This window comes from Mustela erminea, chromosome 6 (assembly GCF_009829155.1).
Source record: "Mustela erminea isolate mMusErm1 chromosome 6, mMusErm1.Pri, whole genome shotgun sequence".
NCBI lineage: Eukaryota > Metazoa > Chordata > Mammalia > Carnivora > Mustelidae > Mustela > Mustela erminea.
The window spans coordinates 104,286,691-104,358,779 of NC_045619.1; the positions used below are offsets into that span (position 1 = coordinate 104,286,691).

At 40.1% G+C, this 72,089-nt stretch overlaps 1 long non-coding RNA gene across 2 annotated transcripts; it reads right to left on the reverse strand.

The window, feature by feature from the left end:
• Window positions 1-9,689: 9,689 nt before the first annotated feature.
• LOC116594131 lies at window positions 9,690-53,536 on the reverse strand. Of its 2 annotated transcripts, XR_004287066.1 has the most exons (4): window positions 53,321-53,536; window positions 52,308-52,394; window positions 22,281-22,434; window positions 9,690-10,277 (listed from the first exon to the last, which is right to left on the reverse strand). It is a non-coding gene; the product is annotated as an uncharacterized LOC116594131 (long non-coding RNA). The 2 variants fall into 2 exon arrangements; XR_004287067.1 differs by lacking the exon at window positions 22,281-22,434.
• Window positions 53,537-72,089: the final 18,553 nt, after the last annotated feature.

Consider the following 72,089-nt stretch of genomic DNA (forward strand, 5'->3'; position numbering starts at 1 on the left):
GGTTCCCTTTAACTTGCTGCCAAAGATTGTTTTAAAACAAACAAACAAACTACCTTCATTAGAAGAGCCACAGAAACATTAGCCAGCATCACTAAGCACTAAATAATAATACAGTAAGTCTGTAAACTTTACAAAATGAAAGAGTTGTGACATTTCTCACTCAGAGCACAGGCTGATACTACTAATAATGGGCCCTCTATTAAGTGCTTTAAATCTTTTAATTAACCAATCTTTGGGAAAACCCTGTTAAGGAAATATTTTTATTAGGCCCAATTTACAGATCATGAAAACTGAGGCAGAGTGAAGTGAAGCAACTTGCCCAAGGTTGTACTACTGTTGGGGGTGGGGCTTGGATTTGAACCCACAGGATCTTGGAGTGTGGTTCAGGGTGCCCTACCACGGCAGGTACCTGTCGTTTCAGCCCGAACAGACTCCCATCTCATGTCCAAACCTTTTCAGGGAAGGCTGAGTCCTCCCCCTCACCCATACCAGAATAGTAAAAACCCAATGTAAACATGGCAGAGTGGCCATGAAACCAGTTATTGCATCGTGTGTTAGAAATAATAGAATCTGCGAGAACACTTAGAAAGCAGGAGATTTTTCTTATCTTCGGAAATGAACTTATCACCCTTTGTGCGAAAGCTGTTGTGGAGCATAACTCTCATGCAGGGGTCCGCACACTATTCCTGCCATGGGCCCCAGAGTGAAGATTTTAGATTTTGCTGGCTGGATGGATTCTGGTGCAGCTCCTTGGTTCTGCCTCTGTAGGGCCAAAGCAGCCACAGACAACAGGTAAATGAATGGACATGGCAGTGTCCCAGTAACACTTCCTCGATGATTGTTCAAATTTGAATTTCAGGTAACTTTCATACGCCACCACAATGTAGAATTCCTTTTTTGATTCAAAAAACAGGTGCAATAGTGAGGACCCTTCTTAGCTTGTGGGCTTGACAGAACCAGGTGGCGCCAGGGCCCCCTTTGGCCTGAGGCCGTAGTTTGCCAAGCCCTGCTCTAGCGCGCTGATTCCTCCAGCTCGGGTGGAACGCAGACACGCCCACCCGTTTGCCCTCAGAGTCGGCTTGGCACATTGCAGACACTCAGTAAAGTTTGCTGGATCGAAATGAACTGAACCTGGAAAGAAGGACAAGGAAGGGGCATTTTCAGAACCCCCCTCCGTCCTGCCTCAAGCCCAGACAGGAACTAAACTCAAACAAGCGTGGGGCATTCCTGCTTTCCTGCATACCTCCCTTGCTTTTCGTAATCGTTTTGTTCCCTTTGGATCGCACGGATACCTGGCTTCCCCAGCTCTCCCCGACAGCTCTCTCTCACCATCTCTTTCTGGCAGGTCTCACACTGCAATTTGTAGATAGAGATCTTGACGGAAAGAAGAAGAGGCTAACAGCCTCCTCAGCTGGGCTCCCCGCCAGGCTGTCCTGTTGGCACCGCCAGCAAGGGGGACCTTCCAGGGGGGCTTAGTGGTTCCTCATTTGGCCGCATAGCAAAGCAGAATGCTTCCTTCTGATTTCTGCTCCTGATAGCATGGCATGCAGATCAAAGGAAGACATGCTCCCAGTAATTCTGAAACCTTCTGCCTCCAGCTGCACAGTAACTATTTGGGAAGTAGGTGAATCGAGAAGGTCTGAAGCTTAGGGGAGTAGAGGGCGCTTCACGGAGGTTCTCCGAAGATGTGTGAACTGGAGATCCCTGCCATCCTGGGACTCATTAGGATCAGGGCAATTCCAGTTGTCCTACGATAGAGACAGACGGTGACCCCTGAAGCTCCCTCCTGTTGGGAGACTCCGTCACTAGAAACAAAAGCCTCATCCTCATTTGCAGGAAGTGGCAGGTGACCCTGAAGATGCTCTGGCCAATCGGGTTGTTCTGTGCGAAGCCGATTTTTGGCTGCTTGAAGGGTTCAGGCTCCCCATGGATGCCTCTTTCTCTCAGTGCCTGGAACTGGTTCTTGATAGAGCAGCGTGAGAACAGTGGAGGTTTCCATTCCGGGGGGATGTTTCCCAGCTGGGCCTGGGATTCTCTCCTGCTCCCCCACCCCGAGCACCCATATTTCTTAACAACAGCTGCTCTGAGCAGTCAACTCACAAGGGTGCTGGGAAACTAGCTATGTGATTCCCCTCCTCTGTGTTCAGGTCTGCTTTTCAGAGAGCTCCCTTGATTAAGGAGGGGGATTTCCCCATTAGTGTCGCAATGTGTTTCTCTCTTTGGAGGGTGCATTTCCAGTCTCTTTGCCTTTTTTTTTGACTGAAATCATTGGCACGGCTTTTTGCTTTTCCTGCCTACTCTTACTGTATTTTTTTTTCTTCCTTTTTTTTTTTTTTTTTTCAGAGCTTGTCCCTGACTAGAATGATACATACACAGAATAGGGGTTGTCCAGTCTGGGCACCAGACAGGGTCCCAAAGGTTTTTCTCCAGAACTGCCTGATACTCGATTATCAGTGACTCATTTGTTTGGGTTAAGCGTTGACCCTTTACTGTAATTCTTAAAAATCAAAACAAAAACAAAGAAAAACCCAACAGCAGCCATGGATATGACTGAAAGGGTAGAAGTTAAACTTTGAACTCGAGATGATTTATAATCTTACTTTTCTACTTGACAGGAGAGACGTCCCGTTACGAGAACCGTGAATACCATGGGAAAGACCCAGGGTTCTTCACGATATGTTCCAAAAGAGGGTCAAGCTCGAGGGAATGCAGTCTAGGATCAAGAACACCAAAGTTCCATGAGTTCGCAGTCGAGAAAGCACCCAGTGGCTTCCCACTGTACTTTGACCCAAACTCCAAACTCCTCACGACAACCCACAGGACCGCATGTGGTTTGGCCCTTACCGACCTAATTTCAACCCCCATTGTGCTGCCTTCCCTCAGTGTACTTCAGCCACACCATCTCTATTTCTCTTTCTCAAACATGTCAAGCTCATTTCCACCTCAGGCCCTTTGCAAAGGTCATTCCCTCCGCCCAGAATGCTCTTCCTCTGGATGCCACTTTCTTCTCATCCAACTTTTCATTTATTATTTTTTAAAGATTTTATTTATTTATTTATTTATTTATTTATTTATTTATTTCCTTGATTCAGAGAGAGAGAAGGAGGGAGTGCAAACAGGGGGAGCGGCGCGCAGAGGGACATGGAGAAGCAGACTCCCCACCGAGCACAGAGCCCAAGGTGGGGCTCGATCCCAGGATCATGACTAGAGCTGAAGGCTGACACTTAATTGACTGAGCCACCCAGGGGCCCCTAAGTTTCCATTTAAATTCCTTTTACTCAGGTAAAGTTGTCCACAGATAGTCTCCATCACATTGCTATATATGTATATATATATTTAAGGAGACTCCATACCCAGTGTGGAGCTCAATGTGGGGCTTGAACTCACAGCCCCAAGATCAAGACATAAGATCAAGAGTAAGATGCTTAACTAGACCACTCAGGCACCCAGCCTTCTATTATTTTTGTAGTAGTTATTAGCCTCTGAAATGATCTTGGTTTTTACATGTGCTTCTTTCTTGTGATTGACTCTGCCTAGACTGCAGGCCCCATGGAAGGAGGAACCTTCCCCACCTTACTTGATAAATAAGTGAAGGGCAGAAGGAGAGTCAGATCTTCCAGCAAGGAGAGAAAGCAGAGATATGAAGTTTAAGTGGAAGAGTGAGGGGAAGCAGGGCAGTGGCCTTGAGGTCTCAGACAGGTGGCTAAGCCAGTGCTGGGAGCCCCAGAGGGTGGTGTACCCTCGGAGAGGTAGTAGAAGCATCGACGGAGAGGTCTCTCCGAGGGCTCCGTAGACAAAGCTCCTCTTCTCCATCTCAGTTCAGAACCACTGGAGAAAAAAGACAAAGAAGGAAGTGATAGGGGCTAAACTATTCATTTATTATGGATAAGTCAGAGAATATAGTTTATATCTATGGGCAACAGGGCTAAGTAATATGAAACGCCAGTGTTGAGCTCACTGCCCACCTAGTCGGAGCAGCACGGGGCCATGCTGCCTTCCCTGGGGACAAGCCTCATGTAAATCTGAGGGCAGGGAGGAACAGGGCAGAAGGCATGCTTTGTGGGCAGCTGGCTTGCAAGTGGAAGGAGAGGAAGTGGCCGTCCAGTTTTTCCTTCCGAACTCACCAGTCAAGTCTGCCGCTCCACCTCCTGTATGACAGAGTGAGTGAGGGGCTGCTGAGAGGCCAGGGGGAAGGGATGCCCGGTGATTGCTCTGGGTGGAGGCGCTTCACATAGAAGGAAACATCAGAGGTGGGGAAGATTGGCTTTCTGATGCCAACCACTGCTCGGCTCAGAGGCAGAAATGGATAGACAGGGAAGGGGATTGTTTAGGACAGAGCATCTGAAGACGTTGGCCACCTAACTGCACTTGGCGCTGGGTCCCTCTCTGTCAAACCACTGTCTGTTCATTCATTCTTTATTTATTCATGTGTGCATTTGCTCTGTAGACACTGGAGAGACTACTCAAGGCTAGAGATGAACAGGACTTACTGCTCCCTTTGGTGGTCCCCAGTTAGTGGAGGAGGAGACCTGGTATGGCCCCTTCTTCTCTGGCGCCTCTCCCAGCATCTTTTCTCTCCTCCCCAGGGCTCCAGGCACTTTGGCTTCCTTCAGCCCCTGTGTGTGGTCCTCCCTCTATGACAGGCCCTATGCTCTCTCTCTGTCCCCTCTGCTGCAAGTTCCACCTGCTGTCTTTTGGCTTCTCAGTGACCGTTCTTTTGAAATCAGCTATCTTGCTGCTTCATCTGGGAAAATCTCCCTTACCTACAGTGATCTCCCCATTCTGTGCTGTTATTGCATCATCTATGTCTCCTCTGGGACACTTGCCATAGATATAATTTTGCATTGAGTTGTGTGACTCCTGTATTTATTATGAAAATCTTTTTTTTTTTAAATGAAAATTCTGAACATTTGCAAAAGTAGAGAGAACAGTATTAATAACTCCATATATCCACCACCTAGTTTTGTTTTTTGTTTTTTTAAAGATTTTATTTTATTTATTTGACAGACAGAGATCACAAGTAGGCAGAGAAGCAGGCAGAGAAAGAGGAGGAAGCAGGCTGAGAGCCCAATGCAGGGCTCCATCCCAGGACCCTAGGATCATGACCACTGAGCCGCCCAGGCGCCCCCACCACCTAGTTTTAACAGTTATCAGCTCATGACTATTCTTATTCTTTTATTGCCCTATTAAATTTCCCGAGTAGAATTTAACCTCCAAGGAGGTTTTCTTATTGCTGTGTCCCTAATGCCTAGTACAGTGCCTTGCTCATAGAAGGTGCGCCATTTTGAATAACAGCTTGAATAAATGAATGATGTATATTATGCAAAGAGACCACCCAGGTTGCTACGAGATCACAGAGGAACAGCATCTAGCCTAGCTGAGGAGTTTGTACATGACCAGGCTGCCAGGTTTGTTCTGACACTGAGGCTCTGTGAGGGCAGAGGGATTGGTGTACAAGATGGAGAGGGCATCTGAGAGGGAGGGTCCACAAAACGCAGGGAGGGCAACACAGACCTGTTCAGGCGTCTTGGCTAGCAGCAGTCCAGTCCACCTGCCTTGCCTAACTCACCATTCTTTATGCCAGAGTGGATGCTCAGGCAATGTTAGCCTCAAACAACAATTCCAAGGAGATCTGGCGAGGTACTTCTTGAAGGAAGGATCATTGGCGTGGCATGGTTGAGGGTGTCGCTCACTCTGCCCTCGTCTTCACTCTTCATTCTTGCAGTTTTTTCTTTTCTGTTTTTCAAAGTTACAATTTTTTCTAAGACCTCTCTCCCCAGATTTATTTATCACAGAACCCATCCCAACTATCCACAACTCTGAATAGCATGGGGAACAGTGTCTGAAGAGTACACTTTGGGATACATTATAAATAAACACTTTTGCTCCATGACGGCCATTTCTAGAAAACAAATTTTTTAAGTTTATTCCTTTTCTTCCTTTAACTTTTTTCCTCCTTTTTGTTAAATCATTAACATGAGGTCAATAGAGAAGAAACAAAGTAAAAATAAAATAAAGGAGAAATTAAAAAAAAAACTGCTTATAATTATACAGAAATAATCCCCTTACTATTCTGGTGCATCCATTTCTGGACTTCTGAAAAATACATAGTTACTACACATATTTCATAAAAGATATTTAAAAAACTGATCATTGACATTAATTTACAGTGACAATGACAAAACAGTCTTAAAAGAAGAATGCATTTCCTGACAACTTAAGTATGGGGTTCTTCCTCAAGAATTCCAAAGCGTCTTTCCACCTTTTGTTCCTTTGTTTTATTGTGAGTGCATTCCAGTTGCTTTCCTCTGTCTACCTGACATCCCCCCCAGGCTAGAATTAGCCCAACTGAGCAGACAGATTGCTAGCTCAAATATAGATAGGACACCACACTCTTAATCACAGTATGGTTGGGGGTGGGGAGGAGAAATGCAAACTGTCTCACTTTTTGATATCAAATGACTTGAAAAGTTCTTTACCAGTCTTTTTTGCTGGAGAATCAGGGGTACTCCTCTAACTATGGTTACTCAAGATGAGACCAGGACAGCTGGGAATGAGCTTGATCTTCCTTCCCAAAGACTTGTCCTTGTAGTACCCCCAGAGGAGATTTCAGCTTGGCCTGCTTTCCCTTGGAAGCTGGGTGACCCGGCATTTTTTGACTTTTTAGTGCTTGCCTTGTTCTCGCTCCTCTTCTCTGAAAAGGTTACACAGATGTATTTATTTGTATTTGAAATTAAAGTGATTGGAGAATTCTGAGAAGAACATCATGGTACTCTGAATCAACTGGGAAGCCTGTTCTGAGAGCTTTAAGAAGAGCTGTAGGCATTTTTCTCTTTGGCTTCACACTGCGGTCGGTTGAGCACTAGTTTCAGCCCTTCACACCCTGCAATGCATCTCTCCCTTGCTGTGGTCTCATTGTGGGCAGGGTGTACTTCCCTGCTCTGGACTTTAAGCTTGGCCTGTTGACTTTCTTTGGCCAACATGTTAAAATACATGACATGAGCAAAGGCTTGCATGTGCTTGAATGGTTGGTCTTGCCCTTTTGTAAACCTGCCTTTGTCCCGGGATGAATTTACCATGGAAAACCATAGGCCCAAGGAGGATGAAAAACACATGGGGTAGGTTAGAAATCAAGCCAAGTCCAGCTGAACCCACCCTCCATCAGCTGAGCTCCCCCTGACCTATAGATGCAGAAGCAAGAAAAAATGCTTTTAACTGCATGCCATTGAGTTTCAGGAAGATTCCCCCCCCACCACGCCTCCTCCACAGAGTCGTTGTAGCATTGCTAACCGGTACACATAGGCTGGGTCAGTGCAAGCAAAAAGCAAATAGAGGATGCCTAATAAAACAGCCAATTAGTAACCATTAAATAGTAAACATTTAGGAGGTCTAGTATTTTTCTAATACTAAATTGCAAACATTTGGCCCCATTCCCCTCTGAGACATTCTCATCTAGGTATGAGTGATTCGGAGAGTAACACCGTGTGTCTGGCGCTGTGTTTTGAGGGGGCTGTTATAGAGAGCACAGAAAGGAACAGAGGCAGTTTGGTACAGGTTAAAGAGCATAGACTTTGAAGTAAGAAAAATGCAATTTTAAAATTACACTTTTTTTTTTTGGGTCACTTGCTTGCTGTGGGGCCAGTGGCAGGCCATGTAACATCTCTGAAATGCAACTCACAATGCGAACATAGTACTATTTAATATACTATTTAATATATTTAATACTATATATTATATAATATATATAATACTATAATATTTAATACTATTTAATATATCCCTATCTTGCAAGATGTAAACATCTAGCACAACGTTGACAGAGGAGGCATCCAATAAAACAGTCGCTCTAAAAATTATTATTGTAGCATCTCAAGGAGTTCATGGTCATTTTACATACAGACTTATCTCATGGAAACATAAATAAGAACGTCAAGCAGGATATGGGAGATGCCTACGGAGTAGAAATGTTGGCTGGAATGGAGGAATCCATGTTGAGGTCAAGAGAGGAAGACCTAAAAAGGTAAGTGTGGGCAAAGGTGGGCCTTTTCATGATGTTCTAAAGCTTGACCTTCAGTCCCCTTCGCTGCCACAGACCCCTTCCAACATGCTGGGAAAAGCCCTAGGTATTTTGTTTTCTTTTTCTTAAAGAGGACCCCACAAATTGTATAAGCTTCGGAGATCTTCTGTTGCACAGCCCCAGGTATGTCCCAGTGCGGGGAGCTTCACGGGCAGTCTGAGGAGCTCGGGTTTCTCCTGCAAACCCTGGAGAGCTATCCCGTGAGGAGGAAGTGTCGATGTTGGTGGGGCTCCTGGAAATTGCTCAATTGCCTGGCATCCAGGGAATTTGCTCAGCCCCTCTGTGTTGGTAAAGGTGCCTCAGGGAGCATGCCCAGATCAGCAGATGGAGAGAAAACCCTGAACTCAACTCCCCTCCTTCGGGCAAGCCAATGCCGGTCCCTCGGTTCATGTGAGATCTGCTGTGGCTCACCCACGGCCTCGAACAATTTGGGGAATCCGAAGCATGGTGCTGCTTTCCTGCCGGCTCCAAGCCGGCTGACACCACCATCCGGCTAAGGAGATTAAGCAGGCTTTATTGACGGAAGCCTTCCAGTGACAGCAGCACCCACCACACCCAGGTAGAGCCTGGGAAGAATGAAAGCACATTCTTTTCTTGTTGCTGAGGAATGCCAAGGCCAAGTCTTCTTCTGCCACAGAGACTGTCGACACAGGTACCAGAGAGTTCTGGCCAGAGGCTGCCCTGACATGGCCTCATGGAAAGGTCCCCTCCAGTCCAGAGCATGACGGTGGCCAGCGTAGGGACAGCACCTGATGTCCAGGGAGGCCTGCAGCACCAGCACCCCAGGAAAGGGACGCAACGAACATTTGCAGAATAAATGAATGAATGAACAGAAATGGCAATGACCAACCCCATTGACTCTGTGTCATATCTTTCCCCAGTCTTCATTTCTGGAAGAGTTTTTCAAAAGTAAGCATTTAATAAACACAAGTATTAACACAAAAAATGTTATTTTATTAATTAGTAAAACAAATCCACCCCTTAGGTGTGGAACTTTCACTCCAAGAGTCTGAAATAGACACAAATAAATGACTTCCCTATCTTCCCACCGTATGCCTTTCAGTCGCATGCACAGGTACACACACATACACACTTGCACACACGCCTGGAGAGAGTGCTGTGTAGCATTTAGTGGATAATCTCTGGAGTTAGATGCTTTGGGCTGGGGTTCCAGTGCTTCTGTTTATTCATGGGATGACCTTGGGAAAGTTACTTAACTTTTTTGAGCCTCCGTGTGCTTTTAAGGTGGGCTCGTGGTCCCAGCCACTTGACAGGGCTGGTGAGTGGGTTACTGAAGATAATATACAGTACCATAGAAAAGTGCCACAGAAAATGTGAAGGGTTTTTGCTGCTTACAGGGCAGTCCAGGATGAGATGAAATGAGTTGTTTTTTTTTTTTAATTTTATTTCTTTATTAGAAAGAGAGAGCGCACTAGCTGGGGGAGGGGCAGAGGGAGATGGAGAGGAGACTTCCCACTGAGCAGAAGACTGACTCGGGGCTCAGTCGATCCCGGGACACAGGGACCATGACCTGAGCCAAAGGCAGAGAGATGCTCAACTGATTGAGCCACCCAGGTGCCCCAAAAAATGAGCTCTTTTTTTTTTTTTTCTCTTCTTGTTATTCCACGGGGACCAGAAAAGAATATATACTCATACCTACATTGCACAGATAGGGCTTGGTGGAAGAGGCTGTCACTGGAAATATTTCTGTAGAGCAAACTCCTAAAGCTTCAGGAAGAAGCCAGTGGGAGGCTAAGACAGGCTTCCTGAAAGAATGATTCTGAAGAGCACATGAGGTGCCTGATACCTCAACACGTAACCTCACTTTTTAAAAACCCAAATACCTCAGGTGTCTGTGACCTGTGTAAAGATGCTTGAGTTAAATTATGATTGTATTTCTGGTTTCTATCCCATGATCCATGGTTCCCCCCCCCCCAATTTCTCCCTATCTGTGTTATTTGTGGATTTGTCTACTGTAAGTTGTGTAGCCAGTGGTTTTCTCTGAGAGAACCTTAGCAAAAGCCATTCCAGTTATAGTATTAGTCTGCTTGGGCTGCTGCAACAAAATGCCATCAACAGGGTGGTGTAAGCAGCAAACATTTATTTCTCATAGTTCTGGAGGCCAGAAGGCCAAGATCTGGGTGCTGGAGGATTTAGTTCCTGGTGTGAGCCTTCTTCCTGGCTGATTGACAGTGGTGTCCTTGCAGAGAGAGAGAGAGAGAGAGAGAGAGAGATCAATCTCTGATGTCTTATAAACACACTAATCCCATCATGGGGGGCTCCAACCCATGACCATATCAAACCCCAATTACCTTCCAAAGGCCTTGTCTCCAAATATTATCTTACTGGGGGTTAGAACTTCAGCATCCAAATTTTGGAGAAGCCAAAATTCAACCCATAGAATTCTGTCGCTTGTCCTCCCAAATCATGACCCTCTTGCACACAAAATACATACTGTCCATCCCAACAGCCCCCAAAGTCTAACTTATTCCAGCGTCAACTCTGACATCTAAAGTCCAGTCTCAACTAAATGCCATTTAAATGAAATTCGAATGAGCTTCGAGGTGCTATTTATCTGAAGACAAAATTCCCCCTCTAGCTATAAACCTATTAAACCAAACAAGAGGTGCTTTCAAGAGACAATGGTGGAACTAAGCACAGAATAGACATTCCCATTCCAAAAGAGAGACATTGGAAAGAAGGCAAGGGTAATGGGTCCCAAGCAAGTCCAAAGCCTAGCAAGGCAAATTCCAGGAGATTTTACTGTGCAAGAATAATCATCTTTGGCTCGACAGTGTGCCCTCCAGGCTCACCAAGGTGACAGTGTCATCCCAGGACTGCACAATGTGCAGTGGCTCTCCGCAGGGGTGGGGGAGGACACCCCATGCTGTAGCTCTCTGCAGTGTCCCTGTCCTTTTACACAAAGGTAGAGACAGCCTTGCCCCTCCCACTTCCCTTCAGACCCCTGGCCTGTGCACGCTGGGTCTTGGGTGGGAGTGACACCCCTGCTGATTTCTGAACTGCCTTTGGGTCCTTCTTCCCTCTTCCGGAAGGATAGCACACATTTGCAGCCAAAGAGCTCTATGGTCGCATCTTGTAGGATCTAAGAAGTCCAACAGCTTTCACTCATGCCTTCTCAAGTTTCCCTGTCTCCTTTAGTTCAAACTGGCAGGGTCTTGGCTGGTATAATCCCATCTCCTCTGGCCTCTGTTGAAAAGGCTGATGAGACTCATGAGTTGCACCCATGGTCCTTTACCATGTGGTTGCTCAGCCACACTCTTAGGGATCTCTTCGGAGCAAACTTCATTTTTTGTAATATGTATAGCCTGAGAATTTTCCAAACCTCCAAGTTCTGGTTCCTCTTTTGATTAATATTTCTGTCTCCAGCGATCTTTCCCCTGTTGCATTTTACTGTAAACCCTTAGGAGGGAACAAGCCACTGTTTCAACACTTCACTTAGGAAGATCCTCAGCTAAATAGAGTATTTCATCACTTGCAAGTCCTACAAAGCACAAGAACATTAGAATACAAAACGCTAGGACACGGACACAGTTCAGCCAAGCTCTTAGCTTTTTATAACAAGGATTGCCTTTCCTCCAGTTTCCAAGAATGTGTTCCTCATTTCCATCTGAAACCAAACCACAATGTTTTTACCATCCGTATTTCTACCAACATTCTGTTCATGATTATTTTATGTGTTCTCTTAGAAGATGGAAGCTTCCTGTACAGGTCTCCCCAGACTAATACAGTCACTATGGAGATGAGATCCAGGGGTTGGCTCAAAACTGAGACAAAGGACATTTCTAGGACCCCTTTTCCTATAGCTAATTTACCTTCTCTGCTCCCAAACTTCTTTTGTATTCTAGCCATAATTCTTGCCACACTTGGCTTAATGTTTTGATCTTGGATTCCTAGTGTTTTAGGGCTGCAAGCCATTACTTTTTCTTATCATACAGAAACATTTGCTTGGCATCTTCTCAGTAGCTTCTCAGTAGCTGTGCTTTCTCCTGAATTATTTTATGCTGCAAGGCAGAAATAGACTATAGCAGAGGGAAGCAGTACTGAGTGGTCTGGCCTCTCAGGAATTGGCTTGGCTCACTCTGGGACACCCTTGAAAGCTTGATATATGGAAGGAGAAAAAGGCCTACATTTTAATCTTGTTTTTGCTCCCAAGTAGTTGTGTGACCTTGGACGAGTTGACTCATCTCACTGGTCCTGAATTTGTTTATCTGTTAAATAAAATTTGGGGGGTTAGGTACATTCATTCTTGCTCTACAGTTCTATGATTCATATGTTTTGCAACAGTGAGGGGAAAAAAAGAATCCCTGACCTTTGAATTCCTCCAAGGTACCATCCTTCCTATAGCTGAGAGAGCTATGGCTTATGCTCTACCAAAAAGTTAATTTCTTTTTCTTTTTTGTACTTAAATTGCTGTTTTTTTTTAAAGATCTTATTTATTTATTTGACAGACAGAGATCACAAGTACACAGAGAGGCAGGCAGAGAGAGAGAGAGAGAGAGGGAGGGAAGCAGACTCCTCACTGAGCAGAGAGCCCGATGCAGGGCTCGATCCCAGGATCCTGAGATCATGACCTGAGCCAAAGGCAGAGGCTTAACCCACTGAGCCACCCAGGTGCCCCTTAAATTGCTGTTTATTTGTGATTTCACACTAATTAGCATTCCCCATCTAAGAGCAATACAAGATAACATTTAAACATTTTTCACAGGATACAGAGAAACAAGTAAATAGAAGCATTATCAAAAGGTGCAAATAGTTCACTGTTGTGTTTTAAAAGTATTTATGCATGTTGTATTCATTTAATAGATGTTACACATATAAACACAGTACACACACACACACACACGCGCGCGCGCGCGCACGCGCACGCGCACACACACAGACAATGCTTACAAAGTTACGGAAAAGCAGGGTCCACATATAAAACTTTTGTTTTAAACAGTCGTTTTAAACTGTTGTTTTAAAACCCAGTGACCCATGGGGCACCTGGGTGGCTCAGTGGGTTAAGCCACTGCCTTCGGCTCAGGGTCCTGGGATCGAGTCCCACATCGGGCTCTCTGCCTAGCAGAGAGCCTGCTTCCTCCTCTCTCTCTCTGCCTGCCTCTCTGCCTACTTGTGATCTTTCTCTTCAAATAAATAAATTCTTTAATAAAATAAAATAAAATAAAACCCAGTGACCCTGTTTTGTCCCCCTTCATTTTTCATTTTCTTGTTCTTCACCTTCTCATTTGATTACTCATTTGCTTCATACATTGGCAATACCAAGAGAAAAATACATTTCAAGATTTAAATATGAATCTAGTTATACCTTGAAATACCCTAATTTCCTTTTGATACCAAGTCCCCAGATTCTGGAATTAGATGTAAGTATGCTCAGGACCAGTGAGCCTCAGATATACTTTACTGTTAAATGGTTGACTAATATGTTCATGACGCTTTTATACTGAATGGTATACAAATATCTCAACATGCAAAAATGGCTTTTGCCAGAGTTAAACTAAATAATCCATGCTATATGTAGAAATAATACATGCTACATGTTCAATAATACATGCTGTATATATCCATCCCTTTGTTGAAAAGTAAGGAGATTTCTCAACTAATAAAAAAGGAAGTTTTCAGAAATTATAGTTCATTAAAATGACCCTTTTTTAGGCAAAGTTACTTCAGATGAGGAAATTTTATGCTAGAAATAAAATGTCAAATGAATCTTTTTAAATTAAAAAACTCTGTGCCAGTTGTGTTAGTGTTACAGATTCTGAGCTTAGAAAGTTTTAAAGCAGTATGTTGGTGCCCACTGAAACAATGGGAACATAGAAGTTACGGTCAATAATCATGGTAAAAAATTATAATCTAATTGCCAAGAAAAGCAGGTGTTGAGAAAAAAAAATTCTCAATGGGGTTAATTTCTTGCCCATAGTCAGCAGGTGGGCTTCTCATGGGGTCATATAGGGAAACACACACCTTTCTACTCATGGCTCCACCTTTTCTAGGTCCTCTAGGGGAAAGAAATTGGGGATGGCATCTTATAGGTTTCTATTTGTCAACCTGGGAAGACGTACACATCACTTTGCTCCCATTCTCTTGGCCATAATTTAGTTATAGGATAATATCTAATTGTAAAGGGGGGTGGGAATACTTAACCTAATTACATATCCAGGAAAAGAAAGAGAACATGACCATGGGTGAATGCCAGCAAAGCTGGGATACTACATCAGCTAGCCCTGCTGCAGTCTGAAGTGGATAGCCTCTGGGAAGCTTCTGGATCTCTTCCTTCCTGCACAGAGGTTCTTGTATACTAGTCTGGGCCTGTAAGCTGCAGTGAAAAATATGTTCTGTGTTGGAATAGTGACCATGCTCCTTCTTTCACTCATATGTTCATTCAGCAAACAGTGATAAACGTCACATTTAGACTAGCAACTGTGCATCTACAAGAAAATATTTCACAGCCTAAGACCTCAATGGGCTCACAGTCTAGTAGATGAGCCAGGACAACTGCAGGAACAGCTGTCACACCAGCAGTATGTGGTAAATAGCATAGGAGAGGTGTGGCATGGTATCGACTATCTGGCGTGCAAACATTGATTTATTTATGGTGTTTTCTGCAGGTTTCTGAGAATGGTGAGGGTCTTACTGATGGGTCTGTGATAGAGAAAGAGAGCAGAGAGTGAGCAGAGAGAGGTAGAAAAATGAAATGATATGACGCTGAATATGTGAAGGATGGAAGTCAGGGCAGCCAACCTCATGAAGGCCTTTAAGATTGGATTGTATTTGTTAGAGAAGGAAGGTCACTGACAGTCCTGAACATTTGGACAGGTTGTCTGTCAAGTAGAAAGGGGTCTCTACCTTCTAGAGAAAGGGAGGGCTCTGTACCACACCCTCTGTCCTTGGCACAGAGCCTTGCCTCGCCAATGCTGGCTGGCCACAGAAGGGACAAGGGAACAAATGAGCATGGAGAGGGCTTCTGGAAAGCAGACCAAACCCACATCCACCAAGGTAAGGTGGTGGTGGTACTACGTCCAGTTTTGCTGTGGACACAACCTCTCCTCAGGAACCCACATGCCATTGTTAGCAAACATTCCACTGACCTCTAGTGGTCAAAACGGTGCCCAAACAGTCCCACTTACCCTGTTCCACAAGTGTGTTTCCCCAGTGATATCTGCTGAGGAGGAAATTGCTTCTGGTAGAGCTTCTCTTTTTCTCGTGTCATCTTTTTTGTCCTGAATAGACTTTTCCCTTTCATTCAACTAAATCTGTTCGCCACTCACTCTCTTAGCAAAGGCACTCAGCCCAAGCTTCAGGGCTGGAGGAGACATGACACCTTCAAGTTGTGTCCAAGCTGGTCACAGCCAGCTGAAGCCCTTTTCTTCACCGCGTAACGCATCTGGGTTGCAGTGAAGGATAGGCACAGACTAAAAGTCAGTATTGTACTCACAGTTAAATTTTACTAGACTGTGAGGTGGGGTCAAGTCTTCTAATAACAATCACTCATGCTTAGCAATCACTCTATGTCAGATACCATTCCAAACACTTCAGATATAAAAATGTATTTTGTCTTCCCCAAAGCCCTTGGAAGCAGGCACTGTTATCCTTCAATTTCAAGAAGCCCAAGGAGGATAAGTACCTAGTTCAAGATTACACAGCTGAGCCCTGATGGAACAGACACCTGACCCTACCAGCATAATTGCAGAACCTGTGCTTTCAGCCACCACAGGATACTGGCTCCCAGCATCATCTTGGAATAGCCATGTGACATTTCTACATTCCCTGGGCTCTGCTTCCTCATCTGATAAAGGAAGGGATTGAACTGGATAGAGCAGAGATTTCAGACTTTGCTTAGAAGGGGAACAGGCATAAGTAACAGATAACAAAGCATTTGTTTTAGCTAAAGCAGAGGGCCCATAAGCCACCTCCTTTCATTCAACTAAATCTGTTCACCACTCACTCTCTGCTCCCTCCCTGCTCCCTTTCCTACCCGAGAGTCTCTTCAACTCCTGGGAAGGAGCTCAGGACTCCAGGAAACTGGAGGGCACCAAAGAATTGTTTAGCTAGTATTTATTTAGTACTTATTGTATTTCTGGCATTGCATTAGGTGTTTTGGAAATATTGTACACTAAATCTTCACAAAAATCTCATGAAGTAGTTGCTAAGATTCACATTCGACAGATGAGTAAACCAAAGAGAGAATTAAATATCTAGCGTGAAGTCACACAGGTAATAAGCAGTAAAACTGGATGCAAGTCCAGGTCTGTTTGATCCCACAGTTCATGCCTTTAACAGCGAACTTTGTGGTCCCTCGGATAGTGAGACCCTGTCCTCAGGCTTCAAGCCTACCCTGGACTCAGCGTGCCAGTGAAGGAGAACTGTGGAGCATTGGGGAAGCCGAAGGTAGAGATGAGCTTACAGGAGGAACCCAAATGACACCCGGGCATCCCCACTCCAGCTTAGGTCAGCTTAAAACAGACAGCACGCCACCAGGGTCACTGTCAATAAGAATGGAGACCACCTCTGCCCTTATAGAATGTTTATGTGAAAGGAAACTGTTCTTGAATAAGATTTTCAAGGCTCCTTTCTAGATGCTGGTTCCCACACTAGGAGATGGTAGAAGCAGACACATTTGTCACCAGCCCAGACATGAGCTGCCTCTAGGAGGAAACTGCAAAGCCTGGTTGAGCAGGGCTATCAGATCAGCCCACATCACCTAGCCCACTTGGTGTTTGCTTATCTCCTCTTGGCAGGTGAGAAGAAATTGTTGGTTAGAGGCGTCCTGGGAGGCCCCCTTTCTTGAAGCATTTGTTGTTCTTCAAATTTATGGTTGCTGTTCTAATCCAGGGTCTGGATAGAAAAGTGATCACCATTGGGTTTTTGATGCCCTCTCCTAATTTAAAAAACACCAGATTTCTAATCAGTGCATCTTAATAGGAGAGAATCAGAAGACCTGAGTTCTAGCCCTAGTTCTGCTCTTACTAGCTCTATGATCTCGGGTAAATGTTGTTTCCTCTCTGGTCTTACAGAGGGAAGGCAACTGACCAAATTCACCCAGCAACCTAATGACACAGTTAAGACTTAAAACTAAGCCTCTATTCCCTCTTCAGTATCATGTGATTGATGGGTTCACCACATCATTGGATTAATTCGTCAGTGCAACAAATGTTTATTAAGCTCTCCCTCTGTGCCAGGGAACATGCCAGGAACTGGGATTACCATGATGAACAGAAACCAGAGGGAAACTCTGAAATCTTCAAGTTGCTCATTTTCCATTAAAGATGAAGAAAGTGGCTATGGCCATACCACCCTGAAAGCGCCCGATCTTGTTTAAGGATGAAGAAATTGATGTCCAAAGGGGGAAGCACATGACTTGATCAAAGTCACAGAGAAAGTGAAGTGGTATAAAATAACCATGACACATGGGAGCACAAAAAATGGAATATGTAATGAATTTAGTATATGTAGCTGTATTTTGTGTACTTAAGGGACCAAAGCGCTGATAAAAAAAAAAAAAAAAATGAGAAGAGGGGAAAATAAGCCTTATTTGGAGGCCCAGGAGTCACAGGCAGAGAGGTCAGAACAGAACAAACACAGACAAGTCTTTGATTCCTCATGGTGGCATTTTGTTCTCTAAGAATAGTAGGAATTTCTGTGTTCCAGGGAGTGTCCAAGACAAAGTGTGATCTCCCTAGTATGAACTATAGCTGGGAGTGAACGCAGGGAAAATGATACTGGGGCAAAAGTTTAAGGAAGTTGTTCTTTTATAAAGTCGTTGCTCAAATGCTGGCCATGTGAGAAAGAGCAAAATGCCCTTGAGTGGCTTTCTGACTGTGCTTGGCAAGTCCAATGTTGCATCTGAGGATGGTGGGCCATAAGCTCCTAGGAGACACGCAGTCTGATTGTGTGTTAGAGCCAACACTTTGTGTTTTGTGACCACAAGAAACATATTACCAGCTGATTTCTGGCTGTAATCACTTCTCCCCACATGTTACCTGAGTTTGAGGCTGCGAGCAAGCTGACTTTATCTGAATGGAACCATACACAGTTTTGAAGCTCATCATTTTCTCTTATTTTTAAAAAGAATTCATTTATTTCAGAGAGAGGGAAGGGGAAGAAGCAGAGGGAGAGGGAGAGAGTGAATCTCAAGCAGACTCCCTGCTGAGTGCAGAGTCCTCCTGGAGGCTTCATCTCAAGACCCATGAGGTCATGACCTGACCCAAATCACGAGTCAGATGCTTAAGGGACTGAGCCACCCAGGTGTCCCATGAAGCTCAATATTTTAAATTAAAGTACTGTAAGCTAAAACATCGTAACTTAATTTAGCTTTTCTCTAAGTGTTTATTTTAATTGCTTTATACCAGATTACTCTTAGCGTCTGAATTACCGGACATGACTGTAGTTGACATAAGCTCTGAGATAAATCCAAAGAGATACAGAGTAAAAGTTGAATTTGCTCTCCATGGGTTACCTACATAGCCATCACCTTCCATCATTTGCTTACTCATTTACTTACAAAGAATGATCACGCAAGGGCCCTCATCTTCGAAGAGGTCACAGTCTAGTGGAAGAAATAAATGCATGAAGAGAATAGTTCAGTACAAGGTGGTACGTGCTCTTCTCAGAGAAGCACACTCTATGTATGATTGATGGTTAAAGCCATACTTTTTAGAAAAGTCAAGGCATTTTCACTTCCACGTATCCTAAGCCCTAGAAAAACAGCAGCAACAACAACACATTTTATGGCAACTCTCATGGCGGCAATAGAAAGCACAAAGTCATTACGTCCACTAGAGCAAGCATTCAGTGCCTCTGATGCTCTACCCTCCCCTCAGTCACCTCGAACAGCTCCAGTCTGGTTCCTCTGAGCTGACCTGTCCAGACACAGTCTGGAGAGCCAGTGCTCCTTCACATCTCAGCTTTCTTTGGAGAGTGCAGGGCCTCGGCCCAAGAAACTATGGGGACTGTACTTGCTGACATTCCTTGACTGAGCCCCTACGATGCTTCCCAGTCATGTGTTCTCACCAGTGTGTGCCCAGGTTCCCAGAAGGAAATCATCTCCCTTGAAAGTTAACCTCAAAGAGGTGACGATGGTGTCTCAAAGGGCAAGGACGCCTGAAGAGCAGACAAGACGGGTAAGTGAGGAAATTAGGGGTGCAGAAGGAAAGGGGGTGAAGAAAAGGGGAAGTCAAGACAAGGAAGGGGATTTTACAGTTTCCAAATCTAGTCACATCCCACCTGGTTGAGGCCCAGGACTCATTTGGCTTAATGATGATCCACCATGATGAAGGAATATGTCTTGGCCCTGAGCATTCATGGTTGAGCTGGACCACAGCTGCAGTCTCAGGCTGAATCCATCTGTGGAGGTCAGCCCCAGGGTGACCTTGGCCTCTTCCAAAACCTGTTCAGTCAGACCAGGCTAAAGGATGGGGGGAATGGAAGGAGGCCAGATGGCAAGGGCTAAAGCCAGGGTGCAGGCTGTGGCTGATGGGTTCAAGGCCCCTGGCTGGACTTCTGTCCCTGTCCCCACCAAACTCTCTTGCTTGTGGCTGGCAGAAGGAACCGAGTGGCTACGGGGAATTAGTAATGAGATACGGAGCCATTCACCTCCAGGTCACTAGTTCAAAACCAGGTCAACACTGAGTCGAAGTTTCCAACCAGGGGTGGAGCATGGTGAGTGGCTTGAAGGCAGATATTTGCCCTCCCCATAGACAGCTCAGGCAGGTCAGCCTGGGCCACAGGGCAAGGAGCTCTGTCCCTGGTGACATGCTGTGTAAGCCAAAGAGGCCTCCATGTGGGGCTTGTCCTTCTGGCTCTGTTCTTCCCAAGACCCGGATTCTCTGCCTCCAGGCCAGGTCACACTCATATATGCTCACATAGGACTCTGCATGTCAGAAGAATCCAGGTAGGCAGCACTCAGATCAGGTTCTGTCTCCTTAGAAATCTCTGGCTCTCTGAGATCACACTGATAATATAGATATACATAGATCACCCTCCAACACATCCTAGTTTTATTGTTATTTTGCTTTATCGTTATCTAAACTAGTTTATTTATTTATTTGGCAATTGCCTGAACCTTAGCATTATCATCACGTAAGCTCTTTGAAAGCAGGGACCTAATATATGCCTGGTACTTACTAGGTATTTAACAATTGTTTACTGAATGAATGACTACGTAAAATAAAGAACGAACCCTTGGTGCCTCACATAGTGTTTGGCAGGGAGGATATGCTCTAAGATATTTGCTAAATAAATTAACGAGTGAATTCACGGATCACAGAATGAAAGTTTTAAGAGACACTCTCTCCTAGCATGCTGATGGTAATCATTTACTGATGGATAATCAGCAAGTTTTTCTCAACACCAAACTAAAATCTCTAAACCAAAAGCACAGTGCTTGGCTCACTGTAGATGTTTGGGAAGTGTTTCTTGAGTGAATGAAAGATGGATGGATGGATCAATGGAAGGACAGATGGACAAGAGGATCAAACAAGTAAGGTTAGCATATATGGCTGAAGCAAAACCCAAAAGATTTATGAAAGTTAATTTTTTCCTTTTCATTCAAAACATTGGCCTTTTGGTTTTCCTCTCTCAGTAACTTTAGATCTGGATTGTTATCACATATTCAGCTCAACCTAATTAAGTTTTTTCAAACATTCATTCATTCATTTGTTTTCGTCAATATTCACTGTATGCCAGGCATATACAAAGACAAGTACTACTCAATACAAGGAGTGGAGTCAGACAATCCTTAAAACTTTCTTTGTCTACCATTTCGCTAAAGTATCTTTTACTTATTATATAACCTCCTATCTACTCATTCATGTGTTCATTGGGCACTTTCTCCCATGCCAGTCCTATGCTATGGAGTTATAGCAATAAGAGAGTATGGTTGTGTTTTGTACACTATGTAAGACATAGTGTACAAAATGTCACTTTTTTGTCACTATGTTTTACATAGTGTACAAAACATGTACACTATGTCTTGTAACTATTCTGTCTTTCCTAGACTATAAGTGACTACTCATTCAGATACTGAAGTGGGAATTATTCATAAATCAGAACTAACTTCTAGTAAAAATTACAGGCAGGGCCTATATTGAACATATTTGCTCTGTGTTGTGATTAATCTAGCACCACTGACAATTAGCAGCTATGTGGAGATCTTCAATAATGAGACTGTTTATAACACCTAAAAGTATGAAAATTTCAAGTTATATTTCTCCAGGCAAGAATTGAGTAGTCTTGTAATTCAAGATAATTGATGTAACATCTATGAGTGTCTACTATATGCCAGATATTATGCTGTATGTTGAGAATGATGGATAAAGTCCTGCTCTGACTCTCTGAAAGTTTTAAATCTAGTTAAAGATATAAAAACACTTTGGACAATGTGATAAGGATTATAAACGAGGTATGATTGAATACAATGGGAGCAGAGGGTTTGATTCATTATGTTTTGGAAAACTGAAATAGGTTTTACAGTGCAGCCAATGTTTGAGGTTTGCTTTGTCCAAACAACAGAAGTTTGTGAAAGGAGAGAAGGACCCTTCAGGAGAACGGTGTGGTATAGCCTAAGTCTGATGGTTGTGAATATGTGAAAGTTACACAACCGGGAGTAATCATGAGTTGTCAGTGTGGCTAGAATACAGGGCATTCTCTTCAGAAGAGAATGGAACTGGAAAAGCATTTATGAGCCAGACCAAAGGTTTCTTAAGTGCTATGCTAAAGAGCTTGATTTTTAATGTCTAGGTAATAGGGAGTAATCAAATTAGTGCTTTTAACTATTATTTCTTGGGGGGGGGTCCTCATTTCCTACAACATGACAAATAGATGACCTGAAAACTCTCCTCTCTCAAAGTTCTTAGAAATGCTGAACAAAATATTTTAAAATAATGTTTCTTTCTACATGCAAAGCTGAGCTCACAAGAAAATAAAGCAGATCTCCCCAGGGGAAAACAAGTAGGAGTTGAAAATGAGTGCTATCAACAAGTGAACAGATATGAGACAAGCCTGGCTGTTGAGGCAGGTACAGAGGGGGTTGAGTTTTCAGGCTTTTAGGATTCATACTTTTAAATTTAGGTTGGGTTTTTTAGGTCCACAGAAATATTGAATATGAGGCCTTGAGTCTACACCAGGTAGAGACTTTAAAGTTTCATGTAAAGCTAGGAAAAGATTTATAAGGGAACATTCTGCTCACCTGCTAAGGAAGATGGCCCATAAGGTTATATGTTGAGCCTGGGCTATGAGTAGAAGAAAAGGAAGTGTCCCTTGTAATCTCATCATCACATGATCACCTTCATATGGGTGGATCGGGGGTTTGCATTTACAGTACTTGGGTGGCTCAGGAGTCCCTAGGTCAAGGAAATAATGAGAAGTCATCTCGAGAGGAAGATACTGTTGGGATTCCATGGTACACAAAATGGTCCAGCAGGATTCAAGCTTAGTGCAGGTCATTCAGAGTTCTCATGACCGATGTAGTGAATTCTTAGCTTTGATGTTAGTCTCACAACCCACCCCTGAAAAACATTAGCAAACACAATGAACAATAGGTGTAGAGCTCTAAGAATCATCATTCAGAAAATAGAACTACTGGTGAGAAACTGTATATTAGTATCCTTTAAAAATAATTAAAAACAATAAAAATAATTAAATATGGGGCACCTGGGTAGCTCAGTCTGTTAGGCATCTGCCTTTGGCTCAGGTCATGAACCAGGGTTCCTGGGATCAAGCCCCGTGTGGGCTCCCTGCTCAGTGGAGAGTCTGCTTCTCCCTCTCCCTCTGCTTCCCACCCCCTGCCCTGCTGGGTCTCTCTCTCAAATAAATAAATAAAATCTTTTAAAAAATAAAAATTATTAAAATATATACAGGGAAAAAAAGAAAAAAATCATAAGACACTATGCAAATAACCCAGGCAGATTTGAAAAAACAAATAGAACTCAGAAAAACAAAAGTGTAGTAGTTGAGGGGGCGTTCCAAGATGGCAGAGGAGTAAGAGAGCTAAATTTTATTGGGTCCCAGGAATTCAGCTAGATAGTTATCAAACCATCCTGAACACCTACAAACTCAACAGGAGAGTGAAGAGAAGAAGAGCAGCAACTCTAGAAACAGAATAGCGACTACTTTCTGGAAGGTAGGATGTGTGGAGAAGTGAATCTGAAGCAACGGGAAGATAGACCGTGGGGGGAGGGGCTGGCTCCCGGCAAGTGAGAAAGCAGCGGAGCACAAAATTGGAACTTCTAGAAGTTTGCTCCGTGGAGGCATGTTGCTCCAGAGGCTAAGTAGGGGTGGACCCCTCAGGGTGACAATGTGGTCTCAGGTCCCATGGGGTCACAGAAAGATAGGGGGTGTCTGAAGGTGGCAGAGCTCCCAGGTATTGGGGCAGGGAAGCTGGCTGCAGAGACGGAGCCAAGGAGTGGGCTCTCAGCTCAGGGTTACCTTAAACTGTGATCTGTGGCACAGACATACAACTGCTCTTCGAGTAGGGACCCCACAAGTAACAGATCCTGGGAGACCCACCTTCCTGCTCCAGAAGGAGTAGCATGGCAGGAATCTGCTGGGTTTGGAGACTCCAAATGGGGCCATGCACCAGATATATAAACACTCGGTCACAGGCCAGGTGGGCTCAGAGTATGGCCAGAGACCAGGGAGACGGGAGGGATTGACTGCTTTTCTCTGAGGGTACACTGAGGAGTGGGGCCCTGTGCTCTTGGCTCTTCTAGCTGGAGATTGGGAGGCCGCCATCTTCATTCCCGTCCTCCAAAGCAGTAAGGAAAGCCTTCAGGGAACAAAGCTCTGAGAGCAAACTCAGGCGGGTTGCTTAGCCTGGCCCCTGGCAAGGGTGGTGCAATTCTTCCTTGGGCAAAGACATCTGGGTATCACAGCAACAAGTCCCTCCCCCTTCTGGGATCAGCAAGAACATACAGCCAAGAACAAGTTCACTGATCAATAAGAACTAAAATACATCAGAGCTATGAGAATACAGCACATAGAATTCATGGCTTTTCCCCCATGACTCTTTAATCTTTCAAAGTTAATTTTTAAAATTTTCTTTATTTTTTTCTTTTTCTATTTCTTTTTTTAAAAAATTAAAAAAAAATTTTTTTTAATTTTCCTTTTACAACCAACTTCTTATCAATTCCTTTCTTAAAATCGTTTTAACTTTTCATTTTTAATGTCATATCCTATCCCTTCATTGTATTTAACCATATATATAGATATATAAGTTTTTCTTTAAAATTTTGGGATACAGATTTTTCTAACAGACCAAAGTGTACCCTAAATCTAGTGTATGACTTTGTTCTATTCACTAGCTTGATCATATTCTCTCCCCCCTCTTTTTAAAAAATTTTCTTATTTCTTTTTTCAGCCAACTTCTTATCAATTCCTTTTTAAAAATCTTTTTTAATTTTCATTTTTAAAGTCATAGTCCATCCCTTCATTGTATTTACCTTTACTTTTGTGTATATATGAGTTTTTCTTTCTTTAAAATTTTGGGAGGCAATTTCTTCTAACAGACCAAAATACCCCCAAAATCTAGTGTGTGGCTCTGTTCTTTTTACCAGACTGATATCATATTTTTTTTCTCCCCCCCAACCCCATCCAGTTTCAGGTCTCTTCTGATTTGTCTCGTGCAAAATTTCTTGTTATCCTTGTAGCATTTTGGTCCCTTGTTCATCTCTTCATTTCCAGACAAAATGACAAAATGAAAAAACTTACCTAAAAAAAAAAAAAAAAAAAAAGAACAAGGGGCACCTTGGTGGCTCAGATGTTAAGCATCTTCCTTCTGTTCAGGTCATGATCCCAGGGTCCTGAGATTGAGCCCTGCATTGGGCTTCCTGCTCAAGCAGGAGATCTGTTTCTCCCTCTCCTACTCCCCCTTCTTGTGTTCCCTCTCTTGCTGTTTCTCCCTCTGTGAAATAAATAAATAAAATCTAAAAAGAAAGAACAAGGCAATACCTGCTTCTGGGGAACTAATCAACACGGACATTAACTAGATGTCAGAACTAGAGTTCAGAATGACAATTATAAAGGTACTACCTGGGCTTGAAAAAAGCATAGAAGATACTACAGAATCCCTTTCTGGAGAGATAAAATCTAACCAAGTCAAAATCAAAAGGCTATTACTGGGGTGCCTGGGTGGCTCAGTGGGTTAAGCCACTGCCTTCGGCTCGGGTCATGATCTCAGGGTCCTGGGATCGAGTCCCGCATCGGGCTCTCTGCTCAGCAGGGAGCCTGCTTCCCTCTCTCTCTCTGCCTGCCTCTCCCACTACTTGTGATTTCTCTCTGTCAAATAAATAAATAAAATCTTAAAAAAAAAAGGCTATTACTGAGGTGCAATAAAAAAATGGAGGCTCTCACTGCTAGGATAAATGAGGCAGAAGAGAGAGTTAGTTATATAGAAGACCAAATGATGGAGAATAAAGAAGCTGAGAAGGGTGCCTGGGTGGCTCAGTGGTTTAAGCCTCTGCCTTCAGCTCAGGTCATGATCTCAGGGTCCTCTGCTTAGCAGGGAGCCTGCTATCCCCTCTATCTCTGCCTGCCTCTCTGCCTATTATAATGTCTCTAAAAATAAATAAATACAATCTTTTTAAAAAAGGAAGCTGAGAAAAAAAGAGATAAACAACTACTGGATCATGAGGGGAGAATTCAAGAGATAAGTGATACTATAAAGCAAAACAAAACAGAAATCAATGAAATAGAAACCAGAAGAACAGTAGAACACATAAATGAAACTAGGAGCTGGTTCTTTTAAAGAATTAATGAGATTGATAAAACTCTGTCCAGACTTATCAAAAAGAAAAGAGAAAGGACCCAAATAAATAAAAACCATGGATGAAAGAGAAGAAATCATAACACCAAAGAAATACAAACAATTATAAGAAAATATTATGAACAACTATATACCAACAAATTAGACAATCTGGAAGAAACAGATGCATTCCTAAATACTTATAAACTACCAAAATTAACCAGGAAAAAAATAGAAAACCTGAACAGACCAATAATCAGCAAGGAAATTGAAGCAGTAATCAAAATTCTCCCATCAAACAAGAGCCCGGGGCCAGATGGCTTTCCTGGGGAATTCTACCAACCAGTTAAAGAAGAGTTAATACCTTTTATTCTGAAACTGTTCCAAAAAATAGAAATGGAAATAAAAACTTCCAAACTCATTTTATAAGGCCAGTGTTACCTTGATCCCAAAACCAGACTAAGACCCCATCAAAAAAGAGAATTACAGACCAATATCCTTGGTGAACACAGTTGCAGAAATTCTCACCAAAATACTACCCAGTAGGATCCAACAGTACATTAAAATGATTATTCACCATGACCAAGTGATATTTATTCCTGGGCTACAAGGTTGGTTCAACATCTGCAAATCAATCAATGTCATATACTACATTAATCAAAGAAAGGACAAGGACCATATGACACTCTCAATAGATGCAGAAAAAGCATTTGACAAAGTACAGCATTCTTTCTTAATTAAAACTCTTCACACTGTAGGGCTAGAGGATACATACCTTAATATCATAAAAGTCATCAGTGAAAAACGCACAGTGAATATCATTCTCTGTAGTCAGGAACATGGCAGAGAAGTCCACTATCACCACTGCTATTCAACATAGTACTAGAAGCCCTAGACTCAGCAATCAGACAACAACAAGAAATAAGAGTCCTATGAACAAAGTCAAAGTTGGCAAAGAAGCCCAACTCTCACTCTTTGAAGATGATATGATACTTTATATGGAAAACCCAAAGACTCTGTTCCAAAACTTCTAGAACTCTTACAGTTCAATAAAGTAGTAAGATAAAAAACAATGCACAAAAATCAGTTGCATTTCTATACACCAAAAAAAAACCAGAAAAAAGAGAAATTAGAGTTGATCCCATTTACAATCCACCTAAACCCATAAGATACCTAGGAATAAATCTAACCAAAGAGATAATGAATTTGTACTCAGAAAACTATAGAATACTCATGAAAGAAATTGAAGAAGATGCAAAGAAAAGGAAAAACATTCCATGCTTATGGATTGGAAAAACAAATATTGTTAAAATGTCTATGCTACCCAGAACAATCTATATATTTAATGCAATCCTTATCAAAATACCATCAACTATTTTCACAAAAGTGGAATAAATAATCCTAAAATTTGTATGGAACCAGAAAAGACCCTGAACAGCCAGAGGAATGTTGAAAAAGAAAACCAAATTTGGCGACATCACAATTCCAGACTTCAAGCTCTATTAAAGACAGTATGGTACTGGCACAAAAACAGACACATAGATCAATGAAACAGAATAGAGAGCCCAGAAATAGACCCTCAACTCTATGGTCAACTAATCTTTGACAAAGCAGGAAAGAATGTCCAATGGGGGCAAAACCAGTCTCTTCAACAAGTGGTATTGGAAGAACTGGACAGCCACATGCAGAAGAATGAAACTAGACCATTTCCTTAAGCCACACAGAGAAATAGACTCAAAATGGATGAAAGACCTGAATGTGAGACAGGGATCCATCAAAATCCTGGAGGAGAACACAGGCAGCAACCTCTTCAACCTCAGCTGCAGCAACTTCTTCCTAGAAACATCTCCAAATGCAAGGGAAGCAAGGGCAAAAATGAACTGTTGGGACTTCATCAGGATAAAAAGCTTTTGCACAGCAAAAGAAACAATCAACAAAACCAAAAGACAACTGACAGAATGGGTGAAGATACTTGGAAAGATACAAAATCTGTAAAGAACTTATCAAATTCAACAACCAAAGAACAAATAATGCAATAAAGAAATGAGCAGAAAACATGAACAGACATTTCTGCAAAGAAGACATCCAGATGGCCAACAGACACATGGAAAGGTGCTCAACATCACTTGGCATCAGGGAAATACAAATCAAAACCACAATGTTATACCACCTCACACCAGCAGAATGGCTAAAATCAACAAGTCAGGAAATGACAGATGTTGGAGAGGATGTGGAGAAAGAGGAACCCTCCTACACTGTTGGTGGGAATGCAAGCTGGTGCAGTCATGCTGGAGAACAGCATGGAAGTTCCTCAAAAAGTTGAAAATAGAGCTACTCTATGACCCAGCAATTGCACTACTGGGTATTTACCCCAAATATACAAGTTTAGTGATCTGAAGGGGCACATGCACCCCAATATTTATAGCAACAATGTCCATAATAGCCAAACTATGGACAGAGCCTAGATGTTTAAGAAGATGTGGCATATGTACACAGTGGAATATGATGCAACCATCAAAAATGAAAACTTGTCGGGATGCCTGGGTGGCTCAGTGGGTTAAGCCGCTGCCTTCGGCTCAGGTCATGATCCCAGGGTCCTGGGGTCGAGTCCCACATTTGGCTCCTTGCTCGGCGGGGAGTCTGCCTCTCTCTCCGCCTCTGCCTGCCTCTCTGCCTGCTTGTGTGCTTTCTCTCTCTCTCTTTCTGACAAAAAAATAAATAAAATATTTTTAAAAAAATGAAAACTTGTCATTTGCAACAATGTGGATGGAACTAGAGAGTATTAGCCTAAGCAAAACAAGTCAGTCAGAGAAAGAGAATTATCATATGATCTTGCTGATATGTGGAATCTGAGAAACAAGGCAAAGGATCATGGGGAAAGAGTGGTAAAAATGAAATGGGACAAAATCAGAGAGGGAGACAAACCTAAGAGACTCTCAATCTCAGGAAACAAACTGAGGGCTGCTGGAGTGGAAGGGTATGGGAGTGATGGGGTGGCTGGGTGATGCAGCCTCCCTGGGGAGGGTATGTGCTATGGTGAGTGCTGTGAATTGTGTAATCACAATTGGTGAATCACAGACCGGTACCCCTGAAACAAATACCTTATATGTTAATAAAAAAATTATAGTAGTTGACATGGGTTAAACAAAGCAAAAGTGAGAGTTTAAGAACTGGCATCTTTCAAAAAGCTGCATGAAATGTAGCAGAGACATAAAGAGATAAAAAATACAAAAACAAGATTAAGAGACATGAAGGCTAGACTGAAGGTAAACATATGACTAATAGGAATTTCAGGAGGAGAATATTAAGAAAATGAGGAAATAACCAAAGAGAAAAAGCCCGTGAACTTTCTAGAATCTATGCAAGAAATGAATCTGCAGAGGCAGGAAATGAGTTCTAAGAAAGATAAAATTAAATCTATACTAAGTAACATCATAGAAAAAAAATTTTAAAACCCCAAATGGGGAAAGCCTGGCTGCCTCAGTAGGTAGAACAGGCAACTCTAGATTTCAGGACTGTGAGTTCAAGCCCCATGTTAAGTATAGAGGTTATTAAAAAATAAAATCTTAAAAAATAAAATAAAATAAATAGATCTTAAGAGTGCAAGAGAGAAATATGGATTGTTCACAAAGGAATGACTTCTCAAAAGCAGTAATGAAAGCCAGAAGTCAGTGGAATAGATTTTTAAAGTGCTGAGAGAAATTAACCTTCATTTTTACCTCTTTCAACAATCATCTAAGAACAAGAGAAAATAAAGATATTTTTAAGCAATAACCAGGAGAATTTACTATTCAACGACTCTTGTGGAGAGGATTTCTAGAAGTATGCATTTTAGGAAAGAAGAAATTGAACCCAGAGGGGAAAATTCAGAGGCAAGAAGAAAAGATAATTCAAAGAGGTTGGTAGGCATCTTGGCAAAGCCAAAAAATGCATTCGTTCCCCCAAATAGCACCAATAATAATAACAACAACAACAATAAATTTTAGATGTAGAAAAGTCAGGTAGAAATACCCAAAATTCTGGATGGTGATAATATGTAAAGTTAAAACATTCTTAATTCTTTACGTCATTTGGAAAAAGGTAGTGATATTTAGACTTTAGGGCCAACATGCTTAATAAAGGTTGAAGGTTAGCCACAAAAAGAGTAAAAACAACATGTAATTTTGAAAGTAATAGAGGAAAAGGGAGATGTACAGAAAATCTGATCCAAAAGAAGACAGGAAAAGAGCCAGAAAAGGATTTCACAAAGCAAAGTAAATAGAAAGTACAAAAAAGAAATTGTGAAAATAAACCCAAATATCTTAGGAAACACAATACATTTAAGTGGATTAGACTCACTGGTTAAAAGACAATTGTCCCATTTGATGTTAAAAAAAGAAATGGAGAAAGAAAACTTGCTTCTGCTGTTTTCTGAAAATATACCTACACCAGCAGCAGGATTCAATAAGGTGGAAAGTAAGAGGGTAAAAAGTAGTATACCAGGCAAGTACTAATCAAGACCAAACTGCAGCTATTACAACTGCTGCAGAGTAAAAGTTTTTAAGACAAAAAAAGAGAGATCATTATATAATGATAAAAGGAACAATTCATCAGAACATATAGCAAACACAAATTTCTATTTATCTATTACAGACTCTCAAAATATATAAAAGCAAAATCAACTGAATTACAAGGAGGAGTTGACAAATCTTTGTAGGATATTTTATTTTTAATTTTTTTCCCTATAAGATATTTTAAAATACACTTTTCTGGTAATTGATAAAGTGACATAAAAATTGGCAGTGATTGAGGTGTGTGGGTGGCTCAGTTGGTTAGTGTTCAACTTAACTCTTGGTTTTGGCTCAGGTCAGAATCTCAGAATCATGAGATTGAGCCCTGCCTCAGGCTCTGCACTCAGCAGGGAGTCTGCTTGAGATTCTCCCTCTCCCTACTCTTTCAGGTGCTCTCTTTCTCTAAAATAAATAAATAAACCTGTAAAAAATTGGCTTTAATTTATAAGATCTGAATAACATAATGAACAAGATTGGTCTAACGTATGGAGAATCTTGCACCCAACAACTGAAGAATGTACATTTTTTCAAATGTGCAAGAAATGTTTGCAGAAATTAATGTTCTAAGTCACAAAGCATGAAGAATGTATATTTTTTCAAACACTCAAGAAATGTTTGCAAAAATTAAGAAGGTTCTAAGTCACAAAGCAAGGCTCAAAAAAGGGTCAAAGGCTAAATATCACATAACCCAACCTTTCTGACCAAAAGCAAAAAGTTTTTAATGAACAACAAAAAGGTAACTAAAACAGGAACAATGTAAGTTCAGCATTTAAAGCATTTGTACCCAATCCATAGGTCAAGGAAAAATTGTTAATAGAGATGAACAAATACTTAGAACAAAATCTGAAATCCTACCTAGTAAAACTTGAGGGATATAGTTAAGAAGGACTGAAAGCAACAGGCACCTTTGCCCCTTAGGAATATTTGGACCATCTGGAAACATTTGTTGTCATACCTGCGGGCAGATACGACTAGCATCAAATGGGTAGGGGCCAGAAATGCTGCTATCCTACAATTAAAGACCAGCTACCCACAATAAAGAATTATCTGGCTTCAGATGTCAATAGGGCCAATGTTGAGAAACCCTGATTTGGAGGGGAAGTTATGGTTCTAAAGGTTATACAGGACAAGGAGAATGGTAACTATGTTGGCAAACTGAGGATGGATAAGAAACCAGAGACAGATGACAGGAAAGTTAGTGGGTTATTGTAATAATTAAAGTGGACTATAGTGGGGACTTAATCTAAGGCAGTGGCAACAAGAAGAGAGAAAAAAGAATTTCAGAGTGAATTAACAGGATCTGGAGACAGGTAGGACACTTCAAGGTAGAAACAAGCTGCAAACGCTCACAAATTTCTTAGTCAACTGTGGTGATCTCCTGGGGCTGGTGTCAACAGGGCATCCACAAGCATCCAGCTCAGGGAACAGGGTCAAATACCCATGGCTGAGTGCTGTGGGTCTCCAACAAAGAAGTGAGGTTGAGGCCCTGTCCTGGGAGGTAGGAAGCTGGTGGACACAGGTTCCCAGAGAAGGAGACAGTGGGGAGAGGACGTACTTTCTGAATGATCAGATACAAGAGCACCCGAGGTAGGGGTGTGAGTGGCGGAATTCACTGGCCCCCAAAACCTCATCTTGTTCACGTGAACATGATGCAAGCCCTGAAGAAGTTTCCAATTCCACCGTGGTAGAGAAAAAGAAAGAGACCTAACCACACGTACCACAGCTCAGAGTATCAGAGACCACATTTAAGGTATGCTTCAAACAGCCATTGTGCAGCTAGAGAATGTCCCAGACTCAAGTCAGTGTAAACAGACTTATATTTACTAGCAGGAGGCCTAAAATAGAAATCCTGCATGCAACAAGCTCTTCCTCATTAATGGTGTCCCTTCAGTACCTCATTGGATACCCATTGGAGGAGCTGCTGTTAACTGTCAATGTCAGAAACAGTGACAGGTGGACCATTCTTCTTTCATATTTCATGGAGAAATTCAAATGGCACCAGTCATAGTCTGACAACAGCATTGGTGGAAATGCTCAGAGAGCTCTCTCATTGGATCTAGCCCATCTCCACGGGTTGATCTTCAGTATCTGAAAAACCTCAAACAGGTGGCTGAGGGAAATTCGGAGCTCACTGTTCAAAAGAATGTATAAGGTAGTCACGAAATTAACTTCTCCGAGAAACGTCCTATGATGTTTCTGACCTCATGAGGTTTTAGGGTTTTTTTTTTGTTTTTTTTGTTTTTGTTTTTTTGTTATTTTTCCATCTAGGTAAAAGACAATTTATTAGTCAAGGTGGCTGGTAATTTTTATTTATTTGTTTCCCATCAGACTGTCTCTGAAGTACACGTACATCTTTAGTTGGTTTGTAGTGTGTGAGAGAGAGACACACAGACACAACGTGGCAGACACAAAGAAAGAGGAATAGACAAAGGACTTGTCTGTTCGTGTTGCTTCTTTGTTCAGTTGTCTGTCCTGTTAAACCACTTGCCTCTGTGAAAAGTAAAATGAATAGGATTTCCTTTGAGTACATTGTGGTGTTGGTAAGGAGAAGGGAGTGCAGAGAGAAAGACCAAGACATGTGGAGTGAGAGAGGCTGAGGAAGAGGGGTGGATGGCAGGAAGCTGAGTGTGTGTGGCTATTTTTTTTTTTTTCTGTTCTTAGCCAGCAGTTACTTGGCTCTGGGTCTTTCTGTGGATAAGACTTGTCCAATTTGCTGAGGATGGACCCCTTGGTTGCTTGGGGCTGTTCCTATTTGGGGTCTTGGGGTCCTTAGGAGGAACTGAAGGAAAAGGTTCAGGAGCTTCAGCCCCCATCAGAGTGGAACTGGGTGTTAGGCAGGAATAGAGAAAGGGGTGGACCCAGGACATCTTGTAATGTCACTGCACATCATAGTACCTTATGTTTAAGCTATTTTCACAGCTGCAATATCATTTGGTTCCATAAGGAAGTAAGAGATATAACAGCTATCTCTTTTTTTAGTTTCAGGTATAGTGTTCAACAGTTTATCAGTTGCGTATAATACCCATGATGTGTATACATCACATGGCCTCCTTACTGCCCATCACCCAATTACCTCATCCCCCCATTCAGTTCTCCTCCAGCAACCCTCAGTGTGTTTCCTATAGTTAAGGGTCTCTCATGTTTCTTCTCCTTCTCTGATGACTTCCCATTCAGTTTTCCCTCCCTTCCCCTATGTTCCTCTGCACTGTTTCTTATATTCCACACATGAGTGAAACCATATGATAAAATGTGAGACAGGAATCCATCAATATCCTAGAGGAGAACACAGGCAGCAAGCTCTTCAACCTCAGTCACAGCAACTTCTTGTTAGACATGTCTCCAAAGGCATGGGAAACAAAACCAACAATGAACTATCAGGACTTCACCAAAATAAAGATCTCTTTTAATCCTAAGACATTAGCATGTTTGTTCCTTTCTGATAATGAGAATCATATGACTGATCATCTCTTATTTTTTGCTTTGGTTACCAGGAAGCTCAGAACCAAATTGATAGCCTAAATAGAACTGACTTTATTTTTGATTATGGTTTAGATTTTTTTTTTTTTTGCTTATATTCTTATTTTCCCTGCATCTGTTTTTTTTTCCCTCATTTTTGATTTATTTTGCCATATTAGTCTCCTTTGGATTTTGGCTGGACGGTCATTGCATTCATGCAACAAATATTATCTCTGATACTGTTCCTCTTCCCTGTTTTATTTGTCTCTATAACATTTAAAATCTTCTAATATGCCACATATATTACTTCTTTAACAATTATTATGTATCTCCCCTGACTTCCTAACACTGTCAATAGAAATCAAGCTCCAAGAGGGTAGGGATTTTGTCTCATACGTACTGTATTTACAGAGTCTAGAGTAGTACCTGACACATTGAAAGCCCTCCATGAATACCTACTGAGTCAAAGAATCATTCTCTACATGCCAAGTTCTGTGCTAGGAGATGGGAATCAGAGTTAGCTCCTTGGTATGGGACTGTGCAGGTTTACAGGGCCCTACACTTAGACAGGCTCCACACTTGGTTTAATGTTCTGCTGTCACCATGTTGAAATTCTTAATATGTTTGGAACAGGAAGCCCCACATTTTCACTTTATACAGGACTCCGGATTCTACAATCAGTCATGTTGGGAGTATACCAGTGTAATTACCTGCATAGGTCTTGAACTACTGGTGGAAGGAATCATTAAAAAAAGACTTAGCAAAATAATTATTTTAACCAAGAACATATATATATATATAGTTACACACACGCACACACACAACTGCATGAGTCTTTTGACATAGGCCAACGCCTTTTTTCCTGTCATCTTTCTTATATAGAACACACCCTTAATGCATCATCTGTGATTTCCTGTTTTTACTTCTTTAAAGTGAAGGTGGAAGTTAAAGACAGAGTTGAAAAGAAATCTGACTGCAGAATTCTTCTGGAGTTTTATAATCCTTTCTCCAAAATTTTAGAATTGTTTCACTCACTCCTAAGAAAGTTTTGGTATCTTACCTTTATCAACTCTTTCTAAATTATTCAACTGGGTTTTAATATAAATGAATATGTTTTTGTTTTCACATTTCATTGGCTTATGTAATATTAAATTCAATTATATAAGTTACAATTAACACATACAACTAGAATGAATTGATTCAGGAAAAAATACAAAAGACTCTCGATAAGCAAACACTAAACAAGAGAGAAGTAAAAATATCCAACTAAATTAAAGTTCAATGCTTCCAGCATTCAAAGCACCATAGGAGTCAATCAGTATGCTTCACAGAGAGGTGGAAAGAGTAGGTGAATCTGGAATTCAGTTAAGTAGAGTTTGTTTAAGAGTTTCTACTGTTATTGGGGGTGCCTGGGTGGCTCAGTGGGTTAAGCCTCTGCCTTCGGCTCAGGTCATGATCTCAGGGTCCTGGGATCAAGCCCTGTGTCGGGCTCTCTGCTCAGCAGGGAGCCTGCTTCCCCCTCTCTCTGCAGGACTCTCTGCCTACTTGTGATATCTCTCTCTCTGTGTCAAATAAATAAATAAATAAATATCTTAAAAAAAAAAAAAGAGTTTCTACTGTTATTAATTCTATGACAACATAGAACAAGGAGATTCAGGTAGGTCAAAGAGATCACGGAAGGCTTCCCTGAGGCTGTTATGACTGGGAAGAACGCCTAAAAAATTTAAAATAGAGTATACAACTTACTAAGATGAAGGGAGAGGAGTATTCCAGGCTGTAGGAACAGCGTGTCTGAAGGCCCTGCAAAGAGTAGGGACAAGGCATATTTGGAGACCTGAAAGAAGGTTGGTATAGCTCGAATCTACAGAAGGAGGAGAATAATGAGCATGAGGAGCTGGAGAAGTCAGGAGGGAAAGATCTGGCAGACTTGGTGGCCCATGTCAAGAGTTATGGGTTCTACAGTGGGAGAAAGGGAAGCTACTAAAGATTTTAAGTAGGGAGCATGACATTATCACATTCAAGTTTCACAAATATCTCTCTGGTTGCACTACAGAGAACAAAATGGAAGGGAACCAGAGTGGATCTGGAAGATCAGCAGGAGTACAGGTGAGAGAGCTTTAGTCAATTTGGGGTGTGATGCTGGAAATAAAGAGGAGACAAAAAACTTAGTGATATATCACATATGAAGGGGGAATGATGACACCTAATTTCCAAGTTGTTAAACTAGGTGGATAATGTTTCCATTCATTGAAATAGGAAATATTGGAAAATAAGTATGTTTTAGGAAGAAAAATCCTGAGTTCGATTTTGAAAATTTCAAGATCAAGTTGCTTTTGAACATGTAAGTGAAAGAGACAGTTGGATTTAAATATAGAAACCTGGCTATCAGAGTAAAGGTATAAACTAAAGGTAAATTTCTATGAGGAAAATAGGGTTTATTTCTATGAGGAAAAAGGATTAGATCACCTTAGGTAAAAATACAGAATGAGAAGGAAATTCCCTAATAAAACCCAATATTTAATTGCTGGATAAAAGGTAAAGAGCCCATAGGGGAGAAAGAAAAATAGCAGCCAAAGAAGATGGAAGAGAATTACGACATTTTCGATGGTGAGAGTCATGGGAAGAGAGTAATCTTAGAAGGAAAAGGGTCAAATGCTCCAGAGAGTTTAAGTAAATGAAAGACTGTAACAACAATGAAAAAAATAAACACAAGTCCAGGACAGGATGGCTTCATTGGTGAATTCTATCAAATATTTAAAGAAAAGTTAATATCAGTCTTTCTCAAACTCTTCCAAAAGTAGAGAGGAACAAATCTTTCTCAACTCATTTTATAAGGTCAGCATAACTCTGATACCAAGACCAGACAAGGACACTAAAGAAAAGAAAATTATAGGCCAGTATCTCTGATGAACATAGATGCAAAAATCCTCAGTGAAATATTAGCAAACTGAATTAGACAGTACATTAAAAGGATTGTATACCGTGATCAAGTGAGATTTATTCCAGGGATGCAAGGATAGTTCAACATCCACAAATCAATCAACATGATACACCACTTTAACAAAATGAAGGATAAAAAATTATATGATCATCATAATAGATGACAAAATTCAGTATTTGACAAATTCAGTATTTGATAAAATTCAGTATCCATTTATGATAAATTCTCTCAACAAAGTGGATATAGAGGAAATGTACCCCAACATAATAAAAGCTATGTATGACAAACTCACAGCCAACATCATAGTCAACAATGAAAAGCTGAAAGTTTTCCTCTAGGATAAGGAGCAAGACAAGGATGGCCACTCTTGTCACTTTTATTCATTATTGTATTGGGAGTCTCAGAACAATTTGGCAAGAATAAGAAACAATAGGCATCCAGTTCAGAAAGGAAATAGTAAAACTGTCACTATTTGCAGAAGATGTGATATTATATAGAGAAAAGCCTAATGGCTCCACCAAAAAAAACCTGTCAGAACTAATAAACAAATTTACTAAATTGCAAGATACAAAATCTATGTACCAAAATTTGTTGTGTTTTTACACACCTATAACAAATAATTGGAAATAGAAATTAAGAAAATCCCATCCCATTACAATTCCATCAAAAAGACTATAATACCTAGGGATAAAATTAATCAAGGAGATGAAAGATCTGTATACTTAAATTTACAAAACACTGATAAAAGAAATTGAAGAAGACACAAATAAACTGTGCTTATGGATTGAAGGAATTAATATTGTTAAAATGTTTATACTACTCAAAGCAATCTACAGATTCAATGCAATCCTTATCAAAATTTCAATGACATTTTTCACAGAAATACAACAGACAATCCTCAAATTTGTTTGGAACCACAGAATAACCCTGAATAGACAAACAAATCTTCAGAAAGAAGAATGAAGCTGGAAGCCTCACACTTCCTGATTTCAAATGTTATTACAAAAGATAATCAAAACAGTATGATATTAGCATAAAATCAGAGACATAGATCAGTGGAACAGAATAATGAGCCCAGAAACAAACATATGCTCAATTAAGTCATGACAAAGGAATTAAGAATATACAATGGGGAAATGACAATCTTGTCAACAAATGGTATTGGGAAAATTGGTCAGTATATACAAAAGAATGAAACTGTCCCATTATCTTAAAGGACACTCAAAATGAACTAAATCCTTGGATGTAAAACCTGAAACCATGAAGCTCCTAGAAGGAGACATAGGCAGGAAGCTCCTTGACAACAGTCTTGGATTTGACACCAGAAGCAAAGGCAACAAAAACAAAATAACTGGGACTACATCAAACTAAAGTGCCCTGCACACAGCAAAGGAAATCATCAGTGAAATGAGAGGGCAATCCTAAAAGGGAGAAACTATTTATAAACTATATATTTGATAAGAGATTAATAGTCAAAATATAGAAAGAACTCATATAACTCAGAAGTAAAAAAAAATTAATCTGATTAAAAATTGGGCCCCCTTCATGTGTGCATGCTCTTCCCCTCTCTCTCTCTCTCAAAATGAAGAAATAAATCTTTTTAAAAAATTAAAAATAGAACTATCATATGATCCAGTACTCCCACTTCTGTGTATATATCCAAAGGACATGAAGACACTAACTTGAAAAGATGTCTGCAGCCCTCCAGTGTTCATTGCTGCATTATGTACAATAGCCAAGACATGGAAACAACTCCAGTGTCCACTGATGAATGAATGAATGAAGAAAATGTGATATATATATATATATATATACATATATATGTGTGTGTACATATGTATACATATGTACGTGTGTGTATATACATAGACATATATACATATGTATGTATGTATGTATGTATGTATGTATGTTATTTGGCCATAAAAAAGAAAGAAATCTTGCTATTTGTGACAATATGAATGGTCCTGGGGCATCATGCTGAGTGAAAGCAGTCAATCAGAGAAAGACAAATACCATGTGGTCTTACTTATATGTGGAATCTAAAAAACAAAACAAAACAAAACACCACCACCAACAACAGACAAACTCATAGATCAGAGAACTGATTGCTGGTTGCCAGAGTTGGGCTATAGGAGTTGGGTAAAATGGGTGAAGGGGCTCAAAAGGTACGAGGTTCTGGTTACAAAATACAGAAGTCCTGGGGATGTCATGTACAGCATGGTGACTTGAGTTAGTAACACTCCATTGTATATTTTGAAAGTTGCTGAGAGAACAAATCTTAAAAGTTTGTAGTACAAGGGAAAAAATTGTAACTATATTGTTACTATATGTGGTGATGGATGTTAACTAGTCTTGTTGTGGAGATTATTTCATGATATATAATGAATAATGAATCATGTTGTACACCTGTAACTATTATTTATAATGAAATAAATAAGGACTGCAATGATCCATTGTGATGTCATACAAGGCAAATGGAAGTGGGTTAGTTAGGGTAGGGGAAGATAAAGAGATGGAGCATATATATATAAATCCTTATCCCTTCCAGAAGGACTTTCTGTGTGACTTTCAGCAAATCATGTAATTTCTCTGAACCTGTTTTTTTCAACAATAAGATAGGGATTTGTGTGTGTGTGTGTGTGTTTGCACACAAATATACATGGTTATGTATGTATATTCACGTGGATAGTCATCTCTCACTATGTATACATCTGCACACATGCAAATCCAGAAACTTCTATTTTGTTGTCTCTAAATCAGGGTCAAAGAATTTGTACAATTTCCTAAAAGTTGTATAATTTCCTTATAGCCAACTTCTAACTATAAACTCATCAGAGGTAGCTCAGAACAGGGAAAGAAGATTGAATTTCAGAGCCCTGGCAAGTCATTCATTTTTTCCAAATCTCGGTTTCTTTAGTTCTACCTCGTTTGCCATGAGGCTTAAATGCAATCATGGCGTAAAGAACATGACACTAGCAGCATTCAATGTCAATTTCCATGTCTTCCTCATCCCACAATTGCCTTCTCACCTGTTCTCCTTAATCTAAGAAGAGAAGGGTAACTTGAAAAGAGAGAAGGCCTTTGGGTATGTATTTTGAGAAGGGCAATGAGCTGGAAATTAGGCCAAAATCAGTTGGAGAGATGTAGGTTAGAGGAAACAAACAAGGTATTGGCTGCCAGAGGACGGAGAGCAGTATGTGACCTCAAGGAGAGCTAGAAACTGTCTTTCCCTGGAAGTCTTTCAACTAAGGCAATCATTCCTTTTTGGGTTCTTCAAGCCATTTGTTAGTGTTGCTGTCTCTGGCCTTCAGAGGGAGTGATACATTAACAAGTCTGAGAACTTTGTTAGCAATTCTGAAATCAAGTCTTCATTAGCATTTCAGAGGAATATCTAAATGCCACCGCTAAAGTGCAGGCTTCCCTGGCCTCCTCAGAGCCCATGTGCAGATTCCTGTGGTGCCCGGCCATAAGCTGAGTTTCCAAGGGTGATCGGAGGGAATGAGGCCGCTCCCTCCCACATGCCCCACCTCTTCGTTCTGTCTAGGGAGTCCAGAAAATGCAGGTTACCCGGGCTCATATGATCTGCTGTCTTCTGCCTCAGCCCCAAGATGTTAAACCCATTTAGATGGCCGTGTTTGGGCAAAAGCATTAAGTCATTCTGCATGGTTTTCAGGCACGTTGTTATTTCCTAAGTGGAGCCCAGTTTAAGAAGAGAATGGTTCCTTATCAGCCTGAACGTATAAATATATAGATTTACCTGAAATGTTGGAATTGAAATAACAGTGGCTGGTGAATGACCCAACACAAAGGGCAGCCCTTTAGATTACATTTGTGTTCTTTTACCCAGTGAGGTTTTGTTTTTGTTTCTCGCAAGAACCACCCCCAGAAGTTGCAAGTGCCATTCAACATGCTTCAATAAACTATTTCCAAGTAATTCATTCAGCATCACAAGTGAGAGCCGGGGGCTCTATTTCCTGCTAGGTGGGGGTAGAGATAGAGGGAGAAGTAGGGGAGTGTGGGAACCAACTGGATGTAGTTAGAATAAATCTGAGAATGGAAGAGATGCTTGGGTGATCAGACTCAGCTTGTGGAAAAGGTTAAGTAAATAACCTTCAGCTACAACCTGAGTGAAACAGGAAACTCAAACCAACCGTCTATCAGAGAGGTTTCTACAGTTCATGGACTTAGCTGCCCTTATGGGTACCCCCCTTCATATAGTTACTTTCTTTCTACCCCATAAACACTTAGGTTCAAAGCTTTCAAACCATTTTTTCAGGGCTTGGGCACTCAACCATGTTGTCTCTTTCTTTGGTGAATTTTAGGGAGAGGTTCAACATTTGGTTTGCAATTTAAACATCACCCTTATAAAAAGGTGACTGTTTACAAGCAGGTAATGCTTAGACTTCTCATAGAATATTAGGGACAAAGTAGATGTTAGAGAATCTAGGACAATTTGGGTATAAAAATAAATAATAATACTAAAGGAATATAAACTGTTAATAAGAATCCATGAGTTCAACATGATATAAATAAATGTAGAAAAATGATAAGAGAATCACCATTTGGCAACCATCTTCATAATAATTGATTTAGGTGAGAAATCTCAATGAGTGTTGAAACTAATGGATTCATTTTACAGTGGAGAAACCTGGCACACACCACCTTTAAAAAACAATTGAAATTAATATTACCAATAGTGGGACAAATTGACATTATGTACCTCCTGAAATGATGTACTAAGAAGAACACAACATCACTTCTGTGGCACTTTTGCCATATAAGTAAAATCTAACCACCAGGAAACATTTGACAAACCCAACTCGAAGGCCATTCTTCAAAAGAATTGAGCTAGAGTCTTCAAAAATATCTATGGCATGAAACATAATGCCAACTGAGAAGCTGTTCTAGATTAAGGGAGACTAAATTAGAGACGTGGTAAATGAATGCAATCAGCGTCTGGATTTTCTTTTGTTATAAAGGGTGTCATTGGAGTAATTGGTGAAATCTTTAGAAAGTCTGTAATTTAGATAGTAGTGTCATTATCGATGCAACTTTTTTATTTTTATAATTACAGTACGGTAATATCAGAGTATGTCTTGTTTTTAGGAAAGATGTTCTAAAGTATATGGGGATGAAAGGGTGTCATGTCTGGAACGTACTCTGATACGGTGTACTTAAGTGTGTGTACATACACATACACAGAGAGAAAGAAAATGGTAAATAGGGTGAACTGTTAACTTTTGAGGAATCTGGATGAAGGACATACACAAATTCTTTGTATTATTTTTCACAACTTTTCTGTATATCCAAAATCATATATATTTTTTCCGAGTTAGAGGTTTTTTTAAAAATTTCTTTTCAGCATAACAGTATTCATTGTTTTTGCACCACACCCAGTGTGCCATGCAATATGTGCCCTCCCTAATACCCACCACCTGGTTCCCCCAACCTCCCACCCCCTGCCCCTTCAAAACCCTCAGGTTGTTTTTCAGAGTCCATAGTCTCTCATGGTTCACCTCCCCTTTCAATTTCCCTCAACTCCCTTCTCCTCTCCATCTCCCCATGTCCTCCATGGTATTTGTTATGCTCCACAAATAAGTGAAACCATATGATAATTGACCCTCTCTGCTTGACTTATTTCACTCAGCATAATCTCTTCCAGTCCCATCCATGTTGCTACAAAAGTTGGGTATTCATCCTTTCTGATGGAGGCATAATATTCCATAGTGTATATGGACCACATCTTCCTTATCCATTCATCTGTTGAAGGGCATCTTGGTTCTTTCCACAGTTTGGCGACCGTGGCCATTGCTGCTATAAACATTGGGGGTACAGATGGCCCTTCTTTTCACTACATCTGTATCTTTGGGATAAATACCCAGTAATGCAATTGCAGGGTCATAGGGAAGCTCTATTTTTAATTTCTTGAGGAATCTCCACACTGTTCTCCAAAGAGGCTGCACCAACTTGCATTCCCACCAACAGTGTAAGAGGGTTCCTCTTTCTCCACATCCCCTCCAACACATGCTATTTCCTGTCTTGCTAATTTTGGCCATTCTAACTGGTGTAAGGTGGTATCTCAATGTGGTTTTAATTTGAATCTCCCTAATGGCTAGTGATGATGAACATTTTTTCATGTGTCTGATAGCCATTTGTATGTCTTCATTGGAGAAGTGTCTGTTCATGTCTTCTGCCCATTTTTTGATATGATTATCTATTTTGTGTGTGTTGAGTTTGAGAAGTTATTTATAGATCCTGGATATCAACCTTTTGTCTGTACTGTCATTTGCAAATATCTTCTCTGATTCCGTGGGTTGCCTCTTTGTTTTGTTGACTGTTACCTTTGCTGTGCAGAAGGTTTGGATCCTGATGAAGTCTCAAAAGTTCATCTTCACTTTTGTTTCCTTTGCCTTTGGAGACATATCTTGAAAGAAGTTGCTGTTGCTGATATCGAAGAGGTTACTGCCTATGCTCTCCTCTAGGATTCTGATGGATTCCTGTCTCACGTTGAGGTCTTTTATCCATTTCAAGTTTATCTTTGTGTACGGTATAAGAGAATGGTCGAGTTTCATTCTTCTACATACAGCTGACCAATTTTCCCAGCACCATTTATTGAAGAGACTGTCTTTTTTCCACTGTATATTTTTTCCTGTTTTGTCAAAGATTATTTGCCCATAGAGTTGAGGGTCCATATCTGGGCTCTCTACTCTGTTCCACTGGTCTATGTGTCTGTTTTTATGACAGTACCATGCTGTCTTGGTGATCACAGCTTTGTAGTAAAGCTTGAAATCAGGTAACATGATGCTGCCAGTTTTATTTTTGTTTTTCAAAATTTCCTTAGCAATTCAGGGTCTCTTCTGATTCAATACAAATTTTAGGATTATTTGCTAATACAAAATTTAGGATTATTTTGATCGGTATGGCATTAAAAGTATAGATTGCTCTAGGCAGTATAGACATTTTAACAATGCTTATTCTTCCGATCCAAGAGCATGAAATGGTCTTCTATCTTTTTGTGTCTGTCTCTACACCTTAAAGAACTGGAGAATCAACAACAAATCAAACCAACTCCACACATAAAAAGGGAAATAATCAAGATTAGAGCAGAGATCAATGAGGTAGAAACTAGAGATACAGCAGAACACATCAATGAAACTAGAAGCTGGTTTTTTGAAAGAATCAATAAGATTGATAAACCATTGGCCACACTAATCCAAAAGAAAAGAGAGAAATCTCAAATTAATAAAATTATGAATGAAAAGGGAGAGATCACAACTAACACCAAAGAAGTAGAAACAATCATCAGAAGTTATTATCAACAGTTATATGCCAATAAGCTAAGCAACCTAGATGAAATGGATGCATTTATGGAAAACTACAAACTCCCAAAATTGAACCAGGAAGAAATTGACAACCTGAATAGACCGCTAATCTCTAGTAACGAGATTGAAGCAGTGATCAAAAGCCTCCCAAAAATCAAGAACCCAGGACCTGACGGATTCCCTGGGGAATTCTACCAAACTTTCAAAGGAGAAATAACACCTATTCTCCTGAAGCTGTTTCAAAAAATTGAAGCAGAAGGAAAACTTTCAGACTCTTTTTATGAAGCCAACATTACCCTGATCCCCAAACCAGGCAAAGACCCCACCAAAAAGGAGAATTTCAGACCAATATCACTGATGAATATGGATGCTGAGATTCTCAACAAGATCCTAGCAAACAGGATCCAACAGCACATTAAACAGATTATCCAACATGACCAGGTGGGATTCATCCCTGGGTTACAAGGATGGTTCAACATTCGCAAATCAATCAATGTGATAGAACAAATCAATAAGAGAAGATAGAAGAACCAAATGGTCCTCTCAATTGATGCAGAAAAAACATTTGACAAAATCCAGCATCCGTTCCTGATTAAAACGCTTCAAAGTATAGGGATAGAGGGAACATTCCTGAACTTCATAAAATCTATCTATGAAAGACCCACAGTAAATATCATCCTCAATGGAAAAAAGCTTGCAGCCTTCCCGTTGAGATCAGGAACACAACAAGGATGCCCACTCTCACCACTCTTGTTCACCATAGTATTAGAAGTCCTAGCAACAGCAATCAGACAACAAAGAGAAATAAAAGGCATCCAAATTGGCAATGAAGAAGTCAAACTCTCTTTCTTCACAGATAACATGATTCTTTATATGGAAAACCCAAAAGACTCCACCCCCAAACTGCTAGAACCCATACAGCAATTCAGCAACATGACAGGATACAAAGTCAATGTACAGAAATCAGTGGCTTTCTTATACACTAACAATGAAAATACAGAAAGGGAAATTAGAGAATTGATTACATTTACTATAGCATCAAGAACCATAAGATATCTGGGAATAAACCTAACCAAAGAGGTAAAGGATCTGTACTCAAGGAACTACAGAATACTCATGAAAGAAATTGAAGAAGACACAAAATCATATTTTAAAGGCTTTTAAAAAATGCCACACAGGTCAGGTCACCTATCAAATCCTTTTGTTTGATGACAGAAGTTATTCCTGAAGACCATCAAGGAGCTGGTGGTTAAGTTAGGCTGGGAGTCTGATTCTGTCTCACACCAGAGAGACAGAGGTACAACCCTTTTGTCTTTCTTTGCCAATCACTTCGTGGGGTCTCCTTTGAGAACCTTCTGGATCCCTATGGCCTGTTTTAACTTGGGATAGGATAAACTAAAATAAAAGAGGATACTTCGAACAGTGCCGGGGACTGGAATTTAGAGCCGGGCTTCTCTGTTGATCCCTCCTCAGAACTGTTCTCGATTCAACAATTTCTAAGTGCCCCTTGGGGGTGGTGAATAAATCTATTGTTGAAAGAAAGGATGTTTGCATCCTCTTCCTGGCATTATTCTAAGCAGATCTGTGACCTTGGGCAAGATATTGAATCTGTGCCCCTCAATTTCGACTCTGCAAAATAAGTGCTTTTCTTTTTGCTCTCTCTCAATTATTCAGGAATGCCTTGATGTGACATTGCTAAGATTTAAATATGTTCAGGTTTTCAGAGAAGGACACCTTTTAAAATAAGGCTTTAATGAATGTAGCCTTTGTATTCAGTATCCTTAAAGAACTACCGACATAGGGTTTTTTTCTCCATCATAGTAATGTCTATATTTTATCTTCATTTGATTTTTGTGTGGCAGAGCTAGAGTGAGGGAAAGTGATAGAAATCCAGTTTCCAGCTGCACTGTGAAATCCACAACACATGGCCCTTCCTCCTCAGGCCCTCCTACCAGCCATTAGCAAATCCAAACTCCTCACCAAGGGTTCATACCCTATTGCCCACTGTTTTCTTTCCTCAGCACTTGGGATGGGGGAAAATTGAGAATAGAAACAGCCCACTCCTCCCACCTGTTGTAGCAACCTTTTCCATGCTATCCACCATCCCCTCCCAATTTATCACCTTTTTAAACCTTGGTAGAAGGATACTTTTTCTATGGTGACTTCCCACATTAATGCCACTCTGTAACTGACAGCTCACATTTACTGAGTTCCAATTTGTGACAGATTTTACGTGCATCAAATGAGAATATGTAGGCAAAGCATGAAGCACCATGCCTAGAAAATAGCAAGCATTTAATACATTTTAGCATTTACAGGTCCTCAGGGCCAGATGAGTTTTGCAATTAATTAATTAATTAATTTAAAACATTTTATTTATTGATTTGACAGAGAGAGAGAGATCACAAGTAGGCAGAGACCCCCCCAATGCGGGGCTCGATCCTAAGACCCTGAGATTATGACCCGAGCCGAAGGCAGAGGCTTAACCCACTGAGCTACCCAGGTGCCCCGTATTTATTTACTTTATAGACATTAGTAATGAGGTGTGCCTGTACTATACATTTACTAAATATATAGTACAGTTGGGTCTGGGGTAGCATGTTCTAATCAAATGCAGTAATATTTCTATGGTGAAATGTATGAATATTCATATTCAGTGGAATAAATAAAGACTATAAACAGCTTTATTTCAGGTCAGGCAGGTTGTGTAACCAATGGGGTTTCCACCGAACTTGCAGTAGAACTTACTTTCAGAGCTTCTGGGGACTGGGGACTTGGGATGAGGTCATGGTCTATCGGCATCCCTATTTTGCATACGGAGAACTGATGCTCAGAGAGAGGAAGAGATTCTCACAGCTGGGAACTGAGCTCTGAAGCAAACTCGATTTTTTCTGGATCTGGAGCTGTCATTCTGACCTGGGAGTTACTTTTCTCCCCTCCAGCTATTTTGGCCTTCTCCAAAACTTTGCATGCCTGTGTCTCCACTGTTCTAACTCCATCTGGCACACGTACCCACCTTTCTTTGCAAGTGGGTTTTGAAGTCCTTCAAGTATGAGCCAAAGAATCTGTTTTTCATGTGAATTCTCTCACAAGGCATGGAGGAGTTTCAAAACTGGGGTGCACACGGCCCCAGGCAGAGGAAGGGTCCTTTTGGGGCTCACCTCTATCCTTTCTTTTCATATTTTAACATTTTATAGAGGATTTACAAATTTTTATTGGGAATTCACAGAACATAAAATTAACCATTTTAAAGGGAGCAATTCAGTGGCATTTCGTACACACCCAATGCTGGGTGACCACAACCTCTCCCTAGTTTCAAGGTATTTTCATCACTCCAAAAGGAAACCTACCTTGTACCCATTAAAATGTTACTACCCGTATCCCCCTCCCTCCATCATTTGGCAACCACCAATCTGCTTGCTGACCGTTAGGGATTTGATTCTGGATATTTCACATAGATGGAGCCACACATCATGTGATCTACAGTGACTGGCTTTTTCACTTAGCCTGTTTTTAAGGTCCATCCATGTTGTAGCACGTGTGAGAATGTCCTTCCTTTTTAGAGCTGAATTGTATTCCATTGTATGGATGTACCACAACCTGTTTATCCATTCATCTGTTCATGGATATTGAGATTGACTACCCTACTAATACTCTGATGAGCATAGGTGTTAAGTGCACTGTTTGCACAATTTCTTGTTAAAGTAAACAACTGTGTTCCAGACAGGTGTCATCTTTCCCTTTTACTGTCTCACTCCAGGTTCCTCTCCTAGGGTTTGAGAAGACTGCAGTTGGTCCCTTTACCTCCAACCAGGTAGATTGTGTGAAGGTCTGAGAAAGAGTGAGTGGGTGGAGGACACAAAACTGTGATACTTTGTATTTGCTGTGGCTTTAAATTTTATTTTTTTTAATGGACAAAGTAATACATATTCATTATGAAAACTTTTAAATATACAGAAAACACCAAAAAAAGGTATTTGAAAATTCTAAGTCCATCACCCAAGGAAAGCTTTCTGGTCGTTTGCAGTTTTTATTGTTTATACTGTTTGTGTACTGGTTTTTAAAAAAGACTTTGCTTTTTTTTTTTTAAGATTATTTAATTATTTATTTAGCACACACAGAGAGAGAGAGAGAGAGAGATCGTGCATGAGCAGGGGGAGCAGCAAGGGGGAGGGGCAGAAGGAGAAGGAGAAGGGGACTCCCCACTAAGTAGGGAGCCTGATATCGGGTTCCATCCCAAGACCCTGGGATCATGACCTGAGCAGAAAGCAGACACTTAATAAACTGAGCCACACAGGAGTCCCTAAACCTTACTTTTAAGAACAGCTTTAAATTAAAAGAAAAAATTGAGATGATAGTACAGATATTGGTTTTGCCTGATTTTGCATTTTATATAAATAAAATCATACAGTATACGTACTTCTGTTCTTTTGCTTAGTGAGATTCTTCTTGTGGTGTGAAGCAAGAGTTTGTTCATTATAGTTTTTCTATATTTCATTATATAAAATTTGCCACAATTTATTTATCCACTCTGCTACTGAGGGATATTTGGAGGTTTTTGATGTTAAACTATGATGAATAATTCTACTTTGGACATTTTTGTACATGTCTTTTGGTCATACACATACACATTTCTACTAAAAATGAAAAAGTAGGCTCAGTGAGTATGCATGTGTTGATCTTTAATAGGTCCTAACAACTACTTTCCAAAATGATTGTATAAACATATTCCTAATGTACTATATGAGAATTTTAGTTGTTTGATATGCCCACCAACACTTGGTATTATGAGTCTTCTTTTAATTAATATTTTAGTCACTCTGGTTGGTGTATAGTTGCATTTCAATGTGGTTAAATTTGCTATCGTGATAACTGAATTGAGCATGTTTCTTATTTTTTTGGAAGCTTGGCTAACTTTTTTGTAGTTGCCTATTTGTGACTATGCCCAATTTTTCCCCCACTTGGTTTTCTATCTTTTTCTTATTGATATATAGGATCATTGATTCTCAAATTAACTTTCTTTTTCCCGTAATATATTAACTTAAGGCTATATACTTGTATATAATTTAATTTTTAAAATATCATTTATTTCTTCTTTGACCTATGGGTTATTTAGAATCATATTACTTAATTTCAATTATATGGAGATTTTCTTATTATCTTTGTGTTATTGTTTAATCTACTGTGGCCAGAACATATTCCACATAATTTGAAAATGTTTTGAGGCCTGCTTTGCAAACTAGCATGCAACTTTAGCATATATGTTTTACTAAGTCCATATGCATTTGAAATGGATTCTACAGTCATTGGGCATAGTACTCTATATGTAACTTAAGTCATTTTTTAATTATGTTTTTTAAATCTTTTATGTACTCATTGTTTTTTGTCTGCTTAAATGTTAAAATCTCCCACTATGGAGCTTTATACTCATAATTTGTGTGATTTTATGCATATGATATATTTTGATAAAAATTTCACTAAATAGCTCCCATTATAATTATGAATTTGTCTATTACTCCTTTAAGTTTTGCCAATGGTTATTTTATATATTTTGAGATCATGATTTTCTTTCAGTAAATATTAACATAATTTTTACATCTTCCTGGCAAAATGACTTTCTTTATCATACTATAATATCCTTCCTTTTTCTCTTGCTAAAGAGATATCTCTATATTTCTTACTTTAAAATTTACTTTGATATTAATACACCTATAAGTTTTGGTTAGAATTTTTATGCTATTTTTCATTCATTTATTCTTAAACTTTCTTTATCATGATATTTAAGGTATTTATTGTGTAAAGAATATAGATTTTATTTTTCATCTAGTCCAAGAATAGTTGTTTTGTCAGTTGGACATTTAATGTGATTATAGACACCTTTGTGTTAAAATACATCCTCTTACTACTTAACAGCAGATTAGACACAGCTGAGAAGAGGATAACTGAATGGAAAAATAGGTCAGAAATTAATTATAGGTGGAAGCAATGAGGAAACAAAAGGATACATAATATATAGAAAGAAAATATGACAATAGGATAGGTGAAAGCTGTAATGTATGTGCAATTAGAGTCCCAGAAACAGCACATTCCATGTTTTTCTTTTTTTAACTTTTTGGATAATATTTGTTTTATTCAATTTTTATTAGTTTGGAAAATATGTATATATTTAACTATATAAGTTATATGTTAATGTTATTTGTTAATATGGGTGTGTATATATATATATATATATTTAATAAGCTAATAGAATACACACACATATATATTTACAATTTGCCCTAGAGATTATAACCTACAATCTTTATCTTATTATTGTCTAATATAAGTAAGTACTTTTTTTTTCTGGACAATTGCAGGTCCTTAGAACACTTTAACTCCATTGATCTCCTTGTACTTTTGTACTATTCTTGTTGGAAAATTTCAAATTTATTTGAACTTAACAAAATTATGTTTTAATTATTAATATTTATTTACATTTATTGTTATATGTTATATGTTAATATTTATTTACATTTACCCGTATGTTTTCCCTTCTTATGTTTCTCATTTTTTTTTTTTGAATCTCTGTCCTTCCATTTAGAACCATTTTCCTTCCACTGAAAAATTCCCTTTTCTATTTCTTTTAGTGTAGGTTTGTGAGTAAATTTTCTTAGATTTTTACTTGTCTGAAATTTCTCTACTTCACTTTTATTTTTGAAGTATATTTTGCCAGGTATAGAATTCTAGATTGCCAATTATTTTCTTCAGCCCTTTGAGGACATCATTCAATTATCTTTCAGCTTTTTTAGTTTGTCTTGAGAAGAAGGTATCAGTGTTGTTTTTGCTCTTTTGAAGGTGATCTGTCTTTTTTTCCTCCGCTGCTTTTAAGATATATTTTAGAAGATTTCCTACAATGGGCCTCAGGTTGGCTTTCTTTGATTTATTCTGCTTAATATTCAAAGGGTTTCTTAAATACATGGCTTGATGTTTTATTTCACTGGGAAACTCTCATTCAGTCAAATACTGTTTTTGCCTCATTTTTTTCCCTCCTGGGATTTCAGTTAAATGTGTACTAGGTCTTTTCACCCATTCTAGCAGTCTATGTTCTTCTTCTGTCTATTGTCAATCATCTTTTTACTCTACTTCAGTTTGGATTTCTTTTGCCTATCTTTCAATTATTTCTCTCCGCAGTGTTAATCTAGTCTGCTGTTGAATCTATTGAGTTCTTAATTTCAGTTATTGAATCTTTCAATTCTAAATTTCCATTTTTATATAAAAATATTTTTTATAGTTTTCAGTTCTCTACCAAAGTTATCCGGGTCCTGGGATCGAGTCCCATGTCAGGCTCCCTGCTCAGCTGGGAGCCTGCTTCTCCCTCAGTCTGAGGCTCCCTCTGCTTGTGCTCTCTCTCTCTGCCAAATAAATAAAATTAAAAACAAAACAAAACAGGCTTGAACAAGCTTCCATTGCTGAAAGTGGGAAAGCTGGAACATTCCACAATGCCATTTTAAGTTATCTTTCACTACCTTTTCAATTTTTGATGTGATTATTGCTCTAAGTAAGGTTTTCTACACCATTTCAGAAAGTCTCCTAGAAAATCATCAATTTTGTTTAAGTTAAAGTTCATTGTTATAAATTTATATATGGCATTCTCTCATAATTTAAAAAACATTGGTGTAACTTTTGCCATGTTTCCTTTCTCATTCTTAAGTTTCTAAAACAATGTTTTTTTTTTAATCAGAGTTGGCAAATATTTACTTTATTGTTCTTTTCAATAATCTGATTTCTTGTTCTGTTGGTTAAGTTCATGGTTTTTTAAAAATTTATTCTCAAAAGGATCTAAGTTTTAAGCCACGTCAAGATGGTAACTTGAGAAATAATATTTAAACAAATAAGTAAATAAGACTTCCTTTGGTGTAAGAGAGTCAGGTTTTAATCCTGACTCTGTCACTTACCATCTGCCTCATCTTAGGCAATTTGTTCCAAATTCTATAGGATGTTGTGAGACAGAATATTAAAGAATTTAGTACAGTGCAAGGCACATGGTTAAATACTTCAGTGGCTGTTACTATTTTGACATGTGAACAACTGAGCAACAATATAGTTAGAATTGTCATAGGACAGGTATCACAACTGCTGACACGTATTTGGGATGTCATGTAGAAAAATGACTCTGACAACAATGGAGTGTGAAAGATGAGAGCTTAGATTTAATTACACAGACCTGTGTTTGGATCCTTGGCTCTACTATTTACTTAGCTGTGTGAACTTGAAGATGGTCCTTAACATCTCAGAGCCTCAGTTTTCTCACCTGCAAAATGTGAATAATAATAGGATCTTTTCAAGGTCTAACTGATACAACACACAAAAAATTCTTAATACAGGGCCCGGCACATAGTCTTTGGTACATTTTCATTGTTGTTATTGAACTGCTAATTCCAGAAGGCAGAACTAGAAACCGCAAGTAGAGATAATTAAGGGCAATCTTTGGCTCAATATGGGAAGGATGGTTCCAAAGACTAAAGTTCTCCAAAAATGGAAAGATCTAGCATTGCAAGCAGTAAATTATACAGTGCTTAGCTAAATGAGGCTAAACTTTCAGTCTCCAAGGTGTTTTCAGCTCTGAGATTCCATGATTCCATGACAGTATCAGGGTTTCAGATCTTTTCCCCTTTCCAGATTCCTAGGCTATTTGCTTTTGCTGTATCACTTGGCAATTACTTTGCTATGCAATGTGTTCTTTTTGGCTTGTTTGTCTATTCATACAATTAATCACAGTGCAGGAAGCCCCATGCCAGATGTTGAGAATAAAGTGATGAGCAACACCAGCCACCCCCCCACCGTCCCCTACCTTGTTCCTGCTCTCCTGAGGCTACAGTCCAGCAGGCAAGAGAGACATTAATCAACAAACTTTCTCACTGAGTGTATGATTGCAGTCTGGGATAAGTACCCTGAATCAAAGAGAGTGTGGAGAATCTGACCCAGACCCACAGTTCAAGATTTCCCTGAGTAAATGACATGTGAAGTGAGATTCACGTTTGATTGGGGATGGCTGAAGTAAAATATGGAAATGAGTAAGTCTCGTCTTAGATGTCAGTCCACCTCTCCCAAACCTCACATCCCCCAACTTGGGCTCATATTATTCTCACATTGTACCCATTGCTCTGGCAACTCCTTATATGAGACTTCTCTCCTGCAACCACCCTCCCTGACTTGCTCCCACTAATCAGAACCTACCTGTCTGGTGTCCCTTTCCTTATGCTTGGCTCAGAACTAAATTAAGCTTAAGATGATACTTCTTTTTGATTAAAGCTTCACATTTTATCAGAGGCTTTCAATGTATTAAAGAAGTAGGATGGGTAATGAGGTCATTCCAGTCATTCTTTCAGGCTGGTAGAAGGGATGCTTGGGGCAAAGAGCCTTTCTCTTCCTCTAAACCAGCTCATACCATGGTTGTTTACTTGACCTATGCTGAAGTTCAACTCAGCTTCTCCACTGCATCCCCCACCTCCGTGCCCCCCCATCTTCTCACACCCACAGACTTACCACAGCCAGCCCTGGGTCCCACTGTCATTCGCACTTACAACGTTCTTTCTGTGAGACGCCCAGGGAAAACAGCAGACAAAGGAATCTCCTTCACCAAACCAAAATAAGGAGACCTTGTTGAGGAAGGAACACTTCCGTTGAGCCTCTCCTGGATAACAGTTAGTATCAGCTACGGTCCCTTCCTCCCCTAAGGAAGAGAGATAGCATAAGGGGAACCAAGGAGTGCCTGTACTATTATTACCTTTGTGTCTGGCTCAGTCAGCTTGAATTATCTGCCTCACACTCCTCTCTCTCAGGCAATGGAATGGGTAAAATTGTTTTAGTTTTGGATCGAATTGACGATGCAATGATAAACCAATCAGAAGCATTGTCCTGAAATGGATATGAAAGGACTGTCTGGTCTAAAACACTGCATGATATTAACTGTTTACTTTTTCTCTTGTCCTCATAAAAAAGAAATGCAGGCAGTACCATCTGGTGGTGGTGTTTTTGTCACTATCACTTTTATAAAGTGTCATGTTGTCAATGATTATCTGTGTGCATGCGCGTTCTGCCTAGAGTCGTGGAAGAATTATTTTGTGTCACCAATCACAAATCAACTGATGGGTGTGAGGGAGAGGAGCAAGACCTGTGGTCTCAGAGAAGAAGTCAACCAGGGCTATTAAAAAAAATATATAGGGGTTCCTCGCTGGCTGAGTCTGAAGAGTTTGCAACTCTTGATCTTGGGATTATAGGTTCCAGCCCCACACTGGGTGTAGAAATTACTTAAATAAATAAAAATATTTTTAAATTAAATAAAATTTAAAATAGTCACAGGGTGGATAATCTACATTGATTGAGAATTTCCCTGGGCTATCAGTACAATCTTTGGCTCAATATGGGAAGGATGGTTCCAAAGATTAAAGTTCTCCAAAAATGGAAAGATCTAGCAGATTTCTCTCAGCAGTTTCTAGATCTAGATCTAGCAGTTTCTCTCAGAAAGTTGAGAGAAGTAGTGGGCAATGTGGTGGACTAATGGTTTGGAGTGGTTGTTTATAAGGCAATGGAAGGGATTGCAACTATATAGGATGAGGGCCTACAAAAGCTCTAAAAGAAAGTTCCAGAATACGATCAAATATGTAGAACATGAGATGCTGGAAGCAAGACATCAGAATTACTCAGTTCAGAGAAGAGACGATCAAGAAGTCTTCAATGATGTGAATGAGCCGGTAATCATCACTGATGTATTTTACTGCTGTTCTGGAATCTAGTATTATTTTGATATTCCACCCATAGATGTTTAAGTAAGAGATTTATGACTAGCCTGCATGAACAAGGCAACTAACAGCAAGATGATCGACATCTGAATGATTAGTCACATCTTTGCCTAGAAGCAGGGACGTGAAGAAGCTGCTGTCTTGTCTTGTCTTGTCTTTTTTTCTTTTCTTTTCTTTTTTTAAAAGATTTTATTTATTCATTTGATAGGGAGAGAGATAACGAGAGAGAGAGAGAGAGCGCAAGCAGGGGGAGCGGCAGGCAGAGGGAGAAACAGACTTCCTGAGGAGCAGGGAGCCTGATGCGGGACTTGATCCCAAGACCCTGGGATCATGCCCTGAGCCAAAGGCAATTTAACTGACTGAGCCACCCAGACACCCCTAGAAGCCACTTTCATAGTAGTTGTTCTAAACTTTGCTGAAATAGGATTTCCCATGGGATGGGCTAGTGGAGTCATAGGTGGAAGTGTCCAAAGCCCCTCCAGAAAGCAAAGAGATAAAGATGGTAGTACCCTGTACCCTTAAAGGTACCCGGTACCCTGTATTCTTAAGATAGGACTTAAGATGACAGTCCTCTCTACCTCCCCAATGCCCCTGTCTCCTTCAACTACTCTGTGGATATGTATACATATATTAAAACTTCAAGTTGTACACCTTAAATATACATAATTCTTATATATCAATGATATCTCAATAAAGTTGTTAAAAACCATGGATACATCTTTTTAAAATGTTGAGCAGAAGGACTATCAGACAAGTACGAAGATGGGGAGGCTCGAAGTGAGAGCAATATTGAGAATGGCACGCCTAGAGGGTAGGAATCCCTAAGCAGGTAGAGGAAATGTGGGTATCCGGTATTGGGTATTTGGGTATTTGGGTATGAAAAGCTGAAAGACATCTTCCAAGAGGGAAGGCAGTGAAGCCAAGAACCATTGATCTCATGGCTTTTCTGTGGACCTTATTGGCTGGTGGGAGCAGAATCCTTGCTGAGTTGCCACTGAGTCATAATCCCAGGGCTAAAACTTTTAGTGTGCCCTTCCAAATGAGATTTCTTTTATCATTCTTAAGCACCTCTTGCCTTCTTGTGGGCATTTCTTTACAATAAAGTCTGAATTTAAGCCTTTCCCAGTTTGCAACCAGATCATTCTGCTTTCTATCTCTTTACCCAATAAACATTTTTTGCATGACTTCCAGGTATAAGAACTCAGGGTTATGTGGATGCACAGTTCATTGTTGGGCTGAATAGACTCTCAGTACTATGGGGTAATGCCATGAGAGAGGTTTGTCTTGAGTGCTATAAAAACAGAGAAAATGAGAAATTATCTTTGGCTTTGAAAAGTAGGAGAGCATCACAAAGGAGACTTTTGGGATAGGTTTTGAAGGATGACTAAGAGTTTGCCAGGCAATAAAAGAGAGAAGACACAGGGATTTAGGTAGAAGAAAACACATGTGGAAAACACAGACGCTCTGAAGAACATCATTTGTTTGGAGACTACAAAGCAGTTCTCTAGGGCTGTGCCAAAGGCTAATGTAAAAATTTAATAGAAATTGATATTTATTTTGCACTTCCCAATACCAGGCACCATCTAAGTGCTTTCAGTGTACTAACTAAACTAATTCGTAGCAACAGTCATGTGACTTGTATTACCCCATTTTACTGATAAGCAAACTGAAGTAGAGAGATGAGAGAATGAAAGGAGTGTCGATTTTTATGCAGTTTTATTAGATGAGGGACCCTGAGGGCAAAGAATCAGCTTCATTTTCAAGAAAGAAATCACATGGTATTTAGAATGCAGGAAGCCTCTGCTATCAGATATTTGCCAATGGTTTGAACTGCCTTTGACTTCCAGGATAGGCTTCTTAAGAGTATGATCCAGGCTTCATAATTCTGATGAATCCAAAACATGCATATTCAGTTCTGTCGGTATCAAAAAAGGGGCAATTTGTGTACTAAGTAAGATATTTACTAAAACAAGGGCTTTTTTCTAAGTACACCGGTATGTCTCCTATTCAGAATTACTTACTCTACAACTTCTGCTGCCTAGAATCAGGAATACTTTAGAGCAGTCAAAATAGACATACTAACTGCTCTAAAACTCATAGATGTTACTCAGATCCATTTATTCTTACCGACAAACAATTTTTATAAGCTATAATGTTTTAGAAACTGCTTTCAAGTACATTAGCTCATTTCAATTTTCACCCACTTTAATTTTTGTGTATGTCCTAACTTTCTGGAAATATAAGATGCACCAGGCTCATTTTGTGTATTTCCTGAGCTAATGCGAAAGTCAGCTATTTCTTTAAGAAGCTGGTTCTTTCTGTTGGAGAATGGTGTTAGAAGCCAAGGTCTGGGTACAAGATGTGTCCATTGCTATTGGAGTGCTATTAATGTTAGGAGGACCAAGGAGATATATGTGCCTATACTAGCCTATGTATGTACACCTATCTATAAATACTTTTATGTATAACCACGTGCAGACATGAGTTCATACTGTCTCCAACTCTGATCCATTACCATGTGGCTTATTTTAGCCTCCTCTTCTTGCTTATCTGTAATCTCCCACTCCAACAGTAAAAACCCGGCCCCACAACTCACTCTTCACTTATTTAGTTGTTCATTACCAGGACACATGTAGAGCAGAATCAGCGTACAGTGGTTATGTACAGCTTTTTTTTTTTCCTTTAGTCTTATAGTCACCATCTATTTCCAAAGCTATTTGAGGTAGTACATCACCTACTCTCTTTAGTAAGGTTGTTTCAGTCATTTGTTACAGTTATATTATTATTATTATTTTAAATATTTTATTTATTTATTTATTTGACAGAGAGAGAGAGAAATCATAAGTAGGCAGGCAGACAGAGAGGGGGAAGCAGGTGCTTGATCCCAGGACCCTGAGATCATGTCCTGAGCCAAAGGCAGAGGCTTAACCCACTGAGCCACCCAGGCCCCCTATAGTTATATTATTTATACCTTTGGCATTCTCCAGCCTCTCAAATGATTTATATAATTTGCATACATTCAGATTTATTCTTTGTGCTATAAAGATCTATGGGATTTGACAAATTCAACTGATTTGCTGCATCAATAATCAGCGTCATATGGAATAGTTGTACTGCCTTCAACAAAACCAAACCCAACCTGGACTTTATCTATCGGTAGATATAGATAAAGCCTTTCTTTTCCCCCCAAGACCCTCAGTAGCCACTGATTTTTTTTTTTTTTAACCATCGCTATAGTTTTGCCTTTTCAGACTGGCTTCTTTCATTTATTCACACGTCATTAAGGTTTATCCATGTGTTTTTGCCATTTTTTGTCTTATTTCGTTCTTGTCACTGATTAACATTCCTTTGCATATCAGGTTTGTCTAAATCATTCACCTATTAAAGGATACCTTAGTGCTTCCACTTTTTGGTGATTATAAATAAAGCTGCTATAAATATTTGTGCGTGATTTTGGCGTGGACATAAATTTCATATGAGTTGGGTAACTATCTAGTAGTGTTAATGTTTAGCTTTGTAAGAAATGGCCAAACTGTCTTCCAAAGTGTTTGTACCATTTACATCCTCACCAGCAATGAATGAGAGTTCTTATTGTTCCACATCCTCACCAGCAACAGCTCTTGTGAATTCAGTTTTAGACCTTCAAGTACGTATGCAGTGATTTATCATTATTCTTTTAACTGGAATTCTCTAATGATGAATAATATTTAGCGTTTTTTGTATGCTTATTTGCCATCAGTATGTATCTTTAATGAGCTATCTGTACAAATATTTTGCATCTTTTTAATGGGGTACCTTGTTTTCCTTTTGTTGAGTTTTAAGTGTTATCTATATATTTTGCACATTAAGTTCTTTATCAGATATATGCTTTGTAAATGTACTCCTTCTAGTCCGTGGCTTGTCTGTTTTTTGTTTTGTTTTGTTTTTAATTTGAGTATAATTGACACACAATATTACATTAGTTGCAGGTGTACAACATAGTGATTGGACAAGTTTATACATTATGCCATGCTCACCACAAGTGTAGTTAACATCTGTCCTGATACATTACCTGTTACAGTATCATTGACTATATTCCTTATGCTGTGCTGTCACTTGTCTTTTGATTCAATTGTGACCCATACAAAGCAGAAGATTTTAACTTCAGTAAAGTCCAACTTAACCAATTTTTTTCATGCTTCTGGTGTTATACTGTTCTATATTTTTAAGGGATTTTCTATAAATAAACATGTCTTCTGCAAAGACAAATAATTTTCCTTTTGGCCAAATTTTATGTCTTTTATCTCCTTTTCTTATTTCATTGCTCTGATTAGGACTTCTGGTACAATGTTAAATAGAAGTGGTGAGAATTATTAACCTCATCTGGTAAATTAAAGAATTTATATATATATATATATATACGTACTATATATAAAATATATATTTCAACTTGGTTACTTTATATAATTTCTATTTCTCTGCTGAGATTTCTTATTTGCTTTAATTATTAGCATATTTTCCTTTATATATTTGAATATAGGTATAATAGTGGCTTTAAAATTCTTACCAAGTACAGCCTTATTTTGAGGTTGGTCTCCATTGATTGCCTTTTCTCGGGAATATGGGTCACTTTTTCATGTTTATTTGTATGTCTATTTATTTTGTATTATACCCTGGGCATTATTAATGATTTGTGGTAGAGATTTTGTATTCTTCTAAAGAAGGTTTATTGTTTTGTTTTAGTGGGCAATTAATTTAGGTGGACTCATGCTCTATGATCTGTGTCCTCTGAATAACAGCCAAAACCACTGATAAATTATTTCAACTTTAGCAGCACTTCTTAGAGTCTACTACATAGATTTGTAATTCAGGGACCAGTCAGCTTTTATATACAGAATTTGGGCTCTTTCTTTGTGGCTCTCTCCATTCCTGATTTCCATCTTCAATTTCCAGATGCTACGGATTCCCCAGAGTCTATCTTTTGGTACTTTAAGCTAGTTAGACTACAGGCTTTTAATCCTAGTTTTAGTCACTCAGTGTAGGTGCTGACAGACCTGCCCTGAGACAAAAAGCTGTAAGAAAGGGAGAAAATCCATAGGCATGAAAAGCAAAAATAAACAAATGAAACTACATCAAATTGAAAGCTTTTTTGTTTTTTTTTTCCAATCAAGGAGCACAATCAACAGAGTGAAAAGGCAATCTATAGAATGGGAAAAAATTGCAAATTATCTATTTTATAAGTAACTAATATCCAGAATACATAAAGAACTCCTAGAACTAAAGAGGCAAAAAATCAAATAACCAGATTAAAAAATGGGCAAAGAACTTGAAAAGATATTTCTCTGATAGGAATAAGTATATTTTGCTACCTTTTCCTTTTGGGTACTGATATAAATGGTATTGTGTTTTTAATTTCAAATTCCACTTGTTCATTGCTGGTATATAGGAAAGCGATTGACTTTTGTATGTTAACCTTGCATCCTGCAACCTTACTAAAATCACTCCCCTCCCCCAGGAGTTTTTGGTATATTCACTCAGACTTCTTACATAACCAATTAATTACTTGGAAACAAGGCTGTTTTATTACTTCCTTCCCAATCTGTATACCTTTTATTTCCTTTTCCTGTCTTATTGTTTTAGCTAGGATTTCCATTATGCTGTTGAAAGGAGTGATGAGAGGAGACATTCTAGCCTTCTCCCTGATTTTAGGAGGAAAACTTCCACTTTCTTACGATTAAATATGGCATTAACTGTAGTGTTTTGTTTTGTTTTTGTTTTTGTTTTTGTTTTAAGACTTTATTTACTTATTGGGCAGAGAGACACAGTGAGAGAGGGAACACAAGCAGGGGGAGTGGAAGGGGAAGAAGCAGGCTTCCCGCTGAGCAGGGAGCCTGAAAGGGGGCTGGATCCCAGGATCCTGGGATGATGACCTGAGCCAAAGGCAGAGGCTTAAGACTGATCCACCCAGGTGACCCTGCTGTATGGTTTTTATAGGTGATCTTTATCAAGTTAAGGAAGCTCTCCTCTATTCCTGGCTCATTGATTGTTTAAATCATGAATGGTGTTGGATTTTCTCAAATTCATTCTGTATCTATTGATATAATCATGTGATTTTTCTTCTTTAGCTTGTTGATGTGAAGGATTATATTAATTGATTTTCTAATATTGAACCAGCCTGCATACCTGAGATAAATCCCATTTGGTCATGGTGTGCAATTTTTTTTTAATATATTAGATTAAATTTGCTATTATTTTGTTGACTTTTTTACATCTGTGTTCATGAGATAGATTGACCAATAGATTCCTTTTCTTATAATGTGTTTATCTGTTTTTTCTGTTAGAGTAATGCTGGTCTCATAGAATGAATTGAAAAGCATTCCCTCTGCTTCTTTGTGGAAAATTGTGGAAAATTGGTGGAATTTCTTCCTTAGATATCTTCTAGATATCCTTAGATATCTAGAAGAATTCATAAGTGACTCCACCTGAGCCTGGTGTTTTTGGTTTGGGAAGGTTATTAATTACTGTTTTAATTTCTTTAATAGATGTAGGTCTATTCAGATTGTCTCAATCTTCTTGTGTGAATTTTTACAGATTGTGTCTTTCAGGGAATTGGCCCATTTCATCTTGGTTATCACGTTTGTGGTCATAGAGTGGTTCATGGTATTTCCTTATTGTCTTAAAGTCTATACTGCCTATAGCGATGTCTTCTCTTTCACTTTGATATCAGAAATTTGAGTCTTCTTATTTTTCTGGGTTAGACTAAGAAGATCAACTTTATTAATCTTTTCAAAGAACTTAAGCTTTTGATTTATTGATTTCCTATTTTAGTTGCAATGATTTCTGCTCTGATTTATATTATTTCTTTACATCTGTTTACTTGGAGTTTGATTTATTTGTCTTTTTCTAGTTGTTTAAGGTGGAAGCTTTGATTGTTGATTTTATATTTTTCCTCATTTTCTTTGTCTAATATATGCATTCACTGCTATAAATTTCCCTTGAGGCATTGTTTTGGCAGCATCCCCCCAAATTTTGACTAGTTTTATTTTTGTTTTTATTTAATTAAAAAAATTTTAATTTCTCTTCAGATTTCTTCTTTGACACTTGTATTATTTAGAAGTGTGTTGTTTGATCTCCAAGTATTGGGGATTTTCCATCTACCTATTACCAATTTCTAGTCTAATTCTATTGTGTTCTGAGAATAGACATTGTGAACAGACATTCTGTTATTTCTATTCTTTTACATTTCTTAAGGTGTATTTTATGGCCAAGAATGTGGTCTATCTTGGTAAATATTCCATGTGAGCTTGAGAATGTGTTTTCTGTGTTATTGGATGAAGTAGTCTACAGATGTTCATTATACCCAGCCAACTGATAATGTTGAACTCAGTTATGTTCTTACTGATTTTGTCTTCTGGATCTGTCCATTTCCAAGAAAGAGGTGCTGAAGTCTCCCAACTCTGATGGTGAATTTATCTATTTCTCTGTGCATTCTACCAGTTCTGGCTTCATGAATTTTGATGGCCTGTTGTTAGATGCTTAAACTTTAAGATGTTTACACTTTAAGAATTGTTATGTATTCATAGAGAATTGAACCCTGTTTCATTATGTAATGCCCCTCTTTATTGCTGACAACTTTCCTTGCTCTGAAGTCTGCTCTGTCTGAAATTAATATAGCTATTCCTGCTTTCTTTTGGTTAGTGTTAGCAAGTTGTATCTTTCTCTATCCATTTAGAAAACTGAGGTTTAAAATGATTATTGAAACAGTTGGATTAATATCTACCACATATGCTACTATTTTGTATATATTGTCTATGTTCTTTGTTCACTTTTTTCCTGCCCTTTTTTTTGTGTGTGTGGTAAAAAAGACACTAACATGAAGTGTATTCTCTTACACATTTGTAAGTGTACAATACTGTTAACTATATACATATCGTTGAACAGAAGATTTCTAGAACTTTTTCATTTTGCTGGATTAAAAGCATAGACCCATTGAATTGCAAAGCCCTATTCCAATCTTCTCCAGACCCTGGCAACCACCATTCCTATGGCTTTAATTACTTTAGATACCTCATATAAGTAGAACCATTCAGCAGTTTTTCTTCTGTGACTAGCTTATTTCACTAAGCAAATATCTTACTATTCATCCATGTCATCCATATGATAAGACTTTCTTCTTTTTTGAGACTGACTTTTATTACATTGTATGTGTATACAACATTTTTTAAAATCCATCCATCTCCTGTCTATTGTGACTAATGCTATAATGAACACTGCAAATATCTTGAGCCTTTGCTTTCAATTCTTTTGGATAAATGCACAGAAGTAGAACTCCTAGATCATATAGTGAGTTCTATCCAGACTGTTTTCAATTATCAGTTGCATCATTTTACAATCTCATCAACAATGCAAGAGATTTCCAATTTCTCCACATCCTCAACCACACTTGTTCCTTTCTTTTTATCCTAGTCATCCTCGTAGGTATGAGGAAATATATCATTGTGGTACTGATTTGCATTTTTCTGGTAGTGATGTTGAGTTCCTTTTCATATAACTAATGATCACGTGTATGTCTTCTTTGGATAAATGTCTAGTCAAGTTTTATGCCCTTTAAAAAATTAGGTTATTTTGTTTTGTTTTGTATTGTTTTCTACTTAGTTGCAAGAGTTCTTTTGGATATTAATACCTTATCATTTAAATGGTTTGCAAATATTTTCTCTTATTCCATAAATTCTCTTTTGAATCTGTTGTTTCTTTTAATTCACCGTTTTTTAGTTTGATATAGCCCACTTGTCTATTTCTGTTTTGTTGCCTGTGCTTTTGGTATCACATTCATTCCCTTTTGTGTTTTAAATTGAATATTTTATGTTATTCCACTTGCTATCCTTTCTTAGCATATCAATAATACTTGTTTTTTTGCTTGTTTAGTGGTTTTCCTAGCATTTGCAATATACATTTACAATTAACACAAGTCTATTTTCACCTGTAGTGCAAATACCTTTTAATAGCAAAATAATCCTAATTCCTACCTCCCATTCCCTTTTTTATTCCTGTCACTCACTTCACTTTGATATAAGTGATGTACATAATACAGTGCTGTTATTATTATTTTGAACTGTTATCTCTTAGATGAATTAAGCATAAGAAAAGTAAAAACCTTTATCTTCCCTTCACTTATTCCTTCTCTAATGCTCTTTCTTTTAAAGAGAAATCTTTATAAAGACCTAAGTTTCTGATCTGCATAATTTTCATTCTCTATGAAGAACTTCTTTTAAGATTTCTTCCAAGGTAGACTTACTGGCAATGAATTCCCTTACTATTTGTCTGAGAAAGTTTTTATTTTTTTCTTCACTTTTGAAGGAAAATTTTGCTGTGTACAGAATTCTAGGTTGAAGTTTTCTCTTTCAACACTTGAGATGTTTTACTCCACTCTCTTCTTGTTTGTGTGGTTTCTAAGATACAATTCTTATCTTTATTTCTTTAGAGATAAAGTTTTTTCCTCCCTCTGGCTCCTTTCAAGGGTTTTTTACTTTGTATATTTATATAAAAATATAAAAATATTTATATTTTTTCTTTAGTATGAATATGATATGCCTAGGTGTAGTTTTTGTGGCATTTATCCTGCTTGGTGTTTCTGAGCTTCCTGGATCTGTGGCTTGATGTTTGGTATTAATTTGGGGAAATTCTCAGTCATAATTTCTTCAAATATTTCTTCTCTTCCATGTTTCCCCCTCTTTTGGTATTCCCATCACACATACTTTACACCTTTTCTGGTTGTCTTATAGGTCTTGGATATTCTTTTTTATTTTTTTACTCTTTTTTCTCTTTTCTGTTTGGAAATTTTTTCTATTGAGATATCCTCAAGCTCAGAGATTGTTTCCTCAGCTGTGTCCAATCTACTAATGAGCCCATCAAAGGCATTATTCATTTGTTAAAGTGTTTTCAATCTCTAGCCTTTCTTTGTTCTTCTTTCTTAAAATTTGCATTTCTCTGCACACATTGTTGTTCTACTTTACTCATTAGAGTCATTAGAATATTAATTGTAGTTGTTTTAAATTCTCAGTCTGATAATTCTAAAGTCTCTGTACATCTGGTTCTGAGCTTGATCTATCTCTTTAAACTTTGTTTTTTACCTTTTAGTGTGTCTTGTAATTTTTTCTTGGTAAAAGAAACTGTAGTAAATAGGTTTTTTAATAATGTCGTGGTGAGTGGTGAGGTATGAGGGAAGGGGAAGACTTCTAGGGTCCAATGATTAGGTCTGTCTTTTCCTGAGCCTGTGCTCTGGACTGTGAACTTTACAAGTGCCTTTCACTCCACAATTCCTATGCCTTAGGTAGGACAGGATGCCTGGAGTAGCTGGAGTTTAGTATTTTCCTTCTCCCTAGACAAAGGTTAGTGTAGGTGGAGGTAGATATTCCCCTTACCCACATGGATGGCCAGAACAGATTGCAGTTAGGTATTTCCCTTCCCCAATTGGCTGACCTCTGATAAGACCCCAGTAGGTGTTGGAGAGGATGTGGAGAAAGGGGAACCATCTTACACTATTGGTGGGAATGCAATTTGGTACAGTCACTTTGGAAAACAGTGTAGAGATTCCTTAAGAAACTAAAAATAGAGCTAGCCTATGATCCTGCAATTGCAATACTGGGTATTTACCCCAAAGATACAGATGTAGTGAAAAGAAGGGCCAATGTACCCCATTTTCATAGCAGCAACGGTCACAGTCACCAAACTGTGGAAAGAGCCAAGATGCCCTTCAACAGACAAATGGATAAAGAAGATAAGGTCCATATATATAATGGAGTATTATGCCTCCATTAGAAAGGATGAATACCCAATCTTTGTATCAACATGGACTGGATGGGACTGGAGGAGATCATGCTGAGTGAAATAAGTCAAGCAGAGAGAGTCAATTATCATATGGTTTCACTTACTTGTGGAGCATAAGGAATAACACAGAGGACATTGAGATTGGGAGAATTGAGTGGGGGAAAATCAGAGGGGGAGGCAAGCCATGAGAGACTGTGGACTCTGAGAAACAAACTGAGAGTTTTGGAGGGGAGAGGAGTGCGGGTTTGGGGGGAGCCTGGTGGTGGGTATTGAGGAGGACAGGTATTGCATGGAGCACTGGGTGTGGTGCAAAAACAATGAATTTTGGAACACACACACACACAAAATTAAATTAAATTAAAAAAAAAAAAAAAGATCCCAGTAGGTTATACTCTGGTAAAGTAGTTTTCCTTGTGGAGCGGCCTGGAAGAACAGAATTCTCTGTGCATTTCAAAATGATTCCAAACCACCCACCCCCAAGCCAGAAGCCTGGGGAGATTTTTATCTAATTGTCACTGTGAGTGCCTGGTCAAGATCCTGGAGGTAAAACTAACAAAAGGGAGGGGGGTCCCCTTTGAGTTTTTATCTCTCAGAGGTGTCCATCCTGAGCCTCTAGCAATTTGTCAGTTTAGTTTATGTTCTCCAACTCTGGTACTAGCTCCCATAGAGGTTTTGGCTCTAGTAAGTTGTGATTTTCTGTATTTGTCTGTCCGTCCCTCCAATTTTGAGGGTGGTGGTTTGCCTTGTGACTTCACTTCTCTGATGGATCTAAGAAGGTATGCTTTTAGTTTGTTCAGCTTTTTACTAGGGATGGAGTAATGACTTCCAAGCTCTTCATGCGCCAGATCAGAAACCAGAAGTCTGAGATACCACAAAGATCTGGCTCACATTTTCTTTTGGTCTTTATAGTAGCCCTTAAGCAAGGAGCGGCTCTTCTTATTGTGCTGGAGTGTCAAGTAGCAGCTGAAATGTAAATATCACATACCCACCTGTTCATGGAGATCACCAGGTTACTCATCTGCTTGCCTGGAGGAAATTATCTTAGATCGGTGGTAATTCTCATTCAAGAGAGATTTTGCCTTCCAGAGCCTATTTGGAAATGTCACATTTTTTGGTCGCTGCAGTGGGGAAGTTGCTACAGTAGCAGGTGGAGGGTGCTACTAACCATTCTTCATTGGACAGGACAGTCCCCCACCCACAACAAAGAATTATGCAGTCCCAAATGTCAGGAAGTGAGATTGAGAAACCCTGTCCTGGGTTAACCCTGAACTTTTCATCCCCTACTCCCACCCTGTCTTCCATCTTCAACAAAATCAGTGTTGAACCAACTCGATGCCTTGAAATTCAATGATGGTCTTGATTAGATTTTGGTCTTGTCACCATTATTAGGGTGTCAGTCAAGATTCAGCCAACATTGTACTGAGTATCAGCGACCCACGACGAGGCAGCATGCTTATTGCTTTCTCTTGTTATCTTGCTTCATTCGGTTTTGTTAAATACTAATTGAGTCCTTAATACATGCTAGCTGCACTGCTTCCACAGGAGGGAAGGAGTGTTTTCCCTGTTTTTACAGATGAGGAAGTTGAAGCTCAGAGAGGTTAACCACTGCAGCCCAAATCATATAGCTCAGAGTTGGCTTGTCAGCCCAGTGCATGTGTGGAGAGAAGCCACCATTGCCTTCTCTCTGCTGGGAGTTGTGGGTGCCGAGATGCTTTGGCTAACTGAGCTCTGTTAACATCAGCATCTGTCAAAGTTTGGGAAACTGAGGCAGGGTTAAGGAAGTGACACCATGAGTGGCAAGAGAGGAATAGAACCCAATGTTCCAAGTCCCCACCCAGGTGCTCTGCAGGCCTCCCAGAGAGTATGAATGGGTTTTGATGGGGATAATAGTCTCTCTCCAAATACACTCACTGCTAGCCTTTCTTATGGAGCAATTCAGCTTTCAAATGCTCAGTACATTAGACCAAAGGATGGGTGTTTTGTCTTCTTTTTCCCCCTGGCTTTTTCTTTTTTAGGGAAAGCAATTTGCTCCTTTCTGATTTAGAATGAGATCTGGCAAGTAAGTGCTTGTTCTCCCTCCTTCCCTTGTTTCCCCACTCCCTCCCCACCCTTCAGTTTAAAAACAAGTTGTGGGGAGAGGGAGGGGGAATAAGAACACAGGATCCATGCTAAGCAAAACTATTTGCATAAGCTGTACACTTGGTTCTCAGAGCCTGAGCTGATCTAACCTATGACAAATTCCTCCGTCTCGGCCACCTGCCAGCTGCGTTTTCATCGGGGCTGGCAGGACAACTGAAGTCTACATTCTGTACTAATTAACGACCTTCGGGGAGAAGACCACCAATTGCAATGCCAGCACACTTTGCTTGTTAAAGGGGACAGGGGGCCGTGTTGGACAAGGCCCAGGCTTTTTTCTTTAGGGTGGTGGGCGGGTAAGCAGGCCAGGAGGAGTGAGGGGTGGATGGGGTGGGGTGGGGGGTGCAGTAAACATACCAGAAAGACAAACTCTAAGTTGTAGGAACAGTTGGGAAGACATCTGCACATGCCAGAACATTGTCATGAACCCTGGCTTCTACAAGGTAACTCTTCAGCAAGTAGGAAGGGGACCTGGGAGTGAAGGGTTGTCTTTTGGGGAGAAGATTTCTGCTGGCCCTTAGAGTGGCAGGCAGAGCCCATGCTTCACAGACCAGGTGGGTCTGAAAACATCAGGGCTCCCATATCTGTGCCTGCCAGCCACACCCTCAGTGCAGATAGTCATCAGCTTTTGGTAGCATCACCTTGTGGTGCAAGGATCAGAGACATGGGTCTTCAAGCCACAGTGCAAGAAAACCTCTCCTCTCCCAGGATCCCATTTATTTCCTTTTTCATTACTGGTGGGGCTTGAGGTGGCATGATGAGAGGACATTCTTAAAGAACATTTGAGAACAAGAACAAGACTCATCCATAATCTCCCCTTCTAACCGGGATGTTCATTTGTGAGCTCTTGGATGTCATACTTGCCTTTGGCCACTTTGTGTGAACTCTTGGAGCCATCCTTTGTTTTCTTCTCCTGGATGGAGGAGGCCTCCAACTACGACACAGTAGGGCCTGAGGAGACTCTATGAGATCATTTCACGGATGCTCCTGACTCTTAAGAATTACTCCGTAGAAACTAACCCTAGGTGGGTGATGAGGCAGTAAGCTTTTAAAGAATGAAGGGTTGTCCTATAGGGTCCTGCTTGCCCACTCCTATGTTGGCTGGTGTAGGGAATCTCTTTGCGGGAAGGATGTAGGCCAAGTGCTCCTGGCTTATACCCCTTGGCCCAGGACCTCCTGCCCACCTGGCCAGCAGTGTCACTTCTCTAGAGAAAATAACCCTCCGTCTTCCAGCTCACCCTCTCGCACCCCAATCTCCAAAGTCTGTGATGCGGAACTAGTTCCTTTCTTACAGGCATATCCGTTTGAACTATGGGAGGTAAAAAAGGGGCCAATTGTCCTTTCCCTCAAGAGGAGCCTGGAGTAGAAAGATGGGGTGCCCCTCTGCTCACCCCTATTCCCTGTAGGCCCCCAACCACCCCCATATCACCAGCCCCATGCTTCATTAAGGGAGCACAATGTGTCCCCGTGGTCGCCTGCCAGCCGGGATGTCCTGTGTGACAGCAGATGCAAAGAGAATGAACAGGCGGCTGAAAGAGCTGGGGACAAAAAGAGCACATTGTCCAGAGCTCTGAAAGGGCTGCCTGAGAGGGGACATATGCATCTGAAAAAAATACCCCAGTGGGTCCCCCCCTGCTGGCCTCAGCCCGCCCTCACCCAAACCTTCAACTGATGCTGCACAATGGCATCTCCAGACCCAGCAGGGCCAGGCCAGCTCCAGGCTAACAGCAGGCACAGGGGCTAGAGGATGAGTGCGAGGCATGCGTTCTCTCCAGGGAAATTCTCCACCCCTGTCCCCTGCCTGTCATCGAACCAGAAACTACCTGGCCTCCCTCCCTCTGCAGGTGAAAGAGATGCAGGAGAGGTGTGGGAATATAGTCTCAGCAAGAGACACCAGGATGCTGGGGCACCCAGGTGTCCCACCGCCTTCTCCGTTTCATTCTGGTTGCCACAACTCTGCATCCAGAGGATGAGAATGGACTTTCCAAAGGGGCTAAATATTCCCACTAACCCTCCCCTGTGCTACTCTGCTGGGGTATGGAGCCAACACTCAGCTCAGGAAGTGATTGTGTCATACCCATAAGAATCCCAGGGCTTGGTTGGATTTCCTAGTTTGGGGCCCCAAGAAATGGGAGAAGAAGTAAAAGCTAGCTTTACAAAGAAGCTGCTATTTTGTGAGAGATGACTTCATGGTTTTGCAAAAGGAAAAGTACATGGGTTTATAAGTCAAACCCAAGAGTCTGAATCCTCTGTTCTGTTTTGCGAACTTGGACAATCCATGGAACCTCCACAAGCTTTGGCTTCAAAGTTGGAAAATCAGGGTTAATGCCAATGTTAGTATCCTCCCTGATAACCGATTCTGTCACTAACAGTCATGTGCGCAATATCTGCCGTGCCCCTCGTGATGGCCTCTCGTGAGATCAAATGTGACACCACGAGTGAAAGCTCTTTGTAGACAATACAGCACAATATATATTTCAGAATATTATTTTTAACACTAAAAAGCTTGGGGCAAGCTGTCATGACCCAGGACTGTATTGCTTTGGAGGATATTTTCCAACCAGCAATTGCTTTTTGACTTAGACATTTTGGAGGAGGGGAGGACGACTTGGTAGAATCAAGGTCCTTTTTAAAAATCAAGTGTAAATTTGATAGTAGCTCTTTTTAATCATAATGGGCAGAGAAACTTTCTGGAAAGCCAGCTCTCCTAGTCAAGGAAGGTGTCCGTGGAATCACTCAACCTTTAGCCCGTCTCCAGTGAATTTTCTGACATGAGCAAGTTCCCCTCCACCTGGGGCCACTTCCTCTTTCCTCCTCAGCCCCTCCTAAGGTGTGCTTAAGTGGACCCCACAGACTCAGACTGCGTCCCCTGGAGAAATGAGCTCACCGGCTGTATGTTAGCAGATGTGGGGAAGTCTGTGTGGTCTCTCACAACAGCTGTTCAGAATTCTTTTCCCCTGAAAGTTTCCATTCTGTATATGGGGAGGTGGGCAGGGGGGAAGGGCAAGCCGGCAGGCGAGGAAAGAATGTCGGCTCTCCACCCTGTTTTGGAGCTGTTTTGTTTCTTTGAGATCTCAGTGTTTCAGAGACAGTGTACATGCTGGAAGATGTCATAAATGAGTTTGTTTTGTTCCAGATGTATGACACCAGGATCTCCGGCTTGGATTATACATATTGTGTTGCCATGCCAACACACACACACATGCACACACATGCTAGTCTCCTAAACCACGCTCAGCACTGGGGAGGGAACAAGGGGCCTAAGAGAAATATTTTTTTTTTTTTGTCTCAAAGGAATTTCCCATTGTGAAGTCAAGTAACATATTCCTGAATCAATTAGAGGCCTGGTAAATGTCACACTGTCACGCCCAGAACCCAGAGGAAGGAGTGTTCCCCTTGGACAGGGCTAATCAGAAGAGGCTTTGTAGTAAAGGTAGGACTTAAGCTGGTTGGGAGGGAGGGTATAACTTGAGCAGAGAGGCAAGAGCTGGGCGCCCAAACAGGGTAAAAGGGTAAGCAAGAGGGAAGAGGTGGGATGAACCACTTTCTCTTACCCACAGGCATCCCGCTTATGTCCAGAAGTCTACTTAAAGATTCCTAGAGCTGAAAATGCTCTATCCCCATCTCTAAATGAGGTCATGACCAAATCATCTTCTCTCACTGGTAAAGCCTATCCAAGAAAAAGATTCCAGGATCTCTACTTGTTCTAGAGTTTTACGACCGCAATTGTCGACAAATCTTTCCTCATATTTGCTTTTAATCATGCTGGCAGCCTGGTATTCACAACCTGAAAGTGGGTCTTAAACTTGCTTAAAACTATAGCCCCGGGGCACCTGGGTGGCTCAGTGGGTTAAGCCGCTGCCTTCGGCTCAGGTCATGGTCTCAGGGTCCTGGGATCGAGTCCCGCATCGGGCTCTCTGCTCAGCAGGGAGCCTGCTTCCTCCTCTCTCTCTGCCTGCCTCTCTGCCTACTTGTGTTCTCTCTCTGTCAAATAAATAATAAAATAATTAAAAAAAAAAAAACTATAGCCCCAAGGACGTACTATATATAGGCTGAAAGGGCCTCACTCAACAAACACTAATGAACACCTAGTGTGCTAGGCTGTATGTTAGGCTCTAGGCCTTCAGAGGTAATTTAGGATTTCTTTGCCTTCAAGATGCTCATAGTATAGTAAGAAATTAAAGCATAATATTGGAAAGTCTATTATATAATAGAGGCAAAAAGAATTCACCTGAAAGTTGTTAACTGCTTAGGGTTTGGGA